At 38.7% G+C, this 72,089-nt stretch overlaps 1 protein-coding gene across 1 annotated transcript; it reads left to right on the top strand.

Moving 5' to 3' along the window:
* The first annotated feature begins 22,381 nt into the window (after positions 1 to 22,381).
* On the top strand, positions 22,382 to 69,894 carry ZPLD1 (zona pellucida like domain containing 1). The gene is made up of 10 exons (XM_020785035.3): positions 22,382 to 22,512; positions 43,380 to 43,600; positions 47,491 to 47,672; positions 48,495 to 48,567; positions 56,493 to 56,590; positions 59,408 to 59,488; positions 60,896 to 61,067; positions 62,352 to 62,460; positions 64,259 to 64,288; positions 65,514 to 69,894. Exons 1-10 carry the CDS (start codon positions 22,407 to 22,409, stop codon positions 65,690 to 65,692), a joined length of 1,251 nt encoding a protein of 416 aa, XP_020640694.1. The 5' UTR covers positions 22,382 to 22,406; the 3' UTR covers positions 65,693 to 69,894.
* The last annotated feature ends 2,195 nt before the right edge of the window (positions 69,895 to 72,089 follow it).

Genomic DNA, 72,089 nt, shown 5'->3' with positions numbered 1-72,089 from the left:
AGTATTCTATTGTCATACAGTATCTTATTTTCCAGTTATTTCTGCTTCTATTCTTTTTTACAGTGCTACATCTACTATGAACAGATAACAGTATAACTATTTCTGCTGTTGGGTCCCAAACAGTGCATGTTTTAAAATCAAATGTGACAAGAGTCTTGTGACACCTTTTACTGTAAAATTTATTTGGCAATAGCTTTTCTGGATTGTATTCCATCTCAGATGCATGAAGTATAGTCTCAGTAGATGGACATTTATAGAGAAATGGGGAGAATAGGAATATGAAATGTAATGGAAATACAAGGGGTCCACTATGCTTAATCAGTGATTATTAAGGGTCATTGACAATTCTTGAGGATTACAGAAATCTTAAGAAGTCTTCTTTTCTTGTTGCCTTCAGTTTTACTTTGCATGATTGTATTTACAAGTCTTGTCTTTTCCAAATATCTTTTCCAAAGGATCATAGCCTTGGTTTGCTTCTTGAAAGAGTTCGGACGATTTGATCTAGTATCCATTTATTTGTCATTCTGGTAATTCATGGCATTCATAAAGCTTTCCTCCAGCACCAAACTTCTGAGCAAATGTCCCACCTGTTAGCTTTCTTCATTGTCCAGATTTCATACAGGAAATACAGGTTGGATGATCTTTGTCTCCAGTGAAACATCCTTACGTCTAAGTCTCCTTTCTAGTTCCCTTATGACAATACCTAAAATACATACAATTTCCATCCAAAATTTATCAATGTAGAATTATTCAGTACTAGAAGATTCCAGAAGATGAGCAAATGATCTGTACTATGATTGCTGGAAGATGACAGAAGCAAGATCAGTTGGGATGTGGCTGTAGCCTCTCTGTGCCAAAATATTTTGAACGGCTGTTTCGGACTTAATGAAATGGCAAAGCAAAAGGGTGAGTAAATGCAACACATACAATGGAGAAACATACATACCCTTAAACATTTAACTGCTCAGGTAAACTAGTCTTGCCATACTGCCAAATATACTTTGACTGAATTTCTGCACTGAGCAGGGGTTGGACTTGATAGCCTTATAGGTCACTTGCAACTCCATTGTTCTATGATTTTCTCTCAAGAGATAAGCAAGACGGGTCTTTTCAATTCATATGAGCTATTTTTAATCTGGGGATGTTTAGGGCACTTATTTCTGAATGGGAGTGTACTTAAAAATATCATACTTGAAAACCCTTTACCAAAACTTCCCAAATATGGCACAAAACAAAAGCCAACTGTTTGCTGCACTTGTGCCAAATGTTGTGCTGATCTGAAGCCCAGTTTCAAAGTTACAATTTTTTGATTTGGCTGCCTCCTTTTTTGGAATTTCTTTGTAGAACATTGATTTGCTCTGCACCACAAGAAGCATAATGAGATAAGATGCTTCTGCTTTTACATAAGAGAGATAACAGTTGAGCTTCTTGTTGCATTGCTGTTAATTTATTTCCCATAGGAAGCTTTCTGTGAATTTGGTCAAGGTTGGCTGCCCATCAGTGGATTTTGAATGTCTTGCGACAACATGAAGTTCATTATCTGTCATCCATGAGGATTGTCAATGATGGTTAATGGCCATTGATTGACCATCAACCTGCTGGGTATTCTTCTATTTCCCTTCCACTCCACACTCTTATTTGCCTTATTAGATATGTATGTACTGAAGCTAACCTCCATATATTTGAAGAATTGGGCTGCAATCTCCAAAAGCCTAAGCCAGATAAAACTTATTAATAGGGATGCCTATTTATTGAGATTCCAAACAAAATGGGGTATTTATCCAAAGAAATTTCCAGTGGTAGCCGAACCATCATGGAGCAGCATTTTGTGCAACAAGGGAGATAATTTTTCCCCCAGTCTCCAGAGCTGGATGAACTGCATTTAAGACTGTTTGCCTCTAGTCTACATAGATTCCTCTGCATGGAAGCAGCTTCCTTCTTTATGACTACTACTCAGAATCTCAATGCTGCTAAAGTGAAGTGGTGGATGTTTGGCAGTATTGAAAACAGAAAGTGGGTTTTAGCTGCTTCTGGTTTCACTCTTTTTCATTACAATTTTTGGCTCTTGGGGTTCCATGATGGCAGAGAAAGTCAGCAGATGGTCTTGAAGTTCGTCACTCCTGTGCTAGCTGCTAAAGTCACTTAAAAGTTTTTCTTGTACTCCTTGTTCATAGAATTCTGTGTAAATGGAGAAGCCTCAACTAGGAGCCTTTTATATGCTCACAGAAATAATCTCTCTCTCTCTCTCTCTCTCTCTCTGTCTGTCTTTCTCTGTTTCACATATGTCTGTTCAATTATCAAAATATCTGTTGGTTTCAGACCTAGGTTTGTATATTCTGGCTTTAGGACATAAAGCCAGGATATACGAACCTAAGACTCATGGCTTAACAAATGTGCCTCTAATCAGGAATGATCTTGGACATTGTCACAAACTGTGCTTGCTTGCAGCTTAGCCTCCATGAACCATTACCTTTTCTTGGAGTGTCAAACTCAAATGGAGATGAAGATGGAACAAGCTTTCTACTGGTCTTATATTGCAGTGTGCAGCACCTGGGCCTTATTATGTTACTGGAGGAAGCCTCCTCTGAGTAGGTCCATGCCTTCCTATTATAGATCTCTCATCATCATGACACTGATCTTTCAACCATTTATCAAACTTTCAAGAAAACACAAATCTTATGAATTTCAAAATATGGGGCGGAGGGAAACTTTGACCTAAGATTATTTCCGCATTCTCTCTTCTCTTTTTCTCTGTGTGTACAACAATAGTTATTCATTTAGTTATTTAGCTTAGTTATTCAAAAGGTTCTACTTTTATTTATTTAGTTTATTTTCATAGACTTATATGCAGCCCAGTTAATGCTAGGCACTACTCCGGATGGTTTACATTTAAAAAAACCCCAATATAAATAAAATGTAGCAGACTAATATAATAAATAATCAAATAGAAAAAAATATGAATGAAATAACAAAAACAAGAAGTAACAATATGACTATGTGAAAACTTACTAGACCTGTACAATGGCAAGGTGAATCTAAACAAGCATTTAACCCCTAGGGCATGCCCCTAAGGGCTTCTTAAAACACTCAAGTTTTTAGCATCCTCTTAAAGGTGGGAAAGGAGTGGGGCAATTGGAGCTACACCGGGAGCCAATTTTAAGGGGATGGTGCCACAACTGAGAAGGCCCAATTTCTTGTGGAGGACCTCCTAGACTCTCTCAGAGTGGCAACTCATAGGCGTATAGCCTATGTGGAATGGGAAACATGGGCTGATGTTCTTAGGGACAGACAGTCTTTAGTGAGGTCCCAAACTGTGGAAGGCTTTATAGGTAAGGGCCAAAACCTTGAACCTGTCCCAGAATGGCACAGGCAGCCTGTGCAGGTGAGCCAGGACTGGAGAGATGAGATCAAATTTGTTTACACTTGACCCCAGCCATATTCTGCACCCGCGGCAGTTTCTGGGTGAATATTTCTAGACACCTTGTAGCAAATATAAAACTCTACTGAAGCTTTATAGCATCCAAATTCCACTCCCCCCCTCAACATCCTGTTCTTTCCTCCTTTAATGCATCTATTGCTGTGGACGTTCTTATATAGACAAAGCTCAAAGTAGGGAAAAAGAAGCAGGTGAGAAAGCTTTTCAAAAAGGGTCAAATAAAGACAGACAACTTTTATGTTTTGTGTTCACTGATCAAATAGAAATTAATGGTACATCTTGTTACTTTCTCCTCTCACACATGACGAATAGATGCAGCGTGCTGTGGGGAAATTCAGAAGAGAGAAATGGCACAGGATACAGGACTTTGCCTCACCTCTGACAGGTGAAGTCCTGATAGGATATTCCCACCCCACACTTGCTTTTATCTTTGAACAAAACCACTAGAGATTGAATTATAGATCTTTCAATTAGTGTTGTCCTCAAAACAGTATAGAGATGTGTTATGAGAGGATCACAAAGAACTGGAAATTCTAGAAAGCAGCCATAGTTTGCTCCTCCTTCAAAGCTTTTCACTGACCACTTTAATTCAATGTGTTCTTTACTGCAAATACGGTCGTTCATTCTTTGACAATGCCTCTGAGAAAACTCTTACAATCCTTTCCTGCCATTTTAAAAAAAGAAACTTCAGTCGATTATTCTTTGTACTTGTAACTTCCCCCCTCAAAGTCTGGCTATCTGGCCCCTTGAAGATAAATGCCTATGAATTGGTATCATCTATAGTTACCAGCTGTTCTTCTGTACAGTTTTACTTCTGGATCGTGCTACGTATTTGTAAATCATTTCATGTAATTTTCTGTGTGTTTAGCTGAAACATCTGACAACTAAAACCCTTTCAGTGATCTTTCCAAATTAATACTGGATCTTAAGGCTCTCCCCTCTGTTTTTTTTTTATAAAGACATTTTGAAAAGGATGCCTTTCATAAAGTTCAAAACATCTCGGTTTCTTACTTCCTAGCTGCCTCATTCAAGTATTCCCTGTGAAATACTTGTCTTTCTGAACTTCCATCAGAATTGTATTTTAAAACCTCTCCATTCCTTTGGGATAAAATGAGCAGAAATATTTTGCTGTGGGCTATGACTTTTTGGAGCATTGGGTTTAGTAGTTTGTTATATTGATGTGTAGTTAATAACATCTATTCACATAGAAGTTTAGTGGAAGCTCATTGGCCAAGAAGGAAACACGGTTTCTGATTCTTCCAGAAACTTCTAAGTGGGACTGGAAAAGAAATATGCTTGCATAAGAAGAAATGAAAACATACGTTCAAACTCAACAAAAAGTAAATAGAAAATTTTCTAAGAGTACTATTATATTAAGTACTATTTTCACATGTCACTATTCTACACTTGTTTAAACATAGACCTTTTGACCTTCAAGGTGATAAGCTTTGATTTTTTTTTGTAGTGTTGTTGTCCTTATGTTTCACATGGCCATTGTGGCTCTGTGCTAAGTATTTTCTATGTACATTTTGAAAGTGAACCACAGATTGTTTGATAGGATTTCCCATCCTTCCTCTGTGCCCCTGGCTTGGACTCTTGCAGAAACAGCTACTTAACAGCAGGGATGGGCCAGTATTTTGCTGGAGTCGAGCAGTCTCTTGACTTGATTTTATATTTTCTGATACCATTGTGTAACAAAATATAACCGCCCACAAAAATTTGCACATTTACATGTCTTGGAAAAATGGAATATATAGTAAGCTGTGTGTCGATTTTAAAAACATGAAAATTAACGATATACAATTAAAAATATGCAAGTCTTTGATTTAGTGGAAATGGCAGCTAGAAGTGTATCCATTAAAATATGTATCTAAAATGATAATTTTTCCCCCAGTGGAAAACATTAAAATATATAAATTCCCTTGTGAGAAGAATGGAAATGAAAGCTCACTACCTAATATAAGCAATATGAAAATCATATTGAGAAATGAACAAAATGGAGCCGGGTCTGCAGTTCTAAAATTATGGTGGTGGTAGTGGTGGTGGTGATGATGATGATTGCAAGTTTTCTCATATCCCTGCCTCACAAGGGCAAATAAGACCTAGGTGTATTGGTTTGGATAGAAAATAATGTTTCCCATTCCTCTTTCTGCAACACATCTAAGCTGCCATGACTTTAATCCTTGAGCATCCTAACTTGGCATCCAGATGGTGCACATACACCATAGGAAACGCAGCTTTTTACACCTTCTAAGCATTTGCAATTCCACCAAATATATACCAATAGGAGTGGGAATGATCTAGCTTTGAAAGCTTATGAAGTCTATGTAATTATAAGGTCGTGAATTGCTTTGATATATACATTGCTATGATTTGCTTCTGCAGCATCAGCCCCCTCCTCCTGATGAAATATGACTGTTAAGGAGCTTTCCTGATTAAAGCTGCTGAAGAAATAAATAATATAGTAAGCTTAACTGCTCAGGGAGTGAGGAGGGAGAAATTCAACGCACACATAGAGCAATAATTCTCAAAGAATATTTTTGGCCAGTGTTTGGTTGTAAGGATGTTCAAATGAAGATACTCTAATCGTTCTGGCTCTAATGCTTTCATTTTGCATATTGCCATTTTGCTTTTAGGATTATTCTCAGCAAGCTGCTATTATTTCTTTCTATAATCTCTATTACATAAAACAATAAGAACAGCAACTACTATTTTCTCTCCTGCCTTTATGCACTTTATTCATAATACATCATATAAATATTTATGAATGAATTGTGCTGTTGTTTTCCTGGAGCCACAGAATTACAGATTTTTATATATTGGCCTGCTGTGGGGCTGAAGTTTTTTCTTCCTCAGGGTAGTAATTTTAGTAATGAGAATAGCACAACCAATGTCTGTCATCAGCAAAATTATTATTGTTGCTTCCAAGCTTTCATATAAGATGTAGAATGCTGTGAGATGTAGGCATACCACTTTGGAATTATAATTAAACAGCTTTCTGTCTTCCATGCTCTATTAGTAGTCCGTGGTCATAAAGCCACATTTAAGACTGCAGATAGAATGCATGTAGCTTTTGGATTGAGCAAGCAGGTGAACCCTTCCAAATTTGGGAAACATGCCCTTGTTCTGGTCATAAGTAGAAATGGGGACAAATAATAAAAATGGCGATTGATTTTGATCCCTTATTCATCAAGGTTAACAGATCAACGAATACGAATATACAAATATTCTTTGACAAATCAATGAATTGATCTGTCAATGTGTCTGCACTTTAAATGGATATAACACTGGTCCCCAGCCACCTAGAGACACCAAACCTGGTTGGAAAAATGCTGTCTTGGGGTTGCATGTGCATCTATTTAGTTTTGCAGTCCACAGCAAAACAAGACTGCCTGCCAAAAATGTGTCCATGGCAAAAACCAACCAGGCAACCAACACAAAACAAAATATACCCCCTTCATGTACTGCTAATCCTTAAAGTCTCCAGGAACTGCAATTTACCCTGTAAATAGACTGCAGTCCTCCTGAATCATTTGATTAAAGCAAAGATAGATTAGGCTACAGTAGGCTACAACATGCCAAATTTTCAAAATCAAATGTGGAATCTCAGACATTTCAGGATTTCTTGTTGTTCTTGTTCTTTTACTCCATTTTGGGGGGCCTATGCAGCCCTTGGAAGATTCTAGGGATAGAAAAGTGGTCACTGGATTCACCAAAGCTTCCCATCTAGAGTCTGGTGCTGCCCTATGCTCTTCCAAATTATTAATACTTTCGGGTGATGGTGCAGAATTGGTTGATGAAATGATCTCATTTCAAAGCAAAGGCCCACCCAATCGTTCAACCTGTCATGTCTCAGAGAACTGATACACTTTTTGAAAATCGTGATTCGTGAACTTTTTATTTCATTGTAGATCTTGCTTTTCAGAATGCTAAGCAAGCTTAGGATAACACAGAAGTGAACTCAACTTAAAACTCCTTTCCAATTTTCATTCTGATGGTTTAAGTGATGTTACGTTCTCAATTTATGTTATTTCTTTATCTTGATGGCATATTGATCCCATTCCTTATGCCTCTTTGCAGTGTAATGAGCTGATGTCAAAAGCATGACTTACGAAAGAAAATAAAGCTCATAAACAGAGTATTCCTTCTAGCTCTCCTTCTTTTCCCCAAGCATTTTGGTTTCCAGTATCATCAAGAAAGATGACAAGATGAAGATGGCTTTGGAATGCATTATTTTCTTCTACACCAGACTACAATGCAAGCATGCACAATGTGTGACCCTGTGAGCTAAGTACAGCCCATCAGCCATGTATAATGAGTGTCTCTCAAGGTTTAAAAGAAGGAAGGAAAGACAAAGTAAAAAAGTGAAGTTTCATAAAGCTTCTGTTGTAAACAAACACAGAATGATACACTGATTATTCCCAAAGATGCAAACAATCCATCTAGTGGTATACTTTTTAATAATCCATGCAACAAGTCAGCTGTTATTACAGTTTTACATTTTGTGCAATTGCAGAAATGCACCAAAAACAAAATGTACAAAATCCATCAAAATGTGGCAAATATATCAGTCAGTCTCTTTATCCATAAATCCAAAAATTGTCACATCTCATGTATGGCTCAAAGACAAATCAAATTGATGCCTAATATGAACTATAATTAATACTCAGGGTCCCCCCCATCACCATCTCCCCTTCTCCTTGTTTCTTGCCACTGTCCTTCATTCCTTACAGTTTGTATGTTGTGTTGCTTAACCAAAAGAGCTAATTAAAAATAATTAAGTAAGCATACCTTTGAAGACTGCAGAGAGCACATAGCCTCTTAAAAGAGCCATTCTCATATATTTTATAGAAAAAATATTTTTCAAAGACAGTTCCTTGCTGCCACTTATAAGATTGGGCCCCATGTGTGCAGCTTCTAGAAACAAAGGAAATACGCTATTGCAATTAGAACTCTTATTTTTATCTATAAGCAAGTTTTTGTTATATGCTCTCTAGTTGCTTCTGACTTATAAAAACTTTAATAGGCTCTCTGAGATGTTTAAGGAGTGGCTTATCCTTTTCACATCTCCCCCCCTCAAATGAGTTTCCATGGCTAAGTGGGGATTTGAACTCAAATTTCCAGCATCCTACTCCGTTGCTCTATCTACTACATCACACTGACCTTTGTATGCAAGTACAGACAAATTTTAATAAATAACCAAACTTTTGCTATCAGTTCATTGTCCTGGAAATGGAAAAATGTGTGACATTTCTAGGTAGGGCTAGAAGCAGTAGTTTTTCTGCTTCTGGGCCTTAGGAGGATCCCCCAACTCCATCCAGCCCTCCCAAACCAGTTGGAAGCTGCCATTTGGGGAATTTTTGTTTGTTTGAGGTTGTTAATGGACTGCTTGAAACCTAGGGAATCAATCAGTGTTGGAGCTTCAAATGTTAGGTTTAAAAATTAATTAGTTAAACTTTAGAAACCTAGAAATCAGTTTGTTGCTATACATGTTGAACACTGAAAATGTTTAACCCACTAAATATTGTTATTAAACCGTTGATTTGAATGTTAGTTTTGGAATGGGAGGGTGCAGTTCATGCAGATGCCTGCCCCAGGAAAGGGTCCAAGTTCTAGTCAGCATCAACAAGATAGAATTACAACAGAGATGGGAGAAGTCTGAGAGCTTAGGGGCCACATTCAACCACAAGGGTCCACTGAGGGCTGCATCAGGCCCAGAAGGCCCAGAAGTGGCTGAAAATAGCCAAGAACAACCCCCAACAAGCAGAAAATAACCAAGGTGGCAACTTCCAGTTGGTTGAGGGATAATGGATGGAATTGAGGGGGATGCTCTTCAACCCCCAACAAGCAGAAAATAACCAAGGTGGCAACTTGGTTGAGGGATAATGGATGGAATTGAGGGGGATGCTCCCAAACCTCTGTTTCTAGAAAGGTTTGGGGTGAGGTGGAGCAGAAAGGCTCTTGTCACCCAAGCCCTATACAGTGCAGATTCCGGCTATCTGAAGGACCATAACTCCCCATGTGAGTCTTCGGTGTTTACGATCACCAGAGGACGTCCGCTTCTTGGCTACAGCTGATGAGAACATGAGAAAAAGCCTTCTCTGCAGCAGCTCCCAGGTTATGGAATGCTCTCCCTTGGGAGATCAGGCTGCCCCCCCCTCCATTTTTAGTCTTCTAAAGCTGAAGACCCATCTCTTCATGATTTAACAATCATTACTGAATCCCTGAATGCCTTCTTAGAGTTAAGATAGTTTTAAATGTTTACTTGCTTTTAATTATTCAATTGCATTTTAATTTGCACAAAGTTTAATTTTAAAAACATCTTTCACTTATTATGTATTTAATTCTATTCATCTTAATATTATCAGGAGGAAGGAATCTTAGGTTCCCCTCTCTCAGGCATGAACCAGAAAAATGAACCACAAACTGGTTCCATTTTTCTGGGGTTCATGGGTAGCCATGAACTATGAATCACCCTGATTCGCTATTTTTCTATTTCATGCCCATCTCTAACTTAATGTAAGAGCCCACTTTTAAGGTCACCCCAACTTTAGGTTATCCTCCATGCTTATTCAGCTAATGTCTTTTGGAAGCTTCTTGAACTGATGGCTAAGTAAAGGGGGAAAGGCAAACTGGAGGAATTCTCATTAGCAGTGATGAAAACTGAAGTGTAATGTTCCATTTGCTCTAATTCTGCTTCATTCAGGCTCTCAGACTGGTGTCCTTTATGTTAGCTCCTGAGGCCATTCATGTGTGCAAATATTCATGACAAGTAAAAAAAATATATAATAGAGGACCCAGAATTTGGCTCCAAAACAACAGGAAAAAAGTAGACATCCTTCCCTGAGATACAATCTAAACTGCTCATAATTTGCAGTCCAGTAATTATCACTTTGCTCTTCCTACACTCTAATGTTGAATTGGGTCCAAGTCATGTGAACGAAGTCATCTTTCAGCAACTTAACACTATACTTCAGAACATTTGAAACCAGGAAACCACTTAGTGAACAATAACTTCTCTGTGTTGGCTTTTTCTCAGTAATACAAGAGATGCTGTTCAGCACCTGCAAGTGTGTTGGGAATCATCTGAATGGGAAAATCTGTCCACGTCTCTAAGTTTGTAATGGGCTGCTTGTTTTCTGGGGCCAAAAGACGGGAGCAGCAATATTTGAGTTTAAATCAAAGACAATGAAGGGCTCAGCTGTTAAGACAACGGAGATCAGTTTAGTGTGACTTTTCAGAATCAAAGTGTTCTCTTCATCCCTGTGGCTGAAAAAAAAAAACACTATAGCCTATCTCATGAGAGGATAAAAACTATGCAGCTTTTATACTTTCTTAAACCATTTGGACACAAAACTCTGAGCAAAATAGATTCTTTTATGGCAGCTTCATTAAAAAAAAGTGGCAGCCATGTTAGTCTTTTTCAGTGGCTGGAATCTGATTTTTTTCCCCCCAGTGCAACTTTATTAGCATACAAGTGTTCTGAATGCTTGGTGAGTCTGAGAAAGAGGACAGTAATCTACAAGAGTCCAGATCAGAATAAATCTGTTAGGTCAAATGTGGAACAGATGATATATTTATTTAGACCACTGAAAAATTAAACATTCAATGTGAGCTTTCATGAATAAAATTCACGTCCCAAGGCATAAAGGGAAGAAAAATTATAAATGAAAGTCCCAAGATGGTCAAGGGCAGAGATCCACCAGGCATGTTGCTTGTTGCCCAAGGTCAGTTGACAGCTGGTTTCAATCTGCTTGGGGATGGGTGATTTTAAATGCCTTGTCTCTGGTGCTATTTGGTTGGAAATTTTCACTCAGCCAATGGGATAGGAGGTAGTCCCTGAATGTTGTGCCAGTATCCTTTCTGGTTTACCTGTAGACCTGTGAAGCTGTAGAGAGGTATGGGTACTGGCCGCTTGTATAACTGCTCACCTGACTAGTTGTGAGACTAGGCACACAAGCAGGTTAGCTGCCTCTCTTTATCACTGCAGTGGTTTCTGTGTTTACAATTATGCAGGTTGTAAACTGAATAGGATATTGACTTTAGTTTTGAACCCGCCATAATGTTCTTGCTTTTATTTTTGTTATACTTCACAGAATCACTGAGATTTTTCCAGCCCTGCTTACTGATTTGTGCCCAAGGCAAAGAATAAAGGTTGTTAAAGGATGAAGGAGAACTCAAACTTATGGATGGAGAAGCTTGGAATCCACACTATGTTACTGATTGTGAGGACAGCACTGATTAACTGATGTAGAATAACAAAGCGTGAGCTTGGGTTTGAAGATTTCTTCTTCTTTTTAATCCCATTCCCTTTATGTTTCTAAGTTAAATGTCTTAAGCAAGCAAGAGAAAGAATATATTTTCAAGTGCAGGCTATATACATAGACTTGCTGTGCATTGTTACATTCTTGCTTTCTCATTTCTCTCTTCCTTTGTGCATCATAGATTATATTTCATGTTTTCAGCCCCTTCAGACATTTCGCCAGACATTTTGCCAGACATTTCTGACTTGAGTGAGAGACAATGTTAAATTCCTTCAAAATTGTCTTCAGTATGTCTTTGAATTGTTTCTTTTCTGTATCATGCAACTGAGCACCTGTAACAAAAAAACCCAGATTAAATATCCTATTTAAAACATTTTTGAGGAAAATATTATGGTAAATTTTAGGGACAGATGGACTTGTTTGTTTTGTTTTCACACATGAAAAACAAGTTTTTTCCCAGACATATGAAGAAATATGTACATTTTGGAACTTTCACATCAAAAAAGAGAAAATGAAATGAAATTCTCATCCCTCCCTAGTTAGTTTACAAGGTATAGCAGTCTTGGAAAGATATTGTCAATGTGTTCTGTTTTGTGACCATGTTAGGGTGTAAGAGTAATTCTTATGGTATATGTGTGTCTATTATTATCTGTGAAATATTTGTGTGTAGGTGTTACATAAGCACTTTTCAAGAAGAACAGCATGTAGAATAGAAAGCCTGTAGCCATTGGGCAGATTTGAAGCCACTGAGTCTAATCTCAGTTCATTCTAGCTGGGGTATTTTAGGTTTTATAGTCCAAATAATTGCTATTTCAATTATTGCCCATTTATTACAACTTCTAAAGTGAGATAATATGTGTCTGAAGACTCATAGGAGCCACTGAAATTTGCAGACCAAGACTGTGATGATTTCCTCCCACAATGTCCCAGTGTTAGTTTTACATGTGATTCATATTTGAAAAGGAGTATATGGACATTTAGATTTTCATACAGAAATATGCTGTAAAATAATAGCCTTTTACATGGTTTTTGTTTCCTCTGGGAACTTGCATCAAATTAGACACAGGGTACGACCAGATAGGCATATAGCCCATTGTTTTGTCTACTGTGAGGATGGATTGGTTCAGTCCTTTTTCCAGTGATCACTGGAGCAAATCCAATCGACCCCAGAAGCTCCTCTGTCATGGGCTTCTCATTCGTTCATTTAGTCGTTTAGTCATGTCTGACTCTTCGTGACCCCATGGACCAGAGCACGCCAGGCCCGCCTATCTTCCACTGCCTCCCGGAGTTGTGTCAAATTCATGATGGTTGCTTTGCCGACACTGTCCAGCCATCTCATCCTCGGTCGTCCCCTTCTCCTCTTGCCGTCACACTTTCCTAACATCAAGTTTTTTTCCAAGGAGTCTTTTCTTCTCATGAGATGGCCAAAGTACTGGAGCCTTAGCTTCAGGATCTGGCCTTCCAGTGAGCACTCTGGGTTGATTTCCTTTAGAACTGATAGGTTTGTTCTCCTTGCAGTCCAGGGGATTCTCAAGAGTTTCCTCCAGTACCACAATTCAAAGGCATCAATTCTTCGCCGGTCTGCTTTCTTTATGGTCCAGCTACTTTTTATTTTTTTGGGTGCAGGTAGGATTACTTTCGTTTGGTCTGTTTCCAATGTGTGAGGCTGCTAGGAATTGAACAAAGGCGAGCCTTCTGGCTGTCAGGGCATTCTTTCTGGTTTGAATTTGTGATACCACAAAGTGATTTCATAAGTGACTTTAGTCATCCAAGTTTTAGCTGAGCCTTTTTTGAACGTTGTGTGCTGAGAGATCATTTGGCATGTGAAGGAAATCCTTCTTGACCACAGACTAGAAATAACCAGAGGATTCACCTTATCATGTTACTTATCATTCCAACTTTAATTTTTTAAAATTAATATCCATAGTATGACAATGCAAGTTAGAATGGTAGTACAATACTATCACATTACTTACATATTCTTTCAGTAGATTGTCTTTCTTTATACATCCACTAGTTCATATTTTAACATATTTAATTCTTTGTAAAATATTACATGCCAGCAATCCAAATTACTTCCATATCACATTCTTCTTTTCTTGAGCTAATTCCATATGTACTTATCATTCCAACTGACATCTAGAGCTAGAGCTTTCGAGAAGGTGTGCATAGCCTGAGGTCAGGAGGTGCATGTGAGAACTGGGGTGGGACCTGTGAGAAAGCTCTCATGGGTTGGATTAGACTGCAGGTTGGAAACTCATTTTCTAACTAAAAAGTATGATCAGGAAAATATAGTAACGTTCTCAGTTGTTTGATTATAGGTGATGATGGGTGGATCAACATGTGAGCAGAACCGTTCTCCTCACAAGAAGTGGACTTGTCCATGAAAACACACATGGACATGTCTTTAAGGTGCCACAATGTTTTTGTCTTCTTTAATTTTTTTAATTTTTTTTTGGTTTTGCCTAACCGACCAGCCCAGATGAACATGGCTACCTATTCTAAATCTATAAAATAAAAATTAGCTGATCACATAAAATATTTTCTGGAAAGTCACCCATATTTTCTGGGTGTGCAGAAAATAAAACGTTGAGCAATTGCAATGGAGAAAAAAATTGTTTCTGAAAGAAATGAATTACCTCAAAATAATGCATTTATGACAGACACGCTAAACCTGTGTCTTCTGCTTATATCAGTTCTATCAAATATGTAATTGTTCTGGAAAGCGTAAATCACCTTCCTCCGACTAACTATTTTACATAACAAAATCTTTCTTCTAAAACAACAAAGCAAGACTGAAAATGCAGTTTTCTTAGGGACAGAAAAGTTCAGACTGTTCCAGAAAAATATACATGAAAGGAGAGACTAGGATCTCATTCCCCTGTCCCATCTGTCTTGTTGGAAACTTAATCCTGCTGGCTGTGATCACGCATAAAGTTCATTTTCTTTGTTAAATGTACATTTCATACGATCTATACACTGCAACAATCTGACCACTTTGCATTCTCAAATTGATTTAGGGTATTTGTGTGCTTCGGTAAAGGGATTAATTCAAAATTCGTGACCCTTGAGCAATTCTCTAAATGCTTTTCTTTTTCCATCAACTCCAACATGTCATTTCATCCCTTAACTAAGTTCTAAAGCACATATTGAAAGAAATGTGTTTTTCCTCCTCTTACAGTGCTCTCCCCCTCAGCAACACCATCTTTGTGGAATGTAGAATTATACAAACAAAATATGTCAATGTTTATGTTGCAGAAATAAATCCAGTAATGCACATAGTCCTCTTTTCAAGATATTTTCAGTTTTATACCTTTTTACCAATTGGCAATATGAACTCCGAGTGTTTTTAAAAGTGTACAAGGAGGTACTACAGAATTGCACATCTTGCAAACAAATATTTTTGCTGGTGTTTTTAGAAATAATATTGTGAAATAGTATTAAAGAATGGGCCTGGAATTACGCCATTTTCCTGCCAATGGAGATATCCATGAGGTGGCACATTTCAGATCAGTATTAGTGGCAAGAGACATCAAAAGGTGTAAAATGATTTTATGTTTTTAATAATCTTCACGAAGGACAAAAAATTTAAGATTTACATATTGTAAATCTCTTCAGGGGTAAACTATGCCCTATGTATACTTGTTTCAGATGCTTCAGATATTTTCTATTGCTATTTTTTTCTTGCCGTCCTTTCATAATTCAAACTTAACTTTAATTTGAAGTTTTAAAATCATAGTGTAAGAGGGGGCTATTTTCTCTGTCTCCTCCTAAGCTTAGCTAAAATCCTCAGTGTAGCTGGGGTAGGAGTGAGTTACCTCTATTGTCGTCCAAAGGTTTTTTGGGGTATTTTGATCTTGGAAGTGAAAACTGCTAAAATGATTTGTTGGTCCACACTGACCTGAACTCACTCCTTTATGCCTTAAAGCTCTTTTGTCCAAATAGCCCATTTTTTTCTAGATATAGGTCAGAATTCCGTTCATTGGATTGATACATGCAGCCGCTCACTGTGCAGGCAGGTTTGTATTTTCTGAATTTGCACAAGGTGGTAATTGGTACTTCCTTGTGCAAGTGTCAGCTCTGCTCTTTCAAATCGAATGATAGTTGCTTTTGTGATAGCAAAATGGAGACAGTATGGATTCATGTGGACAGAGCACAATGTTTCTCCTGCAGAGGAAGAGGATTCTTGCTAAGGTGTTTGTCGTCTACTTAGATATGCTTGCTTCCCCCTACCTCTTCATATCTACAGACTAGTCTAAAATCAAAATGGAAGGAATAAAGCCTCACAGATATTTTTAAAAGGACAACACTGTAAAGATGGAGGAATAGAACTTCCAAATTAAGGTTCATGTTTCTAGCAGCTTATTTTTTTCCTTGTGTTCAGCTGTCTTTTATGTATAGATACCTTGTTGTTGAAAATTATTTTGATGATAGCAACACTCAGAATGACATCCCATATCACATTTTATCTCAACATGGAATGTGTTTCTCTGTCTTTCTTACTAAGTTTCTGAGTAAGCTCATAATTGAAAAGGGTTAGAAATTTCTCACAAAGCACAACAGGATACTGATAACCTTGCAGGTTAGCCACCGATGCTATCTCCATGCTTGTTTCTTTCCTCTGTTTTTTTTCACCCTGCAGCAGACAAGGTTTTCTCTCAATGAGATGTTGACAGAATAATATCTCCAGATTGATTGCTTACCCCACATGGACCTCTTGAAATATTTTTTTGCCCTGGAAAGTTGAAGATCAAAAGCAGCAAAAAAGAGACACAGAACTGGAGGAAAATGCCCTATCATAAAGAACCTACTCAGGTTTCACTCTGGTGTTGAACAGGCTTGTTAAGTATTTTGAAACCTGGCAGATTTTCCCATCTAAAATCCAAGCATACTTTAAAAAAGAATTTCCATAATGAGTGTCTTTCTCCTCATCGGAGGAATTGAAGTATTTTCTGAAAATGTTGAGGTAGGCAGTGATGCTAAACACTTGATTACATGCAGCAGTACAGGATACATGGCGTTCAGCTGACTCACGGATTTGGGTAAGTGCCCTTCATGGAAACCACTTAAAATGTTCCATGATATTTGTTTGGTAAACATGAAAGGATGTGCACATTTTCCAAAGTTTCCTTTGTTTCAGTTGTCGGGCAATAAGGTTCGTGGGTAACTCTAGTTGACTGATTGGGAGCTGCTGTTGGACATGGTGAAATGAATTTCTGTCAAGGTTCCATGGTGAGAAGTGTTAGTTTCTTCGTCCTGGACTGTAGTTGTTGAAATCTAACCACACATTGGGTTGTTTTGACCTGAGAACAGAATTAAGGCTGGAAACATTTTGGGATGGCGACACAGGTCAAACACAAAACATTTCAGTTTCATCAAGGAGAGCAAATATGTTTATCCCACTGATGGCATCATTCTAGGAAGCTACCACAATCAATGCACTGCGAGAGTCAAGTGGGGGAGCTTTGATAAGCAAGATTTCTTATTGGGATTCCATTTGAAACAGAACATTAGTTCAATGTGTGAACTAGTGGATTCAAATTATAGCAGGAACCAAACATCCCTGTCTTTGTTGCTGTTGCTTCATTTAAAATAACGGTGTCTTATTTTGTGAGAAAGATACCCCTTTATTCCACTGATATAGGTCAAAACAGTATAGGGACAGTTAAATGTATTCCAAGCAGGTTTTCTCTTCCTTTGAGGATAAGTGAAGTGGACATATAGGCCTCACCTAACTCTTACTCTGGATAAAATAATATATTACAGCAAATGGTGCATTTCTCCCATTTTTCCCTTTTAAACTAGAGAAGGCATATTTGAAAAATGCTTCCAGAATGACTTCAACATTTCTTAGTCCAGCATGATTACCGAGTGAGATTCAAAATACAGTAAATGAATTCTACAAAGAAATCATTTTTTCCATTTCACCAAAAATTTTGGCTCTCCGTCCTGCTGCTTTTTCAGTAAAAAAAAATCTGGAAACAGGAAGAATATAAGAACTTACACAACTAATGACATTTTGTACGGTTGCTTAGTGAAATCCCAGAAACCTTATATAGCAAAAGGTGCATGTAACCTTTTGTGATTAGATTAGGCTGCATTATATTGCAAGCAAATTGCACATTTCTTTAAAGCAATTTCTTTTTTCTGATGAACAGAGAAAAAGACCGGGTCTGAAGCAATAAAGTAATTCTGCTTTCATATTCAAGCTGACGGCAGGAGGCTGCACTATGATCTAATTGCTACTATCTACATTTATGAACGGTTTATATTTATCTTTCTCTTCACTTCCAAATATAGAATAATTAAAGCAAAATAATATTTACTTTAATGTGCATCAAACTATGGAAGTGGAGAACATCAGCAATAGATCAGCACTACCATATTATTATACAACATAATAAAATATAATATGAAGATTCCTGTTGCATCTGATCTATCTAGATCAGAGATAAAGGCAGCTGGGGCAGAAATACTTCCTTACCCTTTCCCCATAGATTTGAGAAATTGTTCTGGGATCTTCACATGCACCAGACCCTTTTCAATGGATCTTGTAACCTCAGCAGATTCCAAAGACCACATACATTTTAGAAAACAGCCTAAAAGAAATAGAATTGCAGTTAAAAAAAGCACGATTCTCTTGCTTTCCAAAGTAATCAGCTTATTGCAAGTTTGAAGAAAATTCTTTGATAAGTATGCGTATGTAAGCTATTGCTACTAAGAACATCATTTGCTCCTTTTCAGATTATGTGTGCAACTAAACAACTATCTCTCTCTATAAATATAACCACTTAATTTACGGTTGTGGGAAAAGTCACCACAAAATCACAGAGGGGATTAATGCTATAATCCTAAATACTCTTTAGTAAGAACAAGTGCTATTAAACTCACTGAAATTTATTCTAAATAAATATACTTAGGAACCTGCTAATATTCTTTCATAAACCCTTTAGAAACTTCTGTGCTGGGTATAGCAAAACATTTGAGTAAATTCTTTAACAATGGAAATGTAATGATAACTAGTTCATCAATTAATATTTTCAGAAAATGTTTTGGCGAATAGTAATTCAACAGCATGAGCATGTCAGATTAGCTAGACTAATGCCAAACTTTCCCTAAAAGTCCTATAGACTATGTAGACCTCCAGGGGGGGAAAAAGGAAGCCTGTATTCTCACAGCTGGTATATGTTTCAAAAAGGGGTAAATCTAGTATGACTCAGAGGAATATTCTGCACCTTGTATAATTCTCCCTTCTTCTGAATATCTTTTAAATGTATTTGCAAGACATGTGAATTTCCAAAAAAGTATTTACTGTATTTTTCTTCCTTTTATTGAACAGGTATATGCAAGCAAATATAAATTAGGAGAGACAGTTGTATGTCTAATGGAAAATTTAAAAATTATCCAAAACCTAATACAATGATATCAGAATATGAAAACTTAATGGACAAAATAAAAATACCAGTAGCTATTCTTAAAATAGGGTGCTTAAAATTCAAATAATAAATCTATTTAAATGTTACAAACTACTTGAAATTACTTAAGAATAAGAGAATAAAAGTATTATAAAGATATTCTCTAAATTATGAAAATTTAATTCTCAGTTAAGTCACATCTATGAAAAATATCTTTACAAGCGGATATAAATAAAAACTATACCAGAGCATAAGCAATTAAGAAATCACACCAAGATACAAAAAATCCTTAATCCCCTAGCAGAATTCTTCTGCCATTTAATCGTGTTCTAATGACATCCTTTGCTCCTTACTTCAACTAACTTTTCTGGCAATTATTTATACCTTTACAATCACTTTTATCAGTTGAAACAATTTTATCTTCAAGGGTTGAAAATCCAGGGGCTTAGGAGTCTTGGAAATTTCAATTTTTTCAGCAGTTTCTAACATTATAGTTTTGTAACTTAACATCTGGTATGTCACCATTGTATTGATAACATTTGTTATTTTGGCAATGCTTTTAATAGGGGACCATTAAAGATTTTAAACCCTAAATTCTTAGAAACCCAGTGTAAAAGCACTGAAACTACAAAGAGTGCAGACTATCAGATCTCAATATGTCACCTCTAGGTTGTAACCAAAATACTGTTCTGCTGTCAGAATGACATGGTAGAGTGACCCTATTCAGCTTGAGTCCTAGTCAACTGTTTTGAATGACTTATAGTAACTAACAGCCTAGTTTCAAGCCTCACTTTAAAATTTACTTTCAGTTTCAAGACTTTTTCTTATATATCCCTATCATAGTTTAATACACGATTTAATACCCAATTTCAAACCATGACAGGCAAGTTAAAATGATTGTCTTATTTGTATTTGGCAGCTATTAATACAATTTTAGAAGATTTTTATTGTGGTTAATTAAATTTGTAGCAAGACTGCTTTCTCTTCTCTGGATCAATAGAGAAATTAGCATTTCCCCATAAAAATGAATATATATTTTCTTCTGGAAACACATATTTAAAAATATCTGATTGTGTCTCATTCTCATCAAAGGAAGGGTATGACAAATTCTGAAAATTAAAAGTTTCCCATACTAACGACAGCTCAAATCTCATAATCATTAAGCAAACCTGAAGTTTGGTATCTACAGTATAGCTACTTCTGCATAACTTTCACAGGCATTCTCTGACATCAAGCAGGAGCTAAAGCTGTGTAGAGATTAAAAGATAAGCCTAAGGAAGGATCAGGAAGAAAGGTTAACAGTAGCACAAATATTTCATCTCAGTACTCTTTGAGCAACCTTGAGATCACTGAAGAACACAGAATAAGATGAACCATAAAAAAGTGTTTCAAGATCTTTGGGAATACCAGCAAGGAATAATATGTAAGCAGATTTTGATAATACACAATAATACTAGTAACTCCTATTTGTATTACTATAGCATCTTTCTGTCAGTAATATAATCATTCTGGGTTAGGTCCAGATGTAGTCATGCTTGCAGTGGACTCATTAAAGTCAGCGGGGGATGTTTGTCAGATTTTGCTATAATGTTTCTACTTCAGAAGCTGTGTATAGAGATGCATACATTAGTGCTTGCCAAAAAAGAAAGAAAGAAAATTATGTAGATTAGGGAGAACTGAATGCAAAAATACATCGAACTTTTGTGCACAACAAAATGTACATGAAAGTACACATAAATTTTCATGAGTGCTTAAACAACATGCACAAATGATATTGAAATAGGATGGGAAGAATTTTGTTTTGAAAAAATTAGAAGATTATGAAGCAGGAAACAGAGTTGCCTTTTATGAGTCATGACTAACTTAATTCACATTGCTTTCAATGGGCTACTCCAAGTGCGATTAAGCTTGGCTTCAATCTACTTCATTTAAAAATAGAAATAAATAGATATAAATACCAATTCCTATTTCTGAGTGGATAGTTTGAGTATGATACTTCCAAAAGCAACCCAAAAAGCCAGTTACATAGTTTTATTGTCACACTGTAGTAAAATTCAAAAGTATCAGTGGACACAATTCAACAAAATGTTGTTGATCAACAAGAAGATTGGAAGGTGGTGTAAGTTCACACATCCCAAATGCTTCTTGCTTTTTTTTAGTGCTGTGGTGCTTCTTTGTTTTTATGTTTTGTCAAGTTGCTTCTGACCTATGGTGACGTAAGAATTAAGAAAGGTCTTCTCATTAACAGTCCTGTTTAGATCTTGCAAATTGAAGGCCACAGCTTCTTTTATTAAAGCAGTCTATCTCATGTTAGGACTTCTACGTGCTTCCAGTTTTCCTAGCATCACTGTTTTCTTGCTTGATTATAAAAAGCTGTATTTACTTTCATCATTAAAGCCAGTTTGTTACAGGTTTGTTCTGATATTATTTGATAACTGTGCAAGAGTAGGTGAGGTCTTGTCCAGGATCTATGCAGTCTCCAATGCATTTTTGCACTCTAACTGGAAAAAAAAAGCCTGGGAGTAGTTGCTTTGTAATAGCCCCACAGGCTTCTAAAAGACTAGCTCTACAAAAATGAAACTGGAAAGGGACTTCCAACAACATTTGCTTTTGATCTTTTGCATTTTTTTTCTCATTTTCTCATTTTAATGATATTAAATACAGTGGGCCTAGGAGTGGGAAAATGGCTCCCAGTTCCTCCAGTGTTGCCATAAAATAACAAACAATTATGTACAGTTGGGGAACTCAATGGTTATGAACTGATTGAACACCATAGTGTATGCAATTTTGCCATTATTGCAGAGCAGATGTAAATGTACAAAAAAGAGAGGTACCAAGAGCACAGACCTTTTAACAGCTAAAGAATCCTTATCTTTAGTATGCCATCCTAAAAGAAACTTACTAAACAAAAGCAAGATTATTTAATTTAGAGTGATGCTCATGCGGACTCAACATTAAGTACAGAATATCAGCCATCGTCAAGCTGTACCAGATCACAAAGCATATGAAGCACGTCCAGTAAGGTGCCTTCTTTTTTTTCAAGGCACAATGCGTAAGGTAAGAACAGAGAGATATTGTATAAGAATTCTGTTGTGGTTCCATTTTCTAGTAAGTATTTTCTTATCAGACAGTATTTTATCTACAGGCTGCTGCTTTAAAATCATGCTCAGATTATCAGTTCTGCTGTGAATTCTTATACTTCTCATCTGATGATGGATGACTACAACTAGCATCTCTCAGACAGTAAAGAGGGGCACAGAATAACTATCAACTGTTTTACTAGGTTTTGCAATGGAACGAGTATGGCTACTGTTCCTGCTGACCATAAAGTTGCTCTCAGCGACTGCACAATTCAATGGGTACAACTGTGATGCCAACCTCCACAGTAGGTTCCCTGGTAAGTGCTAATTGCAACACATTATTCTTTCTTGTTGATTTTTTTTAAAAAACATGCTTATTTGGAAATGAAGCCCTGGCAGAGAACTCCTCATTAACTAGCTAATGGAGAGTGAAATTCCTGTGCTCTGTGCAGGAACAGCTCCAAACCCTAACAGTTTCTTTTCCTCCTGCGAAGGGTGAATTTGTGCATGAATTCTTTATTCATGGAATGCTTCTTCATTTTTTAATAGTAAAAAGATACCTGATTATTATTGAATATATTTTTAATGGTATGTTTCCTTGTAGCAGGATAGGAAGAACTTTTGGAGGAGCCAAATAAGATACGACACTATGTACCGAAGTAAGAATTGTGTAACTTTTATTTAAAAAGAGGATATAGTAGAAGGCTGTGTGACTTTTCAGCCTCCAGTAGACTTGTAGTGTAGTCAGGTGGGTTTAAAAAGCAGTGCTCACTCCTAATCTTAGTTTCTATCTAGGTCAAGTTTGCCCACGTTTGCTGCTTTCTCTTAAAAAACCCCACCATTCTCACAGTTCATAACTTGATTTACTTTATTATAGTTCTTTTCATACATTATTATATTATACCACAGGCTCTTAACATGTGATTCGCTGACCTCTGGGAGGCCACAATGTTCTCACAGGGGGTTCACAAAGGTTTGAAGAAATTTGCAGTTAAAATGGAAAGAAAGAAAGAAAGAAAGAAAGAAAGAAAGAAAGAAAGAAAGAAAAGGAAATGTAGAATAAAATTTTAATTTCCCTTGTTTCTTTGTGTAAAGTTTGACTTTTCTGGCCTAGTGCTTTCATTAAAAACAAATAAAATCAATAATTAGTTATGAAAAGAACAGCTTGATAGCAAATAACTGTTTGATATTTCTGCACATGATGAGAACATACAAATGAATGATGCTGAGTGGCTGAGAGACAGTCAGAAGCCATGGGAAGAGAAAGTCAGAATCAATCAGTGTCAGTGTGAGCGTTTGGATGGATTTTGTGATCATGTTTCTTCCATTTCTGCTATTAAAACCATATGGTTATTGTCGGGTAAAGTGACTTTTTGATATTATAGCAGTGAATTTCGTAACAATACATCGTATTGTTTCGTAACAATACATCGTTTCTGAGCTTCAGAATGGATCAGTGGCTGAATATGTATTTATTTATTTATTTATTTGATTTACAGTATATCCCGCCCATATGAAATGTAAAAGAACTGGTGCTGTTGATAAGGGCGCATCCTGTTCAAAGCAAAATGAAGCTTCTTCCAGTAAGCTTAAAAGGTGTCACTGTTATAGCAAGGAATATCTGTCAATGAGATCCTTTGGGAGAAACTTTAAATAAATATTTGATGCATTTTAGGAATTTAAAACTTGGTGGTCTGTGATGTAAAAAAAAGTCCATTGTAAAGAAAAGGTTAATAACCATTGTATTTGCTTTAATTTAAGTCTCAACCACCAAGTGGTTTGCACTAGTCAGGCAGTATAAAAGGTTTTTTTTAAATAAATGATGACATATCTATCTTGCCCTTCATGGCCCACTAAAAATCTATGAATGTTAAATTTCAATAGCTGTTTGTTATGACAACTTACTGATAAAACTCCATCAAATCTTGCAAAGCTCAGTATGAATATCAAAGACACAAAAATTACAATATGTTAAAAAGGTTGCTAAATTCCAGTTCTCCAAATTTAGGAAGACTAATCTGCATATTATGCAAATTAAACATGTTAATATTTACAGAAATGCTAGAAATGTGTGTGTTTTCTTATTGAGCTCCATGGCAGGTTTTTAAAGTGCAGTACTGCAGTGAAGGCTCTCCTCACAACCTGAGTTTGTTTCCAGGCTTGGGTAGCCAGCTCAAGGTTGGCTTAGTTTCCAAATCCCACAAGGTGGGGATCCTCCTCTATTCAGCACTGGTTAGGCCTCACCTTGAGTATTGTGTCCAGTTCTGGACACCACACTTTGAGAAAGATGCTAACAAATTGGAACAAGTTCAGAGGAGGGTGACAAGTATGATCAGGGGGCTGGAAACCAAGCATTATGAGGAAAGGTTGAATGAATTGGGCATGTTTAGCTTTGAGAAAAGAAGGCTGAGGGGTGATATGATAGCACTTTTCAAATATTTGAAAGGCTCTCATACAGAGGAGGGGCAAGATCTGTTCTCGATCATCCCAGAGTACAGGACATGCAACAATGGGCTCAAATTAAAGGAAGCCAGATTTCGGTTTAATATCAGGAAAAACCTCCTAACTGTTAGAGCAGTACAACAGTAGAACCAGTTACCTCAGGAGTTGGTGAGTGCTCCAGCACTGGAAGCATTCAAGAAAAACTTGGATAATCATCTGGCAGATATGCTTTGATTGTATTCCTGTGCTGAGCAGGGGCTTGGACTAGATGGCCTTGTAGGCCCCTTCCAACTTCACTTTTCTACGATTCTATGACTCAACCTTCCATCCCTCCAAGACTGGTAAATGAGTATCCAGGTCATGGTGGGGGTGGGTGGGGAGGCAATATGTAACCTGCATAATCAAATTATAAACCACCCACAGAGTGCTTTTAGTAATATGGTGCAGTATATAAGCACACTTTGCTTTGTGAGTTGACTCATTATTTCCCATTTTTACTCAGGCATGAAAATACAGGCTTCTGGGAATATATTATCGAGAATATTTTGGTTAGAATAGAATACACATTGACAGGAATGGCTATTGACTCTCCAACCAACCAAAGATGAGGATCATACTGTACTGTATTTTTGGAGACACTCTGAGTTGTTTCTTTTTATGTCCATGTTTATCTGTTTCCTGTTCTTTTAAAAAGTCAATTCCTGTGAATGGGGAGATGTAGATGGCTATATTTTCAGGTGGGAGGTTACACAAGCACCATCAGAACTATTTATTAAAGCAAATCCAAGAAGTGAAATAGTTCCAAAAAGTAGTAAAAATATTAAAAAGAAATTTGAAACAGGTTTAGGCAGGAGGTCACACATGAAAATAATGCAGCTAAAGTATCACTCTAATACTTATTACTAGCAGAGAGGACCACATAGTCTCGGAATACACACAAAGTACAACTCTACTGAAAGAGCACAACATCCTCTTAGAATGAACTAAACCAACTAAAAGTAACTTCTGTGCCCCTTTATACCCCAGAATTCCCAGTTTCATATTATTTAATGCCAAAAACCAATCAAACTTTGTTGTTTTCAGAAACTTTGAGAAGACAAGAACAGCTTCTTGCCCTCTTCCAACACACAGTTGAAATAATTTCTTTTAATAAGAGCTGCTCTAGCATAGCTTCTTTTCCTGAGACAAGAGACAGGTATTTTCTTTGTTGCTAGGCAAAAACCTGACCATTACAGCTAGAAACATACAGGCCTGATTCTAAGATGGACGAGGTTTCACATTCCTGTTTCCCACTTTTCTAACACATTGGCAGTGACACCAAAATGCACCAACAAAAGAGGAGAAATTAAAGGATGGGGAAGAAAGACAGGTTCTAACATCCTTCAGTGAAGTTCTGCTCTAACCACAAGAAGTGGATGCTCACACATATACCCATAGTCCTACTAGTGCAGCCAGGTTTTTAAAAAGAAGGGGGAAAAAAGGTAAAACCCAGTCAATATAGTTTACTCTTAGATGTCCTTCATTTCACACTTTTACTTTGCTTATGGGTGTAGAAATGTGGTGAGCAGCTGCCATAGCCTACTGACCTTACTCAGAAATGCCCCAATGAGTATATAGGAGAAAACCTGGGCTTTTTTGGATGGGGGAGTGAAGCTCTTCCTGGGCACTGCTTTAGTATCTTTCTCATGAGATAGTAATATTTTCAGTTTATTTGTCCTTGTGTTTAAATTAATTTTGTCTTTTTTTATTTTCACATTTTAATCTCACAAGTGCATGGAGGATCTGTCTTGCTGTACCTCATGAGTGTCACTGGGCTCTTTGCTATCCCTAGCATGGCATTGCAGAACCAGCTCTGGTGTGGTTCTTGTTTTGGCATACAATTATATACAGTGCACATTCCTAGTCATGTTGGGACTGGGATTCTGGAAGTTGTGAGCATAATACAGTGGTGCCTCGCTAGACGATGATAATCCGTTCCACTGAAATCGCTGTTTAGCGAAATCATCATCTAGCGAAAAGCATTTCCCCAGTGGAATGCATTTAAACCTGTTTAATGTGTTCCAATAGGGAAGAATCGTCGTTGTCTAGCGAAGATCGGCCATAGGAAAGCCACTTTGCAAACCGCCAACTAGCTGTTCAGATAGCTGTCTTGTGAAGCTTAGGTCCTGAAAACACCCATTTTGCGAGCACGGAGGGAGCTGTCAAAATCGTTGTCTAGCGAAAATTGGTTTGTGAAGCAGGGATCAAACATTGTCCAGCGAAATTCCCCCATAGGAATCACTGTTTTGCAAGGCACACATTGCCTTGTACACCCAGATCTATAATATACAGACATTTTTAAAAGGAAAACTTGGATTCTGGGATAGCCAATGATCCAAATGGGCACCAGTTGGCAAGTCTAAAATCTGGAGAAAATCTACTCAACTAGATAATACGTCAATACTAAATTTTAGCCACATATCAATATATGTTTCATTTCTAAAGGCAACTTGCATTCTCTGTCAGCCACTAATATAAGTCTAGGTTTAACACAAGCCAGCTTGGTGGCTTGTTGAAGGGGATTTCACTGCTTGTCCGGTGCTCTATCTTTTACTGTTGTGGTTTTAGTGTTAGTTTTAACTGATTGGCTGTTACACAGTATTGTGGGAGTACAGGCACATAGGAATCTGCTTTAGAGTCACCCACCGAAACCCCAACAGTAGTCCTCCATAGGCTTCAAGCAATAGTGTTACCAGCCCTACCTGGAGATGCTGGATATTGAACCCACTGAAACTGTTAAATTACTTTCTATAGTTATGGTATTTGTGTGGCTTCAGCAAATGGGAAAGGAGGAATGTATCATGGTTGATGTGTTGGCTCATGTTGTGCTACACGCTGCTGTCTCACGCTCTGTTGTCAGTACTGAGACACAAGAAAGTGAATGCGAAGAGAACCACTTGTCCCACAGTCCAACTGCTTGTAACATTCACATACAGTGGTGCCTCACTAGACGATGATAATCCATTCCACTGAAATCACTGTTTAGCGAAATCATTGTCTAACGAAAAGCATTTCCCCATTGGAATGCATTGAAACCTGTTTAATGCGTTCCAATGGGGAAGAATCGTCGTTGTCTAGCGAAGATTGGCCATAGGAAAGCCGCTTTGCAAACCACCGATCAGCTGTTTAAATTGCGAAGCTTAGGTCCCGAAAACACTTGTTTTGCGAGCATGGAGGGAGCTGTCAAAATCGTCGTCTAGAGAAAATCGGTTTGCAAAGCAGGGACTAAACATTGTCCAGAGAAATTCCCCCATAGGAATCACTGTTTTGCGAATCGCTATAGTGATAGCAAAAAGTCGATGTCTAGCGAAAAAACTGTCATGCGGGGTAACGATCTAGCGAGGCACCACTGTATTTTAAAAAGAGACAGTTGACTGGGTCACTGCAGTCCTCCCAAAGCCTCAGAAGAGCCTCTATAAGTTTGCAAGCTTTAACAATAGCTTTCACTGCCAGGATGCTGTTATACTCCTTTCCCTGTCTAACAATTCCAGAGCTTCATGACATAGCACACCATTATTGTAGCTGTACAATCATAAAAGAAAGTGAAAATTAAACACGGTCCTTCATTCTCTTGTATTCCAATGAGTTGCACTGTAGGTCTTTTCTTATCATATCATAATGCCACCCATAGCAGACATGTTCTAGATGGGCTAATAAAATAAATAATAATAATAATAATAATAATAATAAAAAATAATCTTTTGTGTTGCATTTTCTTGTCTTTTGCTTCCAAATGGTCAGTATTTTTCCTTGTTTCCCTTTGGGCTGCATTTCAGGCACTAAGAACAGTAACATGACACACCAAAAGAGAAATCCAGTCACAACAGAATGAAGGGGCAAACTATCACAGCCCTGATTGGTCACAAAATAAAACATGTTCACTGATACCCTACAACTTTCTATGACATTTTTAAAATGCAGTGAAGCAACACATATTACTTTCTAACTGCAAATTTCACTACTTTTTTTAATACCATGGAAAACCACTACTTTCTCATAGAATTTCATGGACATTATGTTGGGATAAGCTATATCTTGTTAGCAGAGACAACGTGGTAAGTCTCACCTCTGTATGCCAGTCTGGAACATGCTAAAATTTCTGTTTGGCTTTCCTCAGCTGTTTCCCACACCTACTTAGTAGGTTCCTGAGTGAACTATGACACATCCCATAGCCCAGGTTGAACATACAGTACTACAGGTTCATACTGTCTCTTATACAGTATTTCCCTTTGGAATGAGTAGCATATGTACAGAGGCACTACAGCACTAGTAGTTAGGCAATGCTTAATTTGTGCACTCATTGGTTTTTTTTTTTGTTCCCTCTGGATCCAAGGGAACCACTCAACCTTGTGTTTCTAAACGGAAGCTGAAAAATAGCATTGCCTTCTCCAGAATAGCATTGTTTGTACTCAATACCGAAGGTTTATTTATTTATTTATTTATTTATTTATTTATTTATTTATTTATTTATTTTATTTATATCCCGCCTATCTGGTCGGTTAAGACCACTCTTAGCTAAGACGTAAATAAGTGCTGCTGTCTGTGTGTGTTGCCCTTAATGTGCTGGTTTTAGTGGCACGTGAAAATGTTGCCCTTTGTTAGCTTATCACAGGCATCATCTACAATCCATATCATGTTGAGACCTTCCAAGAATGGAAGAAGCTTTCCTTCTTGCATTCAAGGGAAATGATGACAGAGAAGGCAGGTTTAGTGTGCCCCTCCATTCTCATTTCTGTTGCCTTCCACATGGGCAAGGCAATTTGCTGAAAAGAAGACTCTACATTCTTGAATGGTCTCCACAATATCAGAGTATAGATTCTCCGACATCCCAGATGGCTTGGAGAGTTTCCGTGGAGATGGGAGTCTCTTTTTCAAAAACACCATCACCCTGTATGTGTTCAGGTTGATGGAAATGATGGTGCAGTGGAACAAGATCAGCTAGTTCCCCTTAAATAATTACCATGTGCTGTCAAGTCAGTTCTGATTCATGGAGAACCTTTTCAGGATTTTCCAGGTAGAGATTAGTGGTTTACCATTGCCTTCCTCTGGGGACATCCTGGGATGGTGCAACTTGCCCAGAGCCACACAGACTGGCTGTTCTGGGGAACTGGACTCCAACTCCCTGGTTCCATAGCCAGAGACCTGAGTCATTGACTCAGCCAGCTCCCCCTACTCTCTCAAAAATATTGAATAAAGCTAGAGTATAAATAGGAATAGCTCTCATGCTCTCTTTATAATGTTTCTGAAGTTTGTTCTTGTTATCAAGCCAAAAATGTTGGGGTCAGTTTCTGTAGACAGGAGCATGTTTGGTTATCCTTGCCTCCCTCTGTGCTCTATGAGCCAAAGTAAATAGCCTTCAATTGGCAGATCTGGTTTGATGTGCCAGCTTTGATGAGGCCAATTTTATTATAGAAAACCATGTTCCCATTACAATACTACTATAATGTGTTGCCCCTGGGGCTGTCTTTGAAAATAGTTCAGAAATTGTACCTGGTCCAAAACAGAGGAGTAACCAGAATTTCACTGATCATTAGAGCTCTCTTTGAAAAGTATATTCTGGTTGCCAATACCTTTATAAGTTACTTCAAGATCATGCATCATGTTTGAACTTGGGAAGCTTGTGATTTGAGCAGCTGAAGGGTCATTTTATAGGAATCAGAAGAACCCATCTGTTCATTAAACCTGCACCACATAAGAGAAGGCAAAATATATTGTCATTGTTTTGCCCAATTGTTTTCTGGGGGAGAAAAGCATTTCTGTATGCTTAGCTAATGATCCCTTCCCCTCCTAATGATAATATTTCCAACTTAATGTTCCAATTTGGGGGAAACTTCCTTCTAGATTCTTTGCAGCCAAATGAGGCTTTGCAGAGGTTCTTGCAAACATAGAAAGCAATGATTTTTTAGGGATAAATGGGGGAGGGTGTTCAACAAAATAAAAGTACAGTCGTGCCTCGACTTATGAACCTAATTGGTTCTGGAACTCCAGTTGTAACTCGAAATGTTTGTAAGTCGAAGTACCATTTCCCATAGGAATGCACTGAAATGCAATTAATTTGTTCCGGCCAAAGGAAAAAAAATCACCAAACACACGCACGCACGCACGCACGCACGCACGCACACACACCACCCACTGCAAGACCCATCGGAAATGCAAAAAAGCAAAGAACAAAGCAAGCAAACCATGCCAGACCCATCAGAAATTCAAAATAAGCAAAGCAAAAAGCAAGCAAACCCCCCAAGACCGTTGGGGTGAAAGAGCTACAAAGAAGCAGCCTCTTTGCCTACCAACGGTTAGCAATTTGAATTCCCTGCCTTTTTTCCCTGCCTTTTTCTGGTTGTAACTCGAAGCTCTGGCTACAAGTCAAAGCAAAATTTTGTGGCCGGAGCTGGTTGTAACTCGAAATGGTCGTATGTCAGGATGTTTGTAAGTCGAGGCACCACTGTACTTGCTCAAAGCAGGATCAAAACTTGTATTGTAGCACTTTTTAGTATTTACTGCAGAGTCTGCTGTGTTTCCTGAAGGAAGAAGAGGGGGAAGACAGAAACCTATTGAACTGATATTTGTTGAGAATCTTAGAATTCTGAAATCCGTATATTTTATGATAATGTCAAGAAAATGGCATTATTATTTTGAAACGAACTGTTTCTGTTCATATATGTCTTGGGCATAATGAATGCCCCTTTGAATTGCCTGCCTAGATATATGTCTTACAAATTGCAAACATTACTTCCTTGGAGTAGAACTTCCAGTGGGATTGGTGAAAGAAAGAAAGAAAGTGTGGAAACTTATATGCCTCCCCATAGTGCTTAGAGCACTCTCTGAACGATTTACAATTTAATTATATAGACTACATATTGCCCCTCTCCCCAGCGAGCTGACCTCAGAAGGATGGAAGACTGAGTGAACCTTGAGTGTCAGAATCTGCTGGAATTGAACACTGACCGGGAAAAGCCTATTTGGATCTTGTAAGCTCAAAAGGATTTGATAGCTCATTACAGATGAATCAGGCACACATAGAAACTGGAGATACAATATTGCTCATTGTCTTTTTTTGTTATTTGATGAGATTTCTACACTTGTACTAGGATCTGAGTTTTGTGTATATAAGGAACATCTCATTAGAGGGCTGGATGTAGACTTGAAAAAACTTCTTTTCTCATGCTTTAGGTACACGTTCTAATGGGCATAACTAAAATGTAATTGAAGAAATAAAATTACACCCCTTTGCACTGCATAATTAAGTCTATTAATAGTTGTATCATTGACTCTGTTATTTATTTATAACTATTCTAATCTTTTGCACTATAGACAATAATTAGTTCTTTGATTTACTGTATTAAAAAGAAATGCTGTCTAATAATGCTATTATCATTTGAGAAGCAAATATTTCTGCTGACAGAAACATTTAAATCCTAATGTTAAGTCTAGTGTTACTACTAGTGTAGGCTCCTGAATCCGTGGAGACTAGTTGCATCAACTCCTCTGGAAGTTCAATTGAGTCAATAGTCTAGTTGTGACTTGTCGTGCTAAGCAACAGGATTTCAGCCTGTGAGCTATCTTTTCTTATGGTTAAATTCTATTTCATGATTATTTTACCAGCCTTCAAGATTACATCTGGTCTGTGAATGTCCTTCAGAAACTGCATTTTTAAAAATATTTATTTTGAAAAAAGGAGTAATTTGCTAATTGACAGCTCATTTGCTACCATGGATTTCATTCTGCTATACCAAATACTGTAAACAAACTGCTGAATCTACATTTTATTTTACATTTCTCTGATGATTTATTGCATTGCTAAAATAGAGCTCAATTAAGCTTCTGAGAATTTAGTGATTCAATAAAAAAACATAATTATACAAGCCATTAACATTTTTGTCATCAAATTAGCATTACTAGTTCTCCCATTGTGTGTTCAGGGATTTCCAAACACTTAGGAGCTATCCCTTCCATATGGGTGTAATGTCTGAATTACAGTGATTAGATAGAGAAGAAGACAGCAGTAGGCAGTATATGTACAAATAAAGAGCAGGAGTACATGTGATGACTGGCTACAGTGATTTACTCTGTGAGATTTTGCCTGCAGTTTATTAAGATTATTTGACATTTTATTTATGAAGTATGAAGTGGACTAGTATGGAACTTCTGACTACTGAAGAAAATAACAAAAATTTCACTTGGGGAGTCAGAGAGGAGGAGAGAATACAAAAATTTGCCCAGTCTATCTGGATAAAGTTTTAAAACTTGGAATGTGAATAAATGGAGTGAATCTTTATAAAATGCAAAGTACTATAGTATATGCTGCACAGTTTCCACCAGACAAGACCGACAGAGACAAAAAGCCATAAAGTACCTTCCCTCTAAAAAAAGGCTGGTGGCAAAGCACTGAAATGGGCCACGGCAAAACCTCTCTGATGTCTAGCAAGTTCAAAATACTTAAAATACAGGAGGAAAGCATGTGGAACTTGTTTAAAGAAGCTCGTACACCGGTCTTTTGCGCTTGTAGCCTGTATAAGATGCCCCCCCACTTTTCTAATCCAAAATTAAGAAATCTAAGTGGGGCTTAGCAAGGGTGGGGGGAAAGGGATCAAAGTGCTGCAGGATAGTTTTGATCCCTGCTTTCCCCTCCGCTTGTTTTTGTTCTCTCCTCAGCTTACTTCTGTGTATAAGATGACCCTCAATTTTTAGTCTAAAGATTTTAGACAAAAGTATAGTCTTATACACAGAAAAAAACGGTATTTCTCTAAAATGGAGTAGCAAGAAGAAACAGGCAGTGACCTTAGAAGGAGGAGGAGGAAAAGAGCCTAAGAGATCTACCTACACGTAGATCTAAAAAAAGATAAAGGGGAAAATCACATCTGAGCTCTCTATTTATCACCTTCCTCCAACCCCCACTTCAGATTGCTTGCTATATGTTGTTCTATTTTATTATACAACTCTACATTGCTTCCTGCTGCTCTGTGTACCACTTACTTTGTTGCTATCAGTCTGTGAGACAATGCCACTTTTTCGTTCCTTTTGGTCCTCAGTAATCTAGACCTTTGTTCTCAAATGCCTCTGAAGACTAACTGAACAGTCCATTTATACCATCATTTGGCTATACCCTGTGGATCTCCTTTCTGAGTGAAGCCAGGCTGGCCCCTTTCTTGCTGACTTTCCCCTGGCAGACAAATATGTTTTTGCTTAAATAGGCATTTAGCCACTGATCAGGACTTTTTAACGAAGAGATTTTAAACAGTCACCAAATTGTGAGCCAACTAATCATGTATTTGTTTTAGTTACAATTTATTTATTTGTTTATTTATTTATTTATTTATTGTATTTATACCCCGCCTATCTAGTCATTTCGACCACTCGAAATTTAATGTAATTTAATTTAATTTAAACTGTTTTAATATTGTGTAATGTATAATGTTTTTTTTAAAATCACTTTTCTCTTTAAACATATATTGTAAGCCACCTTGGGTGTGCAAGTGAAAAAAGAAAAAGAGAAGGAGAGAGAAATTAAATTCTAGTTTTTTCTGTTTTTATTTGGATGGAATAATGCCCCCTGAAATTTCAGGGCTCAAATACCCCCATTCTAGGTTACTGTCATTATTATACATTCCCCTTTAAACTATATTCTAGAGAAAACTGCAATATATAGCTGGAAAGAGCAAGGCATTTGCAAGAGAGCTTCTCACTTTGTTGTCAAAAACACAGCACGTTTCATTGTGGCAAGCTTAGGCTCCATAAGAGTTTTCTGGCATTTTCAGAGCACTGAATCATTAAGAAGATTTAATAAATCTGCTTTTATTTAAATTAGTAATCCAAAGTACAATCCAAAGAATAATTGCAATATAGAGAGAATTAATAAAGTATCTACAGTTTTCAACAATATTTACATCACCTTAAGTGAACAAAAACTGATCAAATGCTGCTACGAGTAGCTCCTGATTACAGTGTATTCTGTTCTGTCTGTGACTAGAGCTGTAAATACCTCCAGGATTTTATTGCAACCTCTTTCCCAACATTTTTCATTCCAAGTAGCACTATTTGTTTTTGACAGTACTGGCCTAAATCCTATTGCCAGTCTCAGTTAGAGTCACCCCATTGAATCAATCATCAAATTGTGAGCCAAAATGTAGATAAACCACATTGTTTCAATACTACTCTCATTGCGACTACTGATAGGATTCTGGCCACTTTAGAAAACAAATATTTATCTATCTATCTATCTATCTATCTATCTATCTATCTATCTATCTATCTATCTATCTATCTATCTATCTATCTATCTATCTATCTATCTATTTATTTATTTATTTATTTATTTATTTATTTATTTATTCCATTTATACCCTGTCTACCTGGTCATTGCGACCACTCTAGGCGGCTTACAACACAAATACATGAGCAAATATGTATATATAAAAACGAATTTTACACAATAAGAAAGATTCCACAAGATGGAGAGAAGACATCATAAATTATAATAGAAAGAGAAGGGGAAGAAATCAAGGATTAACTGGGAGGGAAGGCCTGCCAAAACATCCATGTTTTCAGTTGGTTTTTTAAAATACCCAGCAAGGGAGCCGCGCAAATCTCCCGAGGCAGGTTGTTCCAGAGGCGAGGAGCCACCGCCGAGAAGGCCTGGTTTCTTGTTTTTTCCTTCTGGGCCTCCCTTGGCGTCAGGCTCCTCAGCCTCACCTCCTGACTCGCACGAGTGACATGGGTAGAACTAGGTGGGAGTAAGCATTCCACCAAGTATCAAGGCCCTAAACCATTTAGGGCTTTTATATATTTTTAAGATATATTTTCAGCTATGTCAACTGGAAAAATATTGCTACTAAGATTGCAATGTTGTTGTTGTTTAGTCATTTAGTTGTGTCCGCCTCTTTGTGACCCCATGGACCAGAGCACACCAAGCCATCCTGTCTTCCACTGCCTCCCGGAGCTGGGCCAAATTCATGTTGGTAGCTTCGATGACACTGTCCAACCATCTCATTCTCTGTCATCCCCTTCTCCTCTTGCCCTCACACTTTCCCAAAATCAGGGTCTTTTCCAGGGAGTCTTCTCTTCTCATGAAGGCCCATCCGTTTCCGCATCGACTTCAAAGTGTTGATGCTTACATATAAAGCCCTAAACTGTTTAGGGCCTCGATACTTGGCGGAACGCTTACCCCCACCAAGATCTACCCATGCCACCCGTGCGAGCCAGGAGGTGAGGCTGAGGAGCCTAACGCCGAGGGAGGTCCGGAAGGAGAAGACAAGAAATCGGGCCTTCTCGGTGGTGGCTCCTCGCCTCTGGAATAACCTCCCTCCTAATATTCGCGCGGCTCCCTCGCTGGGCATTTTCAAAAAACAACTAAAAACATTGATGTTTCGGCAGGCCTTCCCCTTTGCCAGCTCCTGATCTCCCCTTTTCTTCCACTCCCTAGTTCTGTCCCATCTTGTTGAAAGTTTTTCTATGAAAAATTGCTTTTAATTATATTGTTGTTGTTTTTGCTGTTGTAAGCCGCCTAGAGTAATCTTAACTGATTAGATAGGCGGGATATTAAATAAATAAATAAATAAATAAATAAATAAATAAATAAATAAATAAATAAATAAATAAATAAATAAATAAATAAATAAATGAGATGGCCAAAGTATTGGAGCCTCAGCTTCAGGATCTGTCCTTCCAGTGAGCATTCAGGCTTGATTTCCTTTAGAATGGATAGGTTTATTCTCCTTGCAGTCCAGGGGACTCTCAAGAGTCTCCTCCAGGACCACAATTCAAAAGCATCAATTCTTCGGCGGTCAGCCTTCTTTATGGCCCAGCTCTCACTTCCGTACATCACTACAGGAAAAACCATAGCTTTGACTATTCGGACTTTTGTTGGCAAGGTGATGTTTCTGCTTTTTAAGATGCTGTCGAGGTTTGTCATAGCTTTTCTCCCAAGAAGAAGGCTTCTTTTAATTTTGGGGCTGCTGTCACCATCTGCAGTGATCATGGAGCCCAAAAATGTAAAATCTGTCACTGCCTCCATATCTTCCCCTTCTATTTGCCAGGAGGTGATGGGACCAGTGGCCATGATCTTAGTTTTTTTGATGTTGAGCTTCAGACCATTTTTTGCGCTCTCCTCTTTCACCCTCATTACAAGGTTCCTTAATTCATCCTCACTTTCTGCCATCTGTGTGGTATCATCTGCATATCTGAGGTTGTTGATATTTCTTCTGGCAATCTTAATTCCGGTTTGGGATTCCTCCAGTCTGGCCTTTCACATGATGTATTTTGCATATAAGTTAAATAAGCAGGGGGATAATACACAGCCTTGTCGTACTCCTTTCCCAATTTTGAACCAATCAGATTGCAATACCAGAAAGACAAATGCCTACCTTCTGCTAATAATTGACCTTATAAATTTCTCAACATTTGTACATGTGGTATATGATAGATCACATCTGTGGTATATCATGTGGTCTATCATTTGATCATCTTTTATTGAAGTTTGAACATCTTTTATTGAAGTTTGTGTCTAGATTGTTTCAGATCTTGGGACTTTTTAATAAAAGTAGTTCTTAACCACTGTTTTATTTCTTGCTCACTCTTTCATTTGTTCTTACTTTCACTTTTTGAGTTTCATTTGTGTTTTATCTTGTTCTTTTTAATTACAGTATTCAAACATGATAAAAATTATGGAAGTATTTAAAAGAAAATCCAAACTCTTGTTACCCACTGAACATTTATATTCATGGCAGAGCTTTAACATTTTAAACAAAAGAAGCAGGAGTCACCTGCATCACATATCAGAGGTTGATTTAAAATTCAAAGCAGTTCTCAAAGTAGCATGGAATGCACTGTTATACCTTGTGGTCAAGAGTTGGACACAGTGGAGGTGAAATTATATTGCCTTCTCAGCCAGAGTGAAACCAAGTTCCAGCCATGTGGGACCATGCCTTATATAGACCTGCATATAGCTGCATTATATTCCTTGCAATTTCAGAGGAAAAACCTGAAACCAGGGAATGAATTGTTGTGATCGAATGGGGTTAAGCCACAAGATAGGGCAGGTAATAGTGGAAGTTGTGGAACTACTTCTAGTTGACTGTGGAAAAGTCAAGGGAAATCTGGGTAAAACTCAGGTAATACCATAGTAATAGCAATAGTGACCAGTGATGTCCATTTTGGATTTTTTCATGCTACAGACCCTATAATTCTCCTTTCTGGGAGTCCCACCTGCAAGATGCAAACCTTACAGAAACCTAAACTGTGCTCACCAGGAGAGAAGGTTTTGCTGGCAGACTTCATGCCTTAGGTAAAGGTAAAGGTTCCCCTTGACAATTTTTGTCCAGTTGTGTTCAACTCTAGGGGGTGGTGCTCATCTCCGTTTCCAAGCCATAGAGCCAGCATTTTGTCTGAAGACAATCTTCCATGGTCACATGGCCAGTGTGACTTAGACACAGAACGCTGTTACCTTCCCACCGAGGCGGTCCCTTTTTATCTATTTGCATTTGCCCGCTAGGTTGGCGGGAGCTGGGACAAGCGACGGGTGCTCACTCTGTTGCATGGATTCGATCTTATGACTGCTGGTCTTCTGACCCTGCAGCATAGGCTTCTGCGGTTTAGCCCGCAGCGCCACCACGTCCATTGCGCCACCATGTCATGCCTTAGATAAGCCTAACTTCCTGTTTGAAAAGGAAGCTGCCCTGGTTCAAAACATCCAAAATGCACATCCCTAATACTGACAATAATAGTGACAACCATAACAATGGTTAGGAAGAACGGGATTTTCTGATGTTTCTGTACTATAAATGGCATTAACCTCCATTTTGGGAGTTCTCCCTACCTTGCAGACAGCTGACTAACACCTGAACATGATGCACCTGGGGGAAAAAAACCTCAGTTAGAAGGCTGGAGCTTCATCCAAGCTTCGTTTTCCTGCCTGTGCTATCAATCTCCAAAAACATATGGCATGTGTAGTCCAGAAAATCTGGAAAAAAACAACAACCCACTAATGATTAGGTAACCCAGAGTTGTGAGGGACATTTTTTTTGTCAGTTAGACACTTGTTGGCATTATACCTAGGGTTACATCACACACAGCCTTATCTGTGGCACATGTGGCATGTAGAGAGTTTTCCAGGCCTTACACAGTACATGTATAGCACCTTTGTGCTGGCTGGAGGTAGACGTTCAGGTTTAATGACAGTCTTACACACATAAATAAAACTTTATCCTCTTCCCAGTGCTCCTAGCCTTTTTTGATCCTTTCCTGCAGAGCTGAGGAATCTTAGCAATTGCACAAGATGGAGTGGATGCCTTGACAGATGACCATACTGACCTGCTGTCTGTCTCTTCTCATGAGACTCAGTTTCTCATTTCATATGTGAAATCATCTGCCCGGAAGCTTTTGAAGTCTGGTGTGCCCAGCTACTCCAAGATCATTCAGTAATGAAATACAGTAAGAATACACTGTTGTACACAACTTATAAAGAGAAGACAATAGACTTTGTATAATGGTCAAACCAGTAAAATGTATACAGACATAAAATAAAATACAGCCAGTGTGGTGTGCATAGAGTGATGGAGTAGGGCTTAGGAGAGGCGGATTTCAATTCCCATTTGGCCATGGAAATTCACTTGCAAGGGGGTCGTTATATGGAGTGGTAAAACTGTTCCTTAAATACAGTAGGGTCCCCATGGTATTATTACTGTATTGAGCAGGGAGTTGAACCCGATGACCTTAGAGCCCTCTTCCAACTCAATGAATACTATGATTTTGTATATTTTCAGGATCAGTATCCGCGGCTTCATTTATCCATGATCTGGAAATATTGGAAATATTAAAAGAAAAACCTCAGAAATATGTATTTTCACAATGCAATTACCAGAACTAGGTAATTCTCTAGATTCATTTATCTAGATCCAGTTATCTAGATCCATTTCAATTGGGCAGAGACTGCCTTGGTTGCCCTGTTTGACAACCCTTGATGGGAGAGAAACAGGAGGGGTGTCACCCTGTTGGTTCTCCTGATCCTCTCAGTGGCTTTTGACACCATCGACCATGGGGTCCTTCTGGACAGATTGGCTGGGATGGGGATGGGAGGCACTGTTTTACGGTGGTTCCGCTCCTACCTGGCTGATCGAGTCCAGAAGGTGGTGCTGGGGGACAGTAGCTCTGATCCATGGCGGTGTCATCATGGGGCTCCTCAGGGCTCTATACTGCCCCCCATGCTATTCAATATCTACATGAAACCGCTGGGGGAGGTTGTTATAAGGTTTGGGCTGAGGAGTCAGCAATATGCTGATGACACCCAGCTCTACCTCTTGTTCTCTACCAATCCAGGTGCGGCAGTCGCCATTCTGAACTCGTGCCTGGACTCGATAATGGACTGGATGAGGGTCAATAAACTGAGGCTCAGTTCAGACAAGTTGGAAGTGCTCCGCCAGATAAGTTAAAGGACAGGGTCAACAACTTGGGGGTGCTCCTTGACCTAGGTCTGACATTGGAAACCTAGGTGGACTTGGTGTCCACGGGTGCCTTCTTACAGCTGCAGAGAATATATCAACTTCGCCCTTACCTGGATGAGCATAGCCTGGCAACAATCACACATGCACTGGTAACAACCAGACTGGACAACTGCAATGCGCTATATGTGGGGCAGCCCTTGAAGATGGTCCAGTGACTGCAACTGGCACAGAACCGGGCTGTGTGGCTGGTAAGTGGTGGTGCTGCGCAGACTCATATCACACCGGTTCTGAAAAATTTGCACTGGTTGCTGGTTACTGCTCAGGCCCAATTCAAAGTGCTTACTTTGACATATAAAGCCCTAAATGGCTTAGGACCTGGTTACCTAAAGGACCACTTTCTTCCATACGAGCCTGCCCATACACTAACAGGCCAGGAGGCCCTTCTGAAGGTTCCATCCCTGAAAGAGTTGAGGGGGACAGCATGTCGAAATAGGGCCTTCTCAGCTATTGTGAACCAACCTTGGAACGCCCTCCCTATAGAGATCCGCCTGGCTCCAACACTTTTGGCTTTTTGGCACCAGGCACAGACCTTTCTGTTTAGCCAGCATTTTAATTAAATAGTATCCTTTAGCTGGCCATATGAGCAGTAGGATTTATTAATATTAATGTTTTAATGACTGTTTTTAATATAGGGTATTGTTACAATATTGCCCATTTCAAATGTTTTTAATGTTTTTAAAGTTTTAATATTGTTGTATGCTGCTCAGAGACCATTGGTAATAACATACCTAATTTTTTTGCAAACAAACAAACAAACAAACAAACAAACAAACAAACAAACAAATAAATAAATAAATAAATAAATAAATAAATAAATAAACTGTTCACTAGAGGGAGCCAGAGACTATGCTATGCATAGGGTTTGTGCTTTTATCAACCGATTGTCTTCTCTTGTAAGTTGTGTACAGCAGTATATGCATTTTTGGCATCCACGGGGCAGCTTGGAACCAACCCTCTCTGGATAGAGTGATCCTACTATATCTCACTTACTTTGCAAGTCCTATCTGATTGATGGTACCTAAATAATATTCAAAAGGATGTTTTAATGTTATGTTGTGTGTTAATATATGTACTGTATATTGACTGTAAGTATAATAATATGAATTGTTATGAACCAACCCTCAGGATAACATGGAGGGTTTGAAGATAAAGTGAAAGCCCTACATGTTAGTATGGATATATTTACCAATACTCAGGATATATGACTTAGTGAGTATAGAATTTTACAGCAAGGTATGTTTGCTACATGTTAGTAAATACAGTCAGGCTGGGAACAGACCTTAGAGACATCCTGTGACTGGGAGAGGAGAATTCTGAACTGATATGAGCATCTGAGGTGGCACACAGCATGAATTTCTCTCACCTCCATGATTATGTAGATTAGCTTTTTTTGTATGACAATTGGTCTTTAAGATATACGTGTGGGATTCCTCTGAAGTCCAATTTCACAGATACTGAAAAAAGGCCTCAACAATCTCTCTGCATTATATACGCGAAGGCTTTCACGGCCGGGATCTAATGGTTGTTGTGGGTTTTTTGGGTTCTTTGGCCATGTTCTGAAGGTTGTTCTTCCTGACGTTTCGTTTCGCCAGTCTCTGTGGCCGGCATCTTCACAGGACAGCAACCTGCACCAAAGTTCTGCCTCCTGTCCTCTGAAGATGCCGGCCACAGAGACTGGCAAAACGTCAGGAAGAACAACCTTCAGAACACAGCCAAAGAGCCCGAAAAACCCACAACAACCAATCTCTCTGCAGTATTAATGTACTTCTAATTATGGACCATCTCTAATGTGTGTTACTATTCATATATAGATTGATGTAGTTTGTGAAGATTATAGTTCTACAGATATCTGGTAACATTCCATTTGCTAAGTTGCCTTCCTTAGGTGCCAATTCCCATTGAACCCATCACTTAACCCTTCTCCCATCCCAGAAACGATAACTCCTCCTTTATGAGCACAGAAGTTCTCTGCATCTAATCTTAGGTGCCTTCCTGAGAGACAGTGGTAACTCAGTTTGCAAGCAGCTCTGTGCAATAATTCATATGTAGTACACTTCAGTCAATATATCCTTATTGAAGTGCATATGCAATCATTTTCAAATCCTACCACTTCATCCAGTGCTTTTGTATAGTATGTAAAAGCAAAACAGAAATAAAAAGTAAAAAAAGAAAAAAACGTGTTGACATCTTAAAGACTAACTTTTAATTTTTTTAATGTGAGCTTTCATGGACAAGTCCACTTCATCAGACATAAGATGTATTGTATATTTATATTTGTAAATTTGCTGATGTATCTATCTTATATACTCTTTTATGCTCTCTTTGTAGGCCTTTGTACAGTAGCATATGCTTCTTAGTTTTTTGTTATTGTGCTATATCACTGTGGTCCCCTGCCCCCCCTTGGGTTTCTGATTGCAAGATCAATGGCATTTCTCTTTCTCCTGCAGTGGGGTGCTGAGCTAGTCAGCCTGGCACAGGAAGAGAAGCTAACCCCACCTGCTGTCGCCACATGCTCGTCTTCACAAACTTGAAAATTAAGCTAATGCAGTCCAGGGAAAGTGTCTATTCAACAGATCGAAGTCTAAACTCTTGCTGTGAATGGGAAGCACACTATAGATAGACAGCACCTGAACATTCAGTTTTTGTGTCCAATAAAAAGAACACGTGGAAACTGTGGGGCCAGCTTTGCCCCAAAGTGGGACTAGAAGCAGATTGTGTGTGATGCAATTAGTCTGGAATTGCATCCTGAGCCCCATTATGCATGTGTGTCCACACCAGAAGCAAGAGATAAGGCACACATAGTTGGACTGAACTAGGACAACAACTTTGTTAATTTTTACCTGCAGTAGAATTGAGCTGCAGAGTGGGCAAGTTGTGGGGTGGAGGAATGAGCCATATGAAACCTCTCTCTCACCCAGAGTCCAAAAAACAGCTCCTTCTTTTAAAATGGATCAGACATTGGTTTTTATGCACTATCTACTTCCGGACAGATACAACACTAGAGAGCCCGAAAAACCCACAACAACCAAATACAACGCTGTTTGTGAAAGAAGATCCATTTCTTTTGATATGGCTTGTTGTTATTCTTGTGGTATTTTAACATGACAAATCTTTGATCGTGGTTTTATCAGACAATTAAAGCAACTTAAAGAATATGAAAAGAAAAAGGATAGCAATCTCTTCAATGTGCTCCTCTTGTTTTATTGCAGCGGAAAGAGATATCAGTGTCTATTGTGGAGTCCAGGCAATTACAATGAAGATTAATTTTTGCACTGTGCTTTTTTCTGGTTATTCTGAAACGGATTTGGCATTAAATGGGAAACATGGAGATTCCCACTGTAGGGGCTTTATAAACAACAACACATTTCCGGCCGTGGTCATATTCATAATAAATCTCAGCACTTTGGAGGCCTGTGGAAACTCTTTAATGGTAAGACACATTTCTTTAGAGATCATTTCTGTATTTATTGTTGTAAAACAATTAACATGCTGTGAAACGGTACATGCTTTCTATTCAATTGTTTGATTTACAAATGTGAATGCCCTTAGTAGAAAAATAAAAAGTTCAGAAATATGAATGAATGTCCATAAATGGTAGCAATTCTGATCATGCTTGCTAGGATGTAAAGGGCAGAGGAAGAGACAGCTTCACAATTAGAAGCAGAACTATCTTCAGAAGTAAAGGATATTTTAATTACCCCAAATGAGCCTTCATAACTATATTAATTAGGCTGATTTTGTTTTAAGGTATCTGGAGGCAAATACAAGTCATTGAATGTTGACTGTGGAAGTGTAACAGCTTTTGGAAATATGCCTGCAGAAAGAATATTTTATCTTCTTTTAATTATGGAGCTGCCATCTTGTTTGTTTCTGTCCTAAATCCAACTAAAAGAAAGAGGTGCTCTGAGGACACATGGGTCTACTACCATGTTTGCTATTTTGTTTCATCATTGCTAAAGGTGAAGCTAGACATCATAACGATGTGTGGTTGGTGTTGAATTACCCCTGTGTTCCTTTTTTTCATATCATGCGATACAACATACCTAGCTTACACTTAGTTTCTCTTTTTATGAGGTACAGTATTCTATTATTATTGAAATTACAGGTGAGGAAATGGGAAATGAATCATTTGCCCTTCACACCCCAAATTTGAATACTTCCTTTCCACAATAACTTCAAATCAAATCAAGACATAAAACAAGATGTCTGTATTATTGCAGGTTTCTGAACTAAGTCCAATTTATACTGTTTTTCATCTGCATAAGATTTATCCACAAAATAAATTGATACATCAATAAATAATCTAAGTATATATATTCAGACATTTTTGGATGCTCCCAGGCTGTAATGGCTACTATTACACAAAACCCTTGTGGCCAATTGCTATGAAACCTGGCAGGTTTAATCCCCCTCAAAGCTATAAATTATCTCTAAAAATTTCATCCAATTCTGCCCGGAGATCTTTAAATTGTGAAGCCGCCACTTGTATTTCAAACATGAAATGCATTGTATATATACATATACATGACATGTAACACTATGCACCTGTCCTGCATAATCTTGCTGCTATTCATCCCTCTGACTCTAAATCTCATCCAACTTGGAGAAGGGGGGGAAAGGGGAGGAGTTAAAAGCCATTTGTTGATTTCCAAAGATAGCTACGTGTTATGTAGCTCAGTAGCTTGGAGTGCCTGACTGCATCCTGGGAGTTCAAATCTATACTGTGCCTCCTGGGAGAAGCACGAGCCAAGATTACCCAGGCTATGTGTGGCTGATGGGTTTACTTGCTCTGCCACCTGTGCAGGATTGGGCAAGTTGCACAGTTCCATGAGTGTCAAGATTCAGATTCGGACTGAAGGGGGGGGGGAGGTGTTCACTGTGACAACCCCAGACCTACTGGGATATGCCACAGTTTCACTAAGCTGCCACCAACCATTCCCTGTAAGGAGTCACACAGACCAGGAATGGATTTTCAACAAACAAAGGAATAAGGTTTATTTAAATAACACACAGGGAAAATAAAATGATCAAGTGAATAAGATACAGTAACGTGGCTTAGTCTCAATCATACATACACCAGTTTGGTTCACACAGAACACCTTTAAATAAAGCACAGACCCTGAACCTATCAGTTCTGGCTAACCATACAGACACCTGAACCTATCAGGTTGGTACTGACTGACACACAGTAGTACCCTGTCTGACACACAGACTCCCACTCCAGCTTCTTCTCTCAGCTCTCCTTCAGCTCTCCTAACTTCTCCACACAAACTCCACATATATATACAGTACAGCCCCTCCTCCTGATGTCCCGCCTTCCACTCCCCATAGGATGGAACTTTCCCTCCAAACCCATGACAGACAGGTAACATCAGTGCTGTATGTAACATTCACCTCTAAACTTGCCCCAGTGGAGGGTTTACTTCACAGTGGGGAAAATGTGCATGGGTCTGCTGTGAAGTTGTACCTGGGAAGTGGGTTTCCCCAGGTGAATTTGCCTTAGCTATGCACACACAAAGTGAGGATGAAATTCGTAACCAGCCTCGTTTGAATCTTGCTAAAGTAGTTCTGCTGTGGTTATTCAGATTTGCTGGAGGCACAGTTACAGTAGAGCTACATGAACAATCTTCAAACAAGGTCTGACTGCCAATTTGCTCCTTGCTTTCTGCTGACTCCTCGTTCTCCCCCACCTTGGCCTCCTAGAGGTCCTAGCACAAAAGTACCAAGTCTTTAAAGAAAATAGAACAGGAAGAGAAAAGGAAACAAACAAACTCTGGCATCTGGTTTCGGGAGGAGAGGGTTCAAATGGCAGCCAGTTTCCTGTCCTGTCTTACTGCTGCTGCAGCTGGGTGGAAAGGCTTGATATAATATGGCTACAAACCCATCTTAGAAGGATCAAACTGTATGCATCAGTACAAGCAATCACACTGCATGAACGGATGTGAATGCATTTGCTGCAGAAAAAAGAGAAGCCCAGTAATAGAGAAAAAAAAAAACCCTATGAATTAAAAGGAAAAAAAACACTGGGCCAATTTGCACTGACTTGTACATCATGAAGTCAATGGAAAATAATATGCATCTGATTACCCTGATCCCAGAGCATTTCCCATATTATTTGCCAATGTAGTCGCCCCTGACTTAATTCCCTATTCAGGATCTGAACTGAATTCTATGGTCAGTGCATATCATACCACATATTCAAAACAGTATGGAGATATACCTTTTTATAATATTTCATCTGGATATTCATTCATTGCAGAAAGAAAGATGTATTTATTTATTTATTTATTGTATTTATATCCCGCCCATCTGATCAATTGACCACTCTGGGTGGCTAACAAGACTTAAAATAAAACAATTTAAGTATAACATCAATATATTGCATCAATAATTAATTGTTCAAAATGGAAAGGAAAAAGAAAAAAACATAAATCAAATAGTGGCTGGAGGGAAAGCCTGCTTAAATAGCCCTGGAGGGAAAGCCTGCTTAAATAGCCAAGTTTTCAATTGGCTTTTGAAAATGCCTAGTGAAGGGGCCATACGAATCTCAGGAGGGAGTTTATTCCAAAGGTGAGGAGCCACTGCCGAGAAGGCCCAGTTTCTTGTTTTTTCCTTCTGGGCCTTCCTCGGCGTTTGGCTCCTCAACCTCACCTGCTGGTTAGATCGAGTGATATAGGTAGGTGTTGGTGGGAGTAGCCGTTCCGCCAAATATCGAGGCCCTACACCGTTGAGGGCTTTGTATGTAACATTAATACTTTTGAAATCAATGCGGATTGTAGAGCTTTTCACCTCCTTTCAGCAACAGAACATATGCTGCATGTTGGAGAGTGCCATGGGAATGGGCTGGGATGAGAGGAGTTGACAAATCAGATGGAAAAGTCTATGTAATCCCTAGGGCTGTAGAAGACATGTTTGCTGGGTTTTGAAGGGCACCCCAGAACCTCCTACCCACTCCATTTTTAATGTTGTTTTTCAAATTTAGTCCCTAAAGGGCCAAAAGATATTCTCCCTCCCTTTAATCCTTCCCAATTTTTGTGAGAAAAGTTTTTGAAGAGTGGCAGTCACCAGGGAAAGTTTGGTTTCCCAAGGTCCAGGGTTGGGCACATGTACCTCTGGACTTCTATGGTGGTCTTCCCTGGAGCATGGTTTGAACAATGGTGTAGTTTGGGTAAAAAAATGAATTAGAGTCTGTGGTATGGCAGGTAATTCATACACAGGCTCATACATCCTGCTTACATTCTCTTTAAAGATTCACTTTCATGACAGATTTTGCCTTTCCATAATTTCTCTTATCTTCTCATAATATCTCTTACCAAATAGGTAACTTCGGTTCCAGGAGTGAATGCATATGGCAATGTATCATCAGTCCAGATAGGGAATGTATCAGGCTATATAGATACTCCAGATCCACCAACAATCATCAGCTATTTACCAGGACTTCTGTATAAATTTAGTTGCAGCTATCCTTTGGAATACTTAGTCAACAATACCCAACTGGCTTCGTGAGTATATCTCTGATGTTTATGTGTAAAAGCATGCACCAAAGTGTCCTTGTGTTCTATTTATTCTTCTGATGAAGCTTCTTGGGTCTTTCAAAGTGTGCTGAATGGCTACATCAGATCCCCATGCAAGCCAAACACATTAGTGCAGGATCTTTCCCCCTGCTTTTTATGTAAACACAGAAAATGTAATAACAGTGAGAAAAGATGGGAAGAAAAAACGGAAAATATACAGAAAGAGAGATTATTTGGAATGTTTACACATGTTTAGATGGCTACAGAATGAATTTAGCAGTGAGGTCTTCACTTTTGCGTTAGCTTTCATGAAGACACTTGGCTTCCACATTCCACCTAACAACAGACTAGTAATTATAAAGACAATTATAAAGACATAGTTGACTTTGATTGTTTTTGCACAACAGTATATTAGTATAAGTAACATAAGGCATTTTTTAAAAAATGGGTTCAAACCACACATCATGAAAAATTAATTTTTGTTTTTGTTTTGTCACTTCACTTAACTAATTATTTACTTGATCCATCGTTTTAGCAGTGCTCATTGCTTTATTTATTTATTTATTTATTTATTTATTTATTTATTTATTTATTTATTTATTTATTTATTTATTTATTTATATCCCGCCCATCTGGTCTAAAAGACGACTTTAAGACACTCCCTAGCAATTTACAAACAAAAGTGAAGTGTTTACTCTTTCTGAAGTATTTACTCTTTCTGTTGCGACACAAAAAAATGGTTTAATAACAAGCAGCAGTGAAACAATTTTTTCCCCAGTCAATAGTTTTTGCTCTCTTAAACTTTTCCAGGTCTTCAGCAGCTATATCTGTAAGAGAGAACAATGGTACATTTATTAGCACTCTGAATTTGCTCCTTTACAATGTAAGTATGATTTATTAGAAATTTCATGAACATAATACTTTTTCCTACTAAATAACATACTTAGATTGGCCTTACAATGCTACAAGTAGGCCCTGCAGCAGACTATTACAGAGATGAATACTTTTGGTTCAGGATTCCCACTACAGTGTGCCATTCTGCCTTCATATCTAGTTTTCCTCTGATCTCCTTAAGAATATCAGTTAACTTTCCGTGCCTGTCGAGCATAGTTAGTATACAGTGGGCTGCTTTTTGAGTCCCACTTCAATCGGGATTCGCCGCTTCCAAATATTGTTTCTTTGTACTTGCACAAATATAGGGATTTCCTCCAAACTTGCCTATGTCTCCCTCTTGGATGAGCAGGCAGTGCATTAATCTGACGTGGTGTATACCACACCTTTCACCTTATGGGCTTGGGAAGGGGTCACAAAGGTGTTAGCCACAAGGCAATGGCCTTGTAGCCATCTTATCAAGTCAAATGTCAAAGTTTTCCTATTTTTGGAGATGATTTTGAATCAGGAAGAACAGGGTGGCATTGTGGGGGCTTTGTGGAGACCAACTGTATCTAAGCAAGGCATCTGCACCTGTATGCCGAAAGAGATACATTGCTGTAATACTATAAGGCTGTACGTAGTAATTAATACTACTACAGTATCAGTCTATAAGATGGCAATACAACAATGCTAATGATTTTTAAAACTTGCCAGTGTTGGCTGTGATCACAAATGTGATTCTTATATTTATTTTTTAACCAACATTATGGCATTAGAGTATTATGCTTTTGTTTCATTTTTTTTTTAAAAAATCTAACAGTGGTAGCTGTTAATTGATTAATTAATATGTAGGAAAGAGTTCCAGAGCCTGTAGCGACAGAGAAGGCTTTCTTTCATGTCCCCATCAAATGTACCTGTGAAGATGCATGGGCCAAGTGAAAGATTTCCTCTATGATCTTAAGAATCAGGCAGGCCCATAAAGGGAGATGTGGTCCTTAAGAGTGCGTTACAGCCAGGATGTAACTAAGGAATGTATCCCTGTGGGCAGATCAGACCTCTTCAGGAATGGGTGCTGCTGATTCACAAATTTTAACTGTCCATATCCATTCCTGGCCACTGTCAAAACCTGGGCATCCAGGTTCAGAGATGACCCTGGAGTACCCCCAAGCAATCACATTGTGAGAGAGCTGATCCTGGATAGCTCGTTGCAATAGCTGGTGTTTTTTTCTTATTAGCATGTTAATCAGATTTGAAAATTTGTTGTTGTGTAAACATGTATTGCACAAATAGGAACACTGGAAGGGAAATATAAACCACTTCTACTGATTTTTATTTACGACAGCAACACTAATCTTCCAAAAGTTATTTTTGTGTTGATTAAATTTTTTATTCATCCATTTTATTCAGCCTGATTTACAAATCAGATTTCCTTCTCTGAAGCAGCATTTTAACAAATTACAAATCCATTTTTTGGGCTTATTATTCATGCCATCATGGACCTGGCTTATAATTCATGCAGTTGATTTAAAAGTCAGTGCTTTAGATCTGGAATGTAATGAATGAACTATAAATAACACAGCAGAATATTTCCAATTTCCTGTTTCTAAGTTTTGCTATCTCACAGTACAGAATACTGCAGACAACAGTAAAATGTGTAAGACTGAAGATGCTACTGTTTCTGTTCTCCAGGAGAGTACTGTTATGTAGTCATGGGGAGAAAATGTAAAGTTACTTGAAATGTTTGGAACAGCTATGATGTGTATTTGGTATATGGCAGTCAGCTTCAGAGGAGCTGAGTGAATGGCTCCTATTAAAACTTAAGAGGAATATGTACACTAAAACTAGCCCAAGACATTGTGATGCTTAACTAAAAATTCATAAACATTATGAATTCCCCTATTTATTTATTTATTTATTTATTTATTTATTTATTTATTTATTTATTTATTTATTTATTTATTTATAGCCCGCCCCTCTAGACCATGTCTACTCGGGGCGGCTTCCAACATTAAAATCAATATAAAATATATATAATCATTAAAAATACAGTTACTATATTAATTAAAACAATTAATTTAAGAAAAAAAATTACCAAGATGGGTAAGATAAGGAAAGAAGAAATAAAAAGACTTAGCTGACTGGAGGGAAGGCCTGCCTAAATAGCCAAGTTTTTAATTGTCTTTTAAAAACACCCAGGAGGATGCCAGCCGAATTTCTGTTGGGAGGGCGTTCCACAGCCGAGGGGCCACCGCCGAGAAGGCCCGGTTTCTAGTTTTTTCCTTCCAAGCCTCTCTCGGCGTCAGGCCCCTCAGCCGTCCCTGCTGGCTATGGCAGGTGATTCGGGTAGATCTGGGTGGGAGAAGACGATCTGCCAAATATTGAGGTCCCAAACCGTTTAGGGCTTTATAAGTGATCATTAGCACTTTGAAGTCGACGCGGAAACGGACGGGCAACCAGTGCAAAGCAGCCAGAGTGGGGGAGATGTGTTGGTGTTTTCTCACCCCACTAAGTAGCCTGGCTGCCGCATTCTGGACCATTTGAAATTTCCGCATCAGCCTCAAATGAATCCAGTTGTTTTCTGTTCCTACGGTTGGAAATCCCACTCACAGACTGACAGTAGAAATGTGACAATAGAAAAATTTGTTACTGCCTTTTGGTGGTTTAGGTATCTAGCTGTGGAGCCAGAGTTTGAGAGTTTGATTCTCCACTGTGCCTCCTGCAACTAGAGCCAGCCTGTGTAGCCTTGGGCAAGCTGCGCAGTCTGAGGGCACCCCGGAAGAAAAGAATGTTAAACCACTTGTGAGTATTTTCTACCTAGAACCCCCCGAAAAGTGTTGCCAAAAGTCAGAATTGACTTGTTGGCCCATGATTGTTAAACTGGCTGGAAAGCTCAATGGTTTAGTTTGTGGGTATGATTCTCCACTGTGTTGTGGGTTTGATTCTCCACTGTGCCTCCTACAAGTACAGCCAGCCTGTGTGGCCTGGGGCAAGCTGCACAGTCCAAGGGCTCTCCAGAAGAAAGGAATTTTACTTGGAAACCCCTGAAAAGGATTGCCATAAATCAGAATTGATTTGATACCACAGGATTATTATTTTATATTTCATGGTACAAAAAAAATCAGCTGCCTGAGGTAAGCGTCTCACTCTCCCTAAGGGTAGGGCTGTCTCTGTATGCTATGAAGGTAGGGAAAGCTCCTATTTTGCCCAACTACATATGCTGTTCTATCACTTTCACATTCAGGATATCTTTGCAAGTGCCTTGGTGACCTTGAACTTGTAAATAATACCTCAGAGGGTTCAGGGAAGCTGCAAGAAGCTCTTTGTTCCTGGTGCAGTACACATGGATTTATTCTTATATACATTAATTCTTGCTGTTCCAGATAAAATCTCAAACAATGCCAAACAAATGCTAAATTGCCCTAGAGATTACGTGTGCTCTTGTTAGTGATGGCATTTGGATGGTCTCTGGTGGGTGACCAGCACACTCAAACTTTGTTCAGTTCAAACGGAAGGGTACCAGAAACCTGCAGAAAAATTCTTCTGCCCACAGGTCCTAAAAATAAGGAAAAAACAACAACAACAAAAAAACCCAAAACAAAACAAAACAAAAAAACCCCCAAACTAATCGGAAAGTGACAATGACAACAGTGTTTAAAAAAGCATAATTTCTCTTCCAAGATCAAATCCTTCTTAACAATAAATATGAGAAGTATCTGTCTTTTTGCAGACTTGGCAAAACATTTTTTTTTCAAAAGTCTAACCATGGGAAGAAAGTTGAAATTTTCTTAAAACCTTTGGGACAGACTGTCATGTATATTCAGTGTAGGGCATTCAGCTTTATAAGACTTCAGTTCCCTTTGAAGCAGAGTACAGTACTCTGAGTGCAGCCCAGTGCATGCCTGTTCATAAAGGACAAGTCATTTCATGTTAAAATGCCTAACCAAGTGTATCCAAAGGTTATTATGGGCTGCTTCCAATTTGTCAGTTTTTAGACTTGGGATTTCTTCATATCCAAGAGTAAAATTAGATTATGGCAGCAAAATATTATGGACTAAAATGAACATATACGAGTTAAAACTAGATCTTGTTTCAAGCTGAATTATTTGATGTCAGAAGAATGAATTTTACCTGCAGAATGGAATCCACACTGGGCTAAAGGAGAAAGCTGTGGCACTGGATAAATTGTTCTTCTGTACAGGGTGCTACAAAATCCATACATATGTATTTATTAGAAGCACTCGATGAACATGAAATGCGTATACGTACAGGTTTTGTCAGGGTCAAGCACCCACTCTTTGAGGAGAAGAGTTAATTAAGCCTGAATATCAAGCATTCATTTCCATATATTTAAAATTTAATATACTCTAGTCAAACTGTTCTGTGTTTGCATAACAGATTGGGGTCCAATTTTCCATCACTGTGAGTGTGTGACTTCCGTCTTCCTAAGAAAGGGTGCCATTTCTGTGAAATTCTAAAACTATTATTTAACTTTCTCCATTATTCATATTTTTTTTTTGCTAACACGTCATTAATAGTCTAAATTAATAATACAAATGCCATTATTACATAGGTAGTTTAATTAACATTTGATGACTGTTGTACACCACCATTTAATCAGAATTAGAACCAGGCATACAAGAATAAAATATGTTTAGAAAGACCTACTTACTACACAGAGGAGGCAAGAAAGGAAGAATTAGTCCTTTGGCCTTTGGAGGTGAAAGGAAACTGCAAAGCAGGGTAAGAAGGAGGGAAATCTAGCAGTTTTACTTTCTTGCTCATTTGATTGTCATTAGTTTAGAGAGAAGATTGTAAACTATTAAAGTTCTTCCCTCTCAAATGTCAACATTTAATTTAGGATTAAAAATACAGCTATAAACCCTTTGGAATTCTAATCTAATGTGCTGTCATTGGACAAATGTGTAAAAATAAAGGGTGTTTGTGGATTTCCAAGGCTACCGGGGTTGGAGGGGTGAGCAAAATGCCCAGAGAGAGATTAACAGAATGGAGGAGCCCACCTCAGATCCCTCATCTTAAACCCAGCATTCACATCTTTTGATTAAAAGTGGGGAAGGGGGGGACCTCAGGAAGAGTAAGGCAAGTATGCTTGTTTCTTGGGAATGAACTTTTGCTTTTCCTGCTGTAAAAGGCATTGATCAAATCATTAAAATCTTGGGGAAACATTACCACTATTTCACATCCAGAGAGCATGAAGGGTGGGGCAGGGAGAACCCATGGAAACAGTATAGAGAAGTGCAGATACCCTGCTCTTTGAAAGTTTGGCCCTCACTCTTCCTGGTGGCTGCCTTAGGAAGCCACTAAGGACGTCTCCTTGGCAGCTGGGGCACATAAAAAACAAAACAAAGAGTCTTGCTATGCAGTAGCTGCTGCCCTGACCACCAGAGGCCCTTATGTCTCTCTGCACCATTCAGTTTATGACCTGGTCTTGCTATTAGCATTTTGCCTTTTGCAGAAATGGGGCCTTCACATGGAACATGAAGCACTAAAGCAGGAAACTGGTCCAGCTCCCTGTCCATCATGGAGCCAGACAAAGATTGTGTAGGAGGGGGTCCAAATGGGCCCAGGGCAAGTCAGCCCTGTAGTTGACACTCGTTATTCGGGCACAGGGGAGAGTGGGAAACTTCCACACATCTCTAGCTGGGAACATGAGCACAAAGAAGTGTAATCTACAAGCAGAGTGCATCTAGCTCAGTAGAGTCTATACTTATTATGACCAAATTTGCAGGTTTTGAGACTGGAAACAATCTGGAATGGAATGTGGCACCTTTTGCATGCAAAGCATGTGACTGGCCATGACATTTCAGCTTTGCTGAGGTGACATACATGATATCTGCCGTGTTAAGCTTCTAGGTATCTGGATATCACATAGGAATTTGTCTCAGAACATTAAAACTGGTTCCTATTTAAATTGAGTATCGAATAATCAGAGGAAAGAACAATTATAGTTGTCTTGCATCTAGACTTAATCATGTCTAGTGTGGTGCATAAGTGATTTCAGTGGTTTTACTATAAGCATCACCAAGCCTGGATCCAGTGCATTGCCTCAAAGGAAATTCAGGATGAATACTTCCCCTGCCATAGACAACAATGTAAGACATCTTCCTATTATAATACCATGCTGGGTAGGGTGTTATGGGAGTAGCAATCTTTAAAAAAACCACTAAACATCTGCTGTCTCTGACTTGCATACCTATTTCACTGTGAACTTCTGTCCTAATGGTCCAAAATAATGCCTAACTTTAGTATGCAGTTGCTACACATTTCCTGTAAGCAACTAACAGTGGAAGCATTATAAATAAAGCTAAGTCATTTATTTATTTGTTTGTTTGTTTGTTTGTTTGTTTGTTTATTTATTTATTTATTTATTTATTTATTTATTTATTTATTTATTTATTTATTTATTTATTTATTTATTCGACTTATATACCGCCCCATAGCGCTACAAGCACTCTCTGGGCGGTTTACAATTTAATTATGCAGGCTACATATGTATGTATGTATGTATGTATGTATGTATGTATGTATGTATGTATGTATGTATGTATGTATGTATTTATTTATTTATTTATTTATTTATTTATTTATTTATTTATTTATTTATTTATTTATTTAATAAATGTACAATTGTGTCAATGACATCATAGCATCTCATTTCCATGCGCTTAGTTTTGAATCTTGGTGGGTCTTATGGAAATTATTTGGGAGTGCAAAAAATGTGGCTAACAGAATATAAACCAGTACTGCCATCTAAAACAGTGCCAAGTGGGAATGGGGCCCAGTCTTCTACCCCAAGAACCTTTCAGTGGCCACAAAGACCCTCAAAATGCCACCTTCTACAAATACAACTGAGACATTAACTTCCTTTGAAAGGGGATTTTTTGGGGGTGTTAAACAATACTAGGGAGTCTATGACCCATTAAAACCCTATTTGAACTGGCACACACCTTTGAACTGGTGGCTCATGCCCATCTCTAATTAACAACAAATAAACAAACTAACAATCTAACTGCTTTTAACAACTCTGCTTCAATATACTGTAACAGATATACTGTAACATTTTCTGCCAAGTACTTTCAACGGACATTAACATATTTTCTGAGGAAATGGTTTTTTCTCAGCATAGAGGTAGGGCTTTCTTAGAATTCTGACACACAGGAGAGAATGATTGATTAATGCTAGATAGGTTGACAGTTACTCCCAGGCTATAGAAATCCCTCCCACTCAAAAAAGCTGGAGGTAGTATGTGCAGTTGTCAACACCAAGAGGTTATGCCCTTCATTAAAGTCCCGCTGTGCTTTTAATGGTGAACCTGGGCTTTGGAGATGGTAGCCAACTGCTTCTCTATTCCAAAATGGTCAAGGAGCCACTTTGTTGGGAAGAACTATAGAACTAAGTTTTTTACCTTCCCTGTTTTTGTTGTTTTCCCCCAATGCTCCTCTCCCAATGACACTGGCCATGGGTGCAATTTTTCTATAGCAGCTGAGAAGGAAAGTGAAGGAAAGGATTTGGAGGAGCATTGCAAGGGAAGAGCGGTTTGCAGGAATAATGGATTAAACACTGCAGTCTTTATCCCTTATGAAATGCCCTCAAACCACATCGCGGTGATGACCTGGGTTTTAAGTGAAGGAAATGTCTGACTGGAGCTGGGGGTGTCCCACCAAAAATGTCATGGTGAGACACCCAACCTCCTTGCCAGGGGTTTCAAGACTTTGGTTTAATACAGACCTGCAATGCTGCCTCAAAACTAAGGTTTAAAACAGAATAGTTTTAACCTCTGGGCTTTCTACATCCTAGCTTTAGTATTCCATTCATCAGATATTACATTTTAAGCCTGGCCACTAGGTGAACACAAATGCTTTTGTTCTACATGAGATGATATTGCCTGAGAATAACTAAAAATATCTGTTTTTCTAGGACACCACCTACAGCCAGCAGCTGATTATACCTAGTACAGGGTTACCTTTGAAAACAAAAGTGTTTGCAGCAGTGAGAGCGACAAACCTTGATGGAAGGTACTGTGAATGATAGCCTTCATTTTCCTTAATGTATCTGTAGTTTTAAACAGAATTCTGCACAAATGCAAAATTGTGGCTATAATGGTTCTAGACATATGAAATGGTCTTACGTGGAGTTAGGGCCTTAGTCTGTTTCGCCCTGTGTTGTCTGCTTTGCCTGCAACAGCATTCCAAGTTCTTAGATTTCCCCCCTGTTGTTTTCTTATCTTGTAACCTGCCCTGTGGGTCTTTCCCCTCAGCACAAAATATGGAGATGATTTGGCTAGAGGATATTGGGAAGATAAATGGCAAAACCTCTTGGCCCTATTCATTTTTTCTTCTTCTTTGTTTTTTTCTTTGAAATGAAAGAACCTTTCTTTTTCTATGGGAGAACACCACATCTTCTTTACCCGTTTTCATTGAAGGCTCACATCCATGCCTCAGGGTGGAGCAAGTGGGAGGTAGTGCCACTTACCCTCGGTGCAAAGGTGGATATGTATGACTCTGCCTATAGCTGGAGATGCCAGGATTCAACAAGGCATCTTCTGCATGGGAATCTTTGTAGTTTATAGATGAATTTGGGAGTGTCTCTTGCCTGATAGCACAACTGTCATTCTTAGATTCAGAAGTTGGGCTTCGACTTTCAAGTCCCAGCTTTGTTGATGAGCATGGACATGTCTTTTCTCTGTGCACTCTCACCTATAATCTGCAGTGATGACCTTGATTTCCGGGGTGTCTTGAAAAGCCTTTATGTCGTTTTTTAAAAAAAATACAAATAACATATGGTCATTATAGATCATTCAGACTCAGCAAAACATAGATTGGGTATGACTGTAAGAAATGATATTCCAATATGCAGTATTATTCCTTACAGTTGCAACCAATTTAGATTCAGTTGATTGTTTGCATAATTGATTGATTAGCAGTCTTCCAGGGATATTTCAGAAATTGGAAACTCTAGTAAGATAGTAGAAGATTTCTATGTAATAAGGAAATCATGTTGTTTCCTGCTTTGAGCCAAGGATGGCATTCCTCCAGAACAGAGCACAGCGTAGTTCTAAATATCTGAGAATATCTGGAATAGTATAAAATCTGTCTTGAGCCATGGTGATTAAACCTCACTGAAACAGTTCATTGGTTGGAGGAAGTTAAGGGATGAAGCTCTTTGGTGAATATATTCTTTTCTCTCCTGATGAATCACAATATGTTTCCTTAAGCAGTTAGCCTAGGACAAGCAATCTGAGCAGCATTGCTTGGTACCATAAAGATGGGGGATTCACCTTCACCTATGAAGATGAATCCTGCCAGCTCAGGTTGTTGGCCCAATTACTTCCCACCCCCAGAACTCACTGATCCATTTGCCCCACATGCCCAGAGTCATCATCAGTGGGATGACAAATCTCTCCTCTTTGCCTGAGATTGACTGGGCAAGAAGGGAGGCAGGGAGACTTATCCTCCTGCCCCCCTCAGCTGGAGTGGTCAGAAAAGCAAGAAGTCAGAGAAGTAGCAGCCGGTCTTTCCAGAAATGGGCATGGCAGCTCCCCATGCTGATTGTGGCCTGTAAGCAGATGGGTCAGTTCTGGGAGGTGAGCCTGAGGGATCTGGGCCACCTGGGTCCTGGACATTCGTATTCATTTGTGAATAAGAATACAGTATTCCATCTCTAGTTGTTGGTTATTATTAATACTGGGCCAGTACTTTTTAGACACTAGATTTTGGTTCACCTATGAGCCATGATGCAGTTTTGGATAGTGCAGATGAAGCAGTGTATGGAAGAATTGGTAACGTACAAAGTGCTTCATGGCTTGGGGACCACATTACTTGTTGGCGTTTCTGACTCCAATGCCATCTATCTGGCCCACCAGATCCTCCCAGACCTGGCTCCTCTGGACGGCCACCCTGAGGGAGGCCTGAAAGTCTTCCCCTAGAGGCAGGGCATTCTCTGTGGTGGCCCCAACTTTATGGAATCAACTTCAAAAGGAGCTGTGCCTGGCTCTCTCCCTTTTATCATTCAGATGGAAACTTAAGATGTTTCTTTTTAGGGATGCCTTTTATACTGAGGATTGGTTGATATTATGTTCATCTCTGGTCCTGTTGCTTTTGTAAATTGCTTTGGTGCCTTTGGGATGTTTATATTGTGAGTGTTGTTAATTGCTTGTTTTCTGTATTTGGTTTTTATACGTTGTTAAACCACCTAGAACAGTGCTTTTGCACTAATATAAATCAAATCAAATCAAATCTCAACCAAGGGGTACAATTTGCTGATGGCTCTCTTTGAATTACAGAATCCCAACTTGGGTTCACACTGTTTGGTTTGATATTACAGTATTAGTAAGTGATGACAAAATGCAGGAGGCTGCTATTGCGCTATTGAAATCATGTTCTTCTACTAGGATCCTCCTAAGCTTCTCTTGGTCACTATACAAATGGAATGCTGGACTAGAATGGCCTTTGATCGGATGCCGCATGGCTCCAACTATGTTCTTAGAAACCCAAGCTTCTAAAAGAACAACGCGGGAATTCTGATTATATGTTCTCACAAAATTTTAAATAGCCAAAGAAAACATAGCAAACATGACAAGTATCACACGTCATGACTGTCACTTCCCTACTATTTACTTAGTAAGACTAGAGTTCCTTATCTTTTCTGTTGCATCTGTTGATCAACATCAGTAACATAGGAAAGAAAAACTGAATTGTTTTAGTGAAAGCACTTATCTCTTGGATCATAATAGAAGGCAATGGCATATATTATAGCTATCAGCATACAGTACATATCTGAATGCAATGAACTTCAAGTACTCTTTTAACAATTAATTAACTTTCATTGTACAGATGGAATGTTTTGATGGACTACTGCTATACAACTCCTTCTGGAAATCCAAATGATGATCTGCGATATGATCTCTTCTTTAGGTAGGCATATTTTAAAAATTATGATGTTGTCAATCATATTGTTGAGATAGGATAGAAAAAGTGGATTAGTTCCAAACCATGCACAAATGTTCTAATTTAAATAAAGCATTACTTATGTGCCATCTCTTTTTACAGTTGTGAAAACAGATAGTAGTCCTTGTAATCCTTGCAGAAGAATTAACTTTTCATTTATCAGTGATGAAATGTGCATGTAGATAGTGGTCACTATAAGTGATCATTAGATGAGTCTAGTCTATTGCCTGAATGAATGTACACGAAGGAAATAGTTTTAAAGCAAATAACAATCTAATTTAGTGTAGTAAATTGCAGTTACAGTAGGCCCATTTGAATCAATGGAATTTATGGAGGAGTTGACTCAGTAAATCCCCACTGATTCAATGGGCCTACTTTGATGCAACTTACTGTGCTATGCAACTGGATTTTGTTCAATGAATAATAAATAAATAATCATTACCTTGAAAAGGGGACTAGACAAATTCTTAGAGAATGAGTATATCAGTGGTTTGTAGTTGCAATGGCTAAATCCATGGTTTTCAACCTAAGGTCCCAAGATATTAGATTTCTACTTTCAGAAGCCAGCATCAACAAAAGTGCTCAGGGTTACTGAAATGTGTGGTTCACCAATAGCCAGAAATTCAAGATTGGCTCATACATGAGCTATGTATTACCTCAATTAATGGGGGCAGTACACATCTGAACACCAGACATGTAAACAACATGAATGGAGATGTCCTGATTGTAGAATTACCATAAGCATCTGATTGGCCACTGTGGGAAAATAATACTAGTTTAGCCTTTAATCTGAACTATCCTTAGGTTCTTCAAAAGTGAGAGTCCAGACTGATGGCCACACTATATATGTGGAAGTGCAAGGTACTCACTCTCACTTTGGGGTATCTTTGCATCAGTTATCAAATCTGCCATCAAAATAACCTGTCAAGTAATCTCTCATTTATATCAAGTAAAGCTGTGTTGTACAAGGGTGATTTGTAATCTTCCCTTGTACAACACTCATTGTCATCAGTGGCACTATCTCATATTGATTATGCTTTTTAGTGGTTTTAAAAGAGCCCCTCACCCTGCCAGTGATTCACATGGTAAGGAATGATATTTTAATCACCAATTTCTGTAGATCTAAAACACACAGCCTTTATGTCTGGTGGTGTGATAAGTCAGCACAGAATTTGAAGGAGTTCTCAGGTTATCTCCCATTAAATCCAGGTCTGCTTAGCTCTGCAACATGGCTTCAGACTATGCCATGAGTGGGAAAGATTTCAAACCTTCTCCTGCATTTTGTAGCATTTATGATGTTGTACTGTTTTTCTCTGTGGCTCTGTTCACTTGGAACCAGAAAGAAATTATCCATGTTTCAATCTTTTCCTTCAGTTGTGACAAGGACCCTCAGACAACTATAATTGAAAATGGCAAGAGTCAAATGGGCCGGTTTTCCTTCGAGGTGTTCCGCTTCGTAAAGCACAAGAACCAGAAAATGTCCACAGTTTTTCTTCACTGTGTGACAAAACTGTGCAGAGCTGATGACTGTCCCTTTCTTGCTCCTGTAGGTTTCAGATTGTGTTTGTGGTGTTAACTTCGGAGGGGTTTCACTTTGGTTACACTGTGGGGGATGAGAGATGAAAAGTGAAGCATTCACTGTTACCACTAACTCAAAATGTAATTCATGGTAATTCTCACACGTATGTCTTTAAGATGATAGAATGAAGTACTGTATCATTATCAGCTCTCGTATATTTGAAAGAAACTTATCATGGCCTGGTGATTTTCCCATTACTAATACACTTATAGAAAGAAAAGATATGTCATTTACAGATTACTGCTTTCAGATAAGCCCTGTTCAGTTACTCTGTGTTTAGCAGAGGGAATGTGAACAAGAAAGCTAAATTCATCTTTCCCTCATCTTTCACCTCACTGTCCACATGTGAAGAGGATCTGCCTGGAAAATTACAGTTTGGAGCTGAACAGACAACTGTCATTGATAGGACTCCATACTATCTATAGTGTGGATGTCTTGCATGCATAGAATTACAAATGCCTAGATTACCGGAAAATAATCTGGGATGCAATAATGGTGTTTAGAATAAAGTCAACTGATTTGGTGGGTGAATACATACAGAACCATAACAAAGGAAATATTGTAGAATCAAATATAATAGGTTCTTTCCAGAGATCAATGGTGTTGCAAAAGGGCCTTATAAAAGCAGAAATGACTGTGGGGATGAGAGGTGATTTATACTGATTCTCCCTTCTGATTGTATGTGTCTATAAAAATTTGCTCTGGAAGGTTGGAAGAACTCCCAGAACAGCATCAGAAAGGACCTCAGGGCTTCAGGAACACCAGGATATTGCCCCAAAGTACAAATTTATGGAGCGTCAATGTGTTGTAGCAGTTAGAGAGTCAGATTATGACCCAGGAGACCTGGGTTCAAAATCCTGCTTGGCCATAGGAACTCACCACGTTGGGGGGTGGGGTGGAAATCATTACTCAAACAATTTATGTAGCTCAGTATCTCTAGTAAGGTAATTGTAAGTTGGAAACAACACAGGAGTATGTAAAAAAAACACCCAACTCTAGTTTGTGGAAATCTTTGCTGCACTAAAGCAAATTGGGTCCAAGTTAATATACTGGATATGAAATACTGAACAAAAGACCATTCTGAGTGCAAAAAGAAGCAAACAGACATCGATGATATTGTACTCAGTGAGTACTTGAGTGGTTTTAATGTAAGATATATTCCCATGTACAAGAAGTGAAACAAAATACCCTTCTTGGAGAAAACAAGTTGGTCCACTTTGTAATCATGATTGTTTTGACTGACCCCTCCAGATCTGCAACAACAGAAAAAGAAGAGATGTGGCAAAAGGAACCACCTGGAGTCCTCAGAGCACTTCTGGAACTGCTGTCATCTCTGCTGGACCCATCATTACTAGGACAGGTAGGAATGACTCTATTGTTGAACGAGCTCAGAAACACAACTAAGCATTCTCCTGTCTAGGAATTACTTTTATTTGGCTCCAGAGCTCTCTTGGGCTTTTGAACCTTATGTGAATACCACTGTTTGAGGGCAATGGTGGAACAGTATTTGCACTTTCTGTGCCCTTCTGAGGTTTCTCATAGGCCTGGCTGCTCTCTTATATATCAGAGCAGGCCTGGCTGAAGCACGGAGCCTGGTAGGCACGCATCAACTCCTTCAGTCTCTTGCTCAGGACATTGGCTGTTCAGGGTTTGGAAAATGTATGGGGAACTTCTTGCATTGACCAGCTAAAAGATGTATCTTTTCTAAGCTCCTTATTTCAGAAGTCTTCCCATCTAACACATGAAGAGTAGCAGGGCCAGGATATTAAAAATGCCAAAAGAAGGTAAAGAGCAGCAAGCACACATGAGGAGAAATGCTTAAACAGGCTTTTTCAGGGACCTAGACATTTGTTTTATTGCCACTTCTAGAGTGTCAGGATTTATTCCTCATATGGAAACAACCGGTGCATTTTGAAATTTACTGTTGATTATAAAAGTTCAATTTCTGAAGTTCAGCATATGGTAATTCATTTCTTCACTTTCTTATTCGTTCTTTGTCTGTCATGGTTTAAGCTGTCACATCACATTACTGTCACAGTACATTTAAACTGCCCGTGTCACATTATAAAGTTGATGCAATTAATATCTTACCAGAGAAACAAAACTAAAACAAATAATAAAAAATATATGAAGCTGCAGATTAGAACTGGATATTCCTTGATGGGAAAATAGGAAAAGTTTTCCAAATAGGAAAAGTTGAAGCAATGGATATTTTCATCTCCAGACATCAGTTATGGTTTTTTATGTGAAGATGGAAAGTGCCACAAAATCATAGTCCACAAAAGGTTCAATCATCTTCCTTGGGGTGAGCAACTGAAATCTGCTGCCATGTTTTAAAGTGAGGAAGGAATAGCAAGTTGAGATGAAGATTAAGAGGGAATTCAAAGACATGGACATGTCAAAATGGGATAATGTGGAACCAGTGGAGAGGGGGTGCAATTTCAGCTGGTCTAGGGGCCATTTGAAGTCAGACCAGCATACAGTACATGTGCTTGCTATGAATTTTGATAACAATCGTGATAAAAACTCTGTTGAATATGGAGCTTTTGCTTGCTGTAACGCAAGATTGAGGTTTTACGTGTGGTAGTGGTTAACCATTGCATTTCATTATAAACCATTTAAAGCAAGCAAAATGTTTTGCTCTAAATGGCACTGAGGAGCAGGTGTAAAATTTGCTTGCCACCAACGTTTGGACTTTGGAGAGCCCCAAAACAGTGTTGCATGATTCCCACATCTGCAATACTTATTTCTGTATTATGCTTATCGTTATTGCTGTTATTATTATTATTATTTTAAAATTATTAGTAAAATAATTACTAATTAGTTTCAAGAATCAATCCATTAAAAAGAACATCAAATAACTCACCACTGGATGATTAAGAGGCCTTGAAATATGCAGCATAATCCAATGGAGGTTTATTTAGATATAAATCCCACTGAATTAAAAAAGGCTTACTCCCACATGAGTGTGCATGAAATCACAGCTTTATTTTCCATTAGTAACATTGCATGCTTGCGTTTGATAAGTAGATTTCTAGTGAGGAAAAGATAATCTGAAAACACCTGTAGCTATTCGTCTTGGAATTTACAAAGGCAGAAAGAGATTGTAAAAATAATATCCTCAGATCACAATATTTTTGGATTTTCTTTTTAAACAGATGAGACCCCAACCAACAATTCACAACTTGGTAAGTTGTTCCCGTAACTACTGTACAAAGAACTGCTTTAGAAAACCCAGTATCTGAATTTTACACTCATGATTAGTGGAACTATTTGAATTTAGTCTGATTGATGTATTGCAGTATTTTCTGTTAATTGGCAGTGGGAAGATAATTACAAAATGGTGAACATCCAAGTAAATCCCTATGACCCTTTGTTTAAAAGCTTAACGGATTCTATTCTTCAAAATGGATTGGACATTTAAAAGCCAGTTGCAGTTTTTCTTATACTGTTGAGACCTGACATAGGTTGGGTTCATCTGTATTTGCCTTCGTGGCTGCCTTCAACAGGACACAGACAGCTTTTACGCCACTAATGTCAGCTGGAAAGAAACACAATTTGAGGCTATACGAATTTCTCATACTGGAATCAACAGAACAGGCAGAGTAAGACCTATCTTGAGGGGCAGGAGAGACTGATGTAACATACAAAGCCTTGTTGAATTACAGCAGTTAGGATAACAGGTGGAGAGACAGTTTTTTGTGGCTTTTCTTGGAGGAGGTAGTTTTGTTTTAAAAACACTTTTGTCCCATTTAACTTTACATGAGTAACACTAGTTCCACAGCTTGTGTGGTTTTGTGGTGGTTTGTTTTTTTTGACATGTATCCGGATAGCTCAGTCATTTAGAACTGCAGAGCCAGAGGTTGGCAGTCTGATTCTCCACCATGCCACCTATGAATAGAATTGGTTTGTATGACCTTGGGCAAGCTGTACAGTCCAAGGATGCCCTCAGAAGGGAATGGTAAACCACTCCCGAATATTCTCTACCTGGAAAACCCTGTATAGGGTTGCCATAAATCAGAGTTGACTTGATGGCACAAGATGATGATGATGATTATCTGGAGAAGAAAGGGGGTTGGGATCTGGCAGATGCACAACCTTCTCCAGCATTGGTCTGACACACCCCATTGTGCCTCCCAATGCCTTATGAAATATCAGGCACAGACAGCAAAACTTTAAATAGCTATAGGGCAGAGGCGATTCTCCCTTTCAGTCTATATAGACCTCTCTCCCAAGCTTGAGATGGGGAGTGGGGTCCAAAACATCCTAAGACATTTCCCATCTCTTCCAGGAAGCACAGGGTTGTTTCCTTAAGTATGAATACCCAGGGACTTAAAATACCTTGTGTCAAAACATTCCTAGACCTGTAGATTAATTTTGTAACCTTCGTTTCTCTCTATCTCTCCTCTGTAGGTAGTCCAAATGGATCCACTTTCCAACTCAATTCAGTCACCAATGCATTGATTTCAGGCGTAGTAATTCTAGGAATTACAAGCACCATTTTCCTCATTTTCTCTGTCCTCCTCCTCCACAGAAAGTGGCCCAGCAGTCGTCCAGTTTTGAGTGGTGTCCAAAACCCAGTTTTTAACTAGGAGGAAGAAATGACGGGGACTTTCTTTGCGGGATTGCCATGAATTGTGTTTTTCTTGGAAGTGTCACCAAGATTGTATTCTGCTACTGTTTCAAATTGCAGCTACTCTTACTTGTAATCTTATAGCTGTTATCGTTTAGGTAATAGGCAGTAAATATAATGGTTGTTCGTTTCCACTTTACGTATGTGTGCATGTGAGTGATCCAGACAATTGATATGCTGCCAATTAACGGAATTGCTTTCAAACCTCCCAGGTGGCTAACATGACTTCTGTAAAACCAACCAACAAACAAAAAGCTTAAAGAAAAGGTCTCCTCCAAAATTATTTGTTTGAAATACTCAAATAGTTCATTCATTCTTTTGAAAGGGACAATCATTGTGTTTATCTCCATGTTTATATATTACAATACATTTAATGCCAAAACATTCTGTACACATTCCAGTACTTGAACAGTGTAGTTTTCATTTACTGCTGAGCTATAGAGAAGAACTGCAGACAGTTAAAAATAATGAGCAGCTATCATTTTTTAATTGCTTTGGAGATGTGATTAAGTACTGTGGTGTGATGACTCTTGTTCTGGGTTAGGGTGAGTTCCCATTGTGCAAAGGAAAAGCAACAATGGTGCCTTGGCTGACCTTTTATTTCATCAGAATTTGCCTAAACCAGAATATTTTATATTGCAAATGCAGGGCTGCACTGAAATTCTTCATTGTCAAGGAGATCATTTTTGGCAGTGCTGAAAAGGACCCACTCTATTGAGATGCATTGCTACCCTTTTATTTATATTGCCCTCTATGACTTTTTCTTTGAATTCAGTTTCTTTATCCTTCGTTATGCCACCCCACAGTCAAATCCAGCAGCTGCTCACAGTTGGATCCAGATATCTGACAGTAGAAGGGAATGCAGAGGAACCAATGTCCCTGTACCCTTCCCTTTCTGGCTTCCTCCATAGTTCTGCAGATGTTTGTTTGAGGATAAGATGCTTCTGAGTAGATTGGACAGCAGTGCACTGCTGACCAGTGCTTCACAGGGAGCTTGAAAGAGGTGAATTGCAGTAAATTCTGGGGAAGCTGTCTTCTACTCCACTTATGGGAGATACCTGCTTTTCAGGCATCACCCTATTTTCCCTCAGTCTCCTTTCCACAACTTAGTGCACTCAACCTACTCTCTTGACACGGGTGATTTTTATAGGGCTCTAGGGCTTGGCAAGGAGAAAAGTTGATGGGAAAAGGCATTTTGTTTCTTCCACAAAAGAATGACTTAGATCACTGGTTCTTAACCTTGGGTTACTCAGGAGTTTTGGACTGCAACTCCCAGAAGCCTTCACCACCAACTGTGCTGGCTGGGGTTTCTGGGAGTTGCAGTTCAAAAACATCCGAGTAACAAAGGTTAAGAACCACTGACTTAGATCATGCATGTGACTAACACACTGACTATACCATCAAATACCTCGAGATTTGCTTCACTTATAAAACGGGTGAATTCAAAGTATTTTTTGTTGCTCAAAAGATGTGAATGCCAATTCAAATCCATCCTGTGCTCTGTCCACAAAGCAGCTTCCCCCCCTCTTCTGCTTGGGGGCTTCTGCTTTTTTTTTTAATTGCTGGAAGGATTCAAAAGGGCTTTTCTCTATGCAGATATATGTAAAGACAGGTAGCATGTTTGTAGAGGAGGAGAGAGAGGAAGGAGAAGTGGCAGCAATGAGGAACGGGAGAGCGAGAGAGGAGATAATGAAAGAGAGCAGGGAGTGTAGTGTGGGGGGGGAGAGAAAAGAAGCCACTACAGAACTTGGCCACCTTTATTGAGTGGGGAGGGACTGAGGGAAGACATCTGACCCATCTCTTGCTCGTCTGTGCACTATGTGTGGATAGAGTGCATGCATGTGTTTCTGTCTGAGAGAGTGCATGTGAAAGGCAGCGGAACAGCGTTCATTAAGTGCAGGAATGAAATGGCAGGATAAAGAAGGAGGAGAGAAAGAGGTGTGAAATGCAAAGAAATTCAAACAAAATAAAATCAAACTAAAATAACCAGAGGATGATCTTCCAGAGGAGAGAACACAGGGGGTGTTCACTGGATCTCCTACGCACATATCAAGGGAACAGAAAAAGAAGCAAGCAAGATGAAATGAAAGACTATGGAATGTGTGCATTTGTAAACCAAGCTGCTTTACAACAAACCATAAAATGAAAGTCAGAGGCATGACTAGAGGAAAGAAGTAAAGAAAGTGTATGTGGGATGGACTGCCAATTTCAGTGTGTCCAGTGCAAACACTGAACTCTATATATTCTGCAGCCCCTGTGCGAGCACTGATTGCTATTTTAAACACAATACAAGCTTCAAAGCAAATTGAAGCAAAACCAAGTCCTTCTGATTTGACATTCTAGTGTAATCACACTCTAAGATAGGACGCACAGCCCAACTCTGAATTGGACTTGTTTACTCCTAATGGCACTAAAAGCAATCAAAGTTTACTTTTATTATGTTTACTGCATGACTTCTCAATGTCTTCTAATATACCTTATCCATGAAGTAGAAAACAGCACTAAATAAGAAATTATGCTAAACCAACAGCAGTGATCATGACAGGAAGAAGAAACAACTATATTGCGTTGAAAATATTTACAGTGAAAGTATTCTTCATGAACATTCATCTCCCTGGAGAGCATATTTTTCAACTGAAAATCAAAATGGCTGACCATTAAATATATTGTAGGTGTGAATTCAACTAGTTCCAGCCAATTGCAAAATGTCACAATTCTATTAGGTAATTCAGTCCAAGTACACTTATTGATTCAGAAATCCAATTTATCATTATGATGAAATGCAAATCAAAGGGGGTGGTGGTATGTATGTATGTATGCATGTGTGTGCAGGCAAAGCAGAACACCAAGGGAGAAGACATAGGTTTGACTTTGTTAGTCAGTAGTTCCCTATCTTGGGTCCCCAGCTGCTCTTTGACTGAAATTCACAAAAGCCTTCACCACTACCTATGCTGGCCAGGATTTCTGGGAGTTCTAGTCAAATAGCATAAGGGGACCCAAGGTTGGAAAGTCAGTAGCAAGACCAGCTGCAGATTGAGAGCCCATGGTAAAATGTGACATCTGGGCTATTTCTTGTATTGGTGCCTTTCTTCATCAGCAAGCCATCAACAGAGCATGAATATAGATAGATTGTTAAATTTCCCACAAAGCTCTGGAGCACCCAATCCAGCATTGCGCTGATATATAGTGGGAAATCTATGCAGTGTTGCTTAGCAGCTTATAGCGACATGGCACGGGGGGCACAGGGTGCATGTCAAGGCTAGTGAGTCTTAGTAGTGTACTGGTTTGGAGTTCTTATCCTGATGGCTGTAATTGCAGTTTGCAAAACACATGTAGTCCTTGGACACTGAAGGAATGAATTGCTGGTTGTTTTAAACTGTCTGCAGTGGATTGTGCTTTATGCCTATTGTTCAGAATAGTTTTTCATTTCTTTTCTAGAAAGTCACACAATGTTTCCCCTGGGACCTGGAGAGTAATCTTTAAAAAGTTGTTTGTTGCTGTCACAGTCCCAAGGCACCACAGGTAGTGACTGTTACTATTTTAGAAGATCACAAACGTTTAAGAAGTAACTCTTTACTTTCTTGTTAGTCCAAAGAAAATAGAGTTACTTTTTAACTACTATTTCAATAAATCAGAATGATGCAAACCATTTTGTACATGTGGTACAAGACATACCTAATTAGTGAAACCACTAACACTTTGGGCAATTAAAACCATTACAGCTATATCACAAAAGGAGTGGCATTATCCCTCATAATGTTAGATTAGCAGTGTAGCTTCAATATACCTTATCTTAGTTACTGCAAAAATGAGATTCTTACAGGTAACTTATTATTTGTAACTAGTTATTCCAAGCTCTGATTATGTTTTATTACTGTAGGCTGAAAACTGCTTGAGGAAAGAAGCGCAATGAGAACAGCAGGCTATGGGCTCACAAATATACATTGCCTCACACTTCTAATATTGGATAAATGTTACAATTCAATGATAAAAGTGATGTCATTTTTTAAAACTAGGTAGTATTAGGAATGGTAGGATGTTTTGTACTGACAATAAATGAGTCCACGTAGTCCAGAAATATAATAGGATGTAGGTTTGGTGCTGGTTTTATCTCCCACATGTTGATAACTTGGACCTACATCAAAGATTACATTCAACAAACAGAACTGTTGCATGTTGTACATACTGCTGCAAATGGTATCTTCTTGGTATCATTCAGCTTCTTGTGTTAATTTTTGTCTGTATTGTTACGTGCTGACTCACACCAATGGTTAATTATCAGGGCTATTTGAATTTTATTACTAAATATACATTAAAAACCTTACAGTTGTGATATCATTTCACTCTGGATCACCAAATGGTCTGTAAAAGCCTGTTCATAAACACTCAGCCTGCTCTAATGTCAGGTCTTTCTTGAGAGGAGGCCAGCCCAACAATTATAAGAGTGAGGCAGCACTGTGGCATTAAAGGAGACAGCTACACGCCACCCTGCCTGCCTTGCACCCTTTAGCTAGCCTGTTGTCTTGAGGTCTAGAGGAAAATGCTGCTTCATTGCAGTCTGAAGAAGGGTTCAATTGCCAGTCAAGTCAATTTTCTTGCATGGAATGGGTGCCATCTTGTTCTTTGCTTTAGACAGAGAAATGTCTTGGGCCAATCTTATTCCACAAGAACTGTGCCTGGTTTTCTCCATTCTTAATACCTCAGAAACATATTTTTGCACTTCAGGATTTAGGTCTGATGGCTTGTAAAACATGATTGTTTAATAAAATAACAACAAAAATTCAAATAAATGTTTCTGCAAGCCTTTGTTCAACAGCCATAAATGTGTTTTTTGCTGCAGCTTTTATTTCGATAAGAAACCTTCATTGGTCTTACAAGGCATAAGGTCGTAGTGTTAAGTGGAAATAAGATTGCATTCTACTACAGCAAAACTGTGAAGGTGAATGTCATAAGGAGCCTCGTGGCACAGTGGTTAAACTTCAGTACTGCAGTGAAGACTCTGCTCGTGACCTGAGTTCAATCTCAGGCTCAGGTATTTGGCTCAAGGTTGACTAAGTCTTCCATCCTCCCAAGGTTGGTAAATTGAATACCAAACTCTCTGGAGAGCAGGGGGCAATGTGTAGCCTGTATAATTAAATTGTACACAGCCCAGAGTGCTTTAAGTGCTATGGGATGGTATATAAGCAGAACACTTCAATGTTACCTCTTTTGATTTTGGCACTAGGCTTCAGATGATACAATTCATTCTTGCATTCGCTTTGTCACTGCATTTTACTGTTGATGTAGATTTAGCCTGTGGTTTCGGACCTGACGTGAATAAAAAAAGAGAAGGGCACACTCACTCACACACACAGTAAATACAGAGGACTCATTGAATGTTTTAAAAATGCAGAGAACCCACCTAGTAATTCAGTTGTTAAATAATCTATAAAACAAAGCAATGTTGTGAAACATGTGCAAGTTCATGCAAAGTATATGATTTGGATAAAATCAGCATCACATTTGTTCCTATTGTCATGTGCCTCCATGTCTTTTCCAACCTATGGTGATCCCATAAGTGGTCTCTAGAATCTCCTGTCCTCAACAGCTCTGCTCAGCTCTTGCAGACTCAAGTCTGTGGCTTCCTTTAAGGAGTAAATTCAACTTGTATTTGGCCTTCTTCTTTTCTTGCTGCCTTCTACCTTTCTCAGCATTATTATATTTTGCAGAGAGTCCTGCCTTTTCATGATGTGCCCAAAGTATAAGAGAGCCTCAGCTTCAACTTTTTTGCAGCATGTCCATAGCACCCAAAATATCTCACAGGAGGAGGAAGGGGGAAAAGCAGTTCTCTTGGTCTGTCAGGATTAGAGAAAAAAAAAGGAGATGACTGGAAGCAGCCCTGTATTTTGTGCTGATTTAAGGGTTGGGTTGGAGACATGATCCTGTTTCTCATGACATATGTCAGGTACAATTGTAGTCAGAGAGCATGAAAAAGCACTATGAGTTGTCAATAGAGAAACCTTAGGGGGGCGAAATATGATGGCATGAATTGCCTTTGAATTAAAAGTTTTCAAATGAAAATGCATCAAATTTTTGATACTGGTAATAGACAGACCCTGAAACTGAGGCTTCGATACTTTGGCCCTCTCATGAGAAGACACCCTGGAAAAGACCCTAGAAAAGACCCTTGAGAAGACCCTGATGTTGGGAAAGTGTGAGGGCAAGAGGAGAAGGGGACGACAGAGGACAAGATGGTTGGACAGTGTCATCGAAGCTACCAACATGAATTTGACCCAACTCTGGGAGGCCGTAGAAGACAGGAGGACCTGGTATGCTTTGGTCCATGGGGTCATGAAGAGTCAGACACGACTTAATAA

The sequence above is a fragment of the Pogona vitticeps genome, chromosome 3, assembly GCF_051106095.1.
Source record: "Pogona vitticeps strain Pit_001003342236 chromosome 3, PviZW2.1, whole genome shotgun sequence".
NCBI lineage: Eukaryota > Metazoa > Chordata > Lepidosauria > Squamata > Agamidae > Pogona > Pogona vitticeps.
Note: the sequence above shows the minus strand (reverse complement) of the source record. Positions and strands in the feature narration are given on the sequence as shown.

Bases quoted from the DNA above. Each gene is read 5' to 3' on its own strand.
- ZPLD1 (XM_020785035.3), top strand. From the start codon at position 22,407: ATGGAACGAGTATGGCTACTGTTCCTGCTGACCATAAAGTTGCTCTCA. The intron at 22,513-43,379 runs GTAAGTGCTAAT...GTTTTATTGCAG, and splicing joins CCTCCACAGTAGGTTCCCTG to CGGAAAGAGATATCAGTGTC. The intron at 47,673-48,494 runs GTGAGTATATCT...AAACTTTTCCAG, and splicing joins AACAATACCCAACTGGCTTC to GTCTTCAGCAGCTATATCTG.